General features: G+C 35.5%; 1 long non-coding RNA gene across 1 annotated transcript; it reads right to left on the bottom strand.

The window, feature by feature from the left end:
• Positions 1-56,130: 56,130 nt before the first annotated feature.
• LOC145421362 (uncharacterized) lies at positions 56,131-66,846 on the bottom strand. Its single transcript, XR_013902695.1, has 2 exons — positions 66,098-66,846; positions 56,131-56,210 (listed from the first exon to the last, which is right to left on the bottom strand). It is a non-coding gene; the product is annotated as an uncharacterized LOC145421362 (long non-coding RNA).
• Between the last annotated feature and the right edge of the window lie 5,243 nt (positions 66,847-72,089).

Genomic DNA, 72,089 nt, shown 5'->3' with positions numbered 1-72,089 from the left:
TAAAGATTAGAATAACAATACTGTGAATGCTTTTCAAGCATTCACACTAACTAGAAAGTGCATTTTCTGAAGAAACTGCAGTGTGAATGCTTGAATCTGAATGTATGCACTGAAATGAATTAATTGCTGAATTTTGAGTTAAAAATATTGAATGAGATAAAAAAAAACAAAAAAAAAAAACGAATTTAACCTGAAAACAAAGGTGCTGAACTGCTAAAAGCTGAAGGTTACACAGAAGAAGGAGTTGGAAAAAAACTGAAAATGTTTTAAATGTAAATTAGAAAACCCTAAGAAATGAGAAAAGAACATTTAGAGTCAGAAAACATCTGAATGAATATTAAAAGGTCATATTCTTTGAATCACTGAATGACTCAAATGTGATCCCTCAACTTTGATCCACACAGTTTAAAAAGTTTAAATGCCTGAGCTTTGAAAGATACGGTGTTGGAAAGAGAACAATAATGGCGACAATTTGAGGGTAAAATGATGGCTGTAACACTGTGGACACAGCAGCAGTTGAAAGAGAAGTGCTTAAGATGAATCTTGGTACAGTGGCAGGCAGAGCTCGTTAAGCAGGCAGGTGTGAGCCTGGTTGCTATAGTGACCGCACCCAATGGCTCCATACACACGCACACAGACATGCACCTCACTTTTGCTGCTTAAAATGAACAGAAAAGTCAGGCCGAAACAAATCGTTCCCAAATGAAAAGTAAAAGTCGTATTGACAAAATTCTTTCACTGTGAGCGACAGCAATGTCTAGTCTACCAAATTCTCAGTTTTCATGTCTGTGGAGTTTATTATATGCACGTGGTGACAGTGGAAAGACACCATGCTCTTCTGATTTTCAAACGAACCTTCTGAGCCATTTTAACATTAGAGTCTATGGAAGAGTTTGAGGGAGGAGGCTGTGCATTGGTGACATTTATGAAAGAACCATAACACCTAGTACAATAGTAAACACATTGGATGAAAGAGGACAGCCATGGCTACGTTTTGAGGGTAAAATCATACCTGTAGAGCAAACGCTGCGGACACAGCAGCAGTTTTAAAAAAGATTTTAAGATTATTTTTTTTGCTCCTCTCACTCTAGCAGTTGAGCTGCCTCACTCTAGCCCCAACATTCCGTCCCATACACACCCATTATAAACTCTGAAACGGGTGAAAAAACATCATGAAACTTAAACTGGAACTGAAGAAAAAGTATAATAGATATTGAAAAGATAAATACAAGTTGAATAGTTGAATGTCTTGTCTTCGTTTTAAAGTTTGAATGGTGGCTCTATGTGAACGTATGTTGAAGTAGTAAGAGTTTAAAAATGAGTAAGTTGAATGAGAATTTGAAGGGTCTCCCCATTGAAATACATGGGAAATTTTTGTTGAATAAAGTTGAATAAAATTAAAAATATAAATGTTAAAAATGAGAAAAATACAAGCAACAGTGTCCAAAAGAATAGGAATCTAACGGTGTTTGAATGGTTTTTCTAAGTTGAATGGTTTTGAAGGAGTAGGCTTTCAAAAAACGTACGGAATAGATAATAATAATAAAATGGAATAATAAAGATTAGAAGAACAATACTGTGAATGCTTTTCAAGCATTCACACTAATAAAATGGAATAATAAAGATTAGAAGAACAATACTGTGAATGCTTTTCAAGCATTCACACTAACTAGAAAGTGCATTTTCTGAAGAAACTGCAGTGTGAATGCTTGAATCTGAATGTATGCACTGAAATGAATTAATTGCTGAATTTTGAGTTAAAAATGTTGAATGAGATTAAAAAAAAAACAAAAAAAACGAATTTAACCTGAAAACAAAGGTGCTGAACTGCTAAAAGCTGAAGGTTACACAGAAGAAGAAGTTGGAAAAAAACTGAAAATGTTTTAAATGTAAATTAGAAAACCCTAAGAAATGAGAAAAGAACATTTAGAGTGAGAAAACATCTGAATGAATTTTAAAAGGTCATATTCTTTGAATCACTGAATGACTAAAATGTGATCCCTCCACTTTGATCCACACAGTTTAAAAAGTTTAAATGCCTGAGCTTTGAAAGATACGGTGTTGGAAAGAGAACAATAATGGCGACAATTTGAGGGTAAAATGATGGCTGTAACACTGTGGACACAGCAGCAGTTGAAAGAGAAGTGCTTAAGATGAATCTTGGTACAGTGGCAGGCAGAGCTCGTTAAGCAGGCAGGTGTGAGCCTGGTTGCTATAGTGACCGCACCCAATGGCTCCATACACACGTACACAGACATGCGCCTCACTTTTGCTGCTTAAAATGAACAGAAAAGTCAGGCCCAAACAAATCGCTCCCAAATGAAAAGTAAAAGTCGTATTGACAAAATTCTTTCACCGTGAGCGACAGCAATGTCTAGTCTACCTAATTCTCAGTTTTCATGCCTGTGGAGCTTATTATATGGACGTGGTGACAGTGGAAAGACACCATGCTCTTCTGATTTTCAAACGAACCTTCTGAGCCATTTTAACATTAGAGTCTATGGAAGAGTTGGAGGGAGGAGGCTGTGCATTGGTGACATTTACGAAAGAACCATAACACCTAGTACAATAGTAAACACATTGGATGAAAGAGGACAGCCATGGCTACGTTTTGAGGGTAAAATCATACCTGTAGAGCAAACGCTGTGGACACAGCAGCAGTTTTAAAAAAGATTTTAAGATTAATTTTTTTGCTCTTCTCACTCTAGCAGTTGAGCTGCCTCACTCTAGCCCCAACATTCCGTCCCATACACACCCATTATAAACTCTGAAACGGGTGAAAAAACATCATGAAACTTAAACTGGAACTGAAGAAAAAGTATAATAGATATTGAAAAGATAAATACAAGTTGAATAGTTGAATGTCTTGTCTTCGTTTTAAAGTTTGAATGGTGGCTCTATGTCAATGTATGTGGAAGTAGTAAGAGTTTAAAAATGAGTAAGTTGAATGAGGATTTGAAGGGTCTCCCCATTGAAATACATTATAAATTTTTGTTGAATAAAGTTGAATAAAATTAAAAATATAAATGTTAAAAATATGAAAAATAGAAGCAGTGTTGTCCAAAAGAATAGGAATCTAACGGTGTTTGAATGGTTTTTCTAAGTTGAACGGTTTTGAAGGAGTAGGCTTACAAAAAACGTACGGAATAGATAAAATATAATAATAACTAGAAAGTGCATTTTCTGAAGAAACTGCAGTGTGAATGCTTGAATCTGAATGTATGCACTGAAATGAATTAATTGCTGAATTTTGAGTTAAAAATATTGAATGAGATTAAAAAAAAACAAAAAAAAAAAACGAATTTAACCTGAAAACAAAGGTGCTGAACTGCTAAAAGCTGAAGGTTACACAGAAGAAGGAGTTGGAAAAAAACTGAAAATGTTTTAAATGTAAATTAGAAAACCCTAAGAAATGAGAAAAGAACATTTAGAGTCAGAAAACATCTGAATGAATATCAAAAGGTCATATTCTTTGAATCACTGAATGACTCAAATGTGATCCCTCCACTTTGATCCACACAGTTTAAAAAGTTTAAATGCCTGAGCTTTGAAAGATACGGTGTTGGAAAGAGAACAATAATGGCGACAATTTGAGGGTAAAATGATGGCCGTAACACTGTGGACACAGCAGCAGTTGAAAGAGAAGTGTTTCAGATGAATCTTGGCAGAGTGAGAGAGAGAGCTCGTTAAGCAGGCAGGTGTGAGCCTGGTTGCTATAGTGACCGCACCCAATGGCTCCATACACACGCACACAGACATGCACCTCACTTTTGCTGCTTAAAATGAACAGAAAAGTCAGGCCGAAACAAATCGTTCCCATATGAAAAGTACAAGTCGTATTGACAAAATTCTTTCACCGTGAGCGACAGCAATGTCTAGTCTACTGAATTCTCAGTTTTCATGCCTGTGGAGTTTATTATATGGACGTGGTGACAGTGGAAAGACACCATGCTCTTCTGATTTTCAAAAGAACCTTCTGAGCCATTTTAACATTAGAGTCTATGGAAGAGTTGGAGGGAGGAGGCTGTGCATTGGTGACATTTACGAAAGAACCATAACACCTAGGACAATAGTAAACACATTGGATGAAAGAGGACAGCCATGGCTACGTTTTGAGGGTAAAATCATACCTGTAGAGCAAACGCTGCGGACACAGCAGCAGTTTTAAAAAAGATTTTAAGATTAATTTTTTTGCTCCTCTCACTCTAGCAGTTGAGCTGCCTCACTCTAGCCCCAACATTCCGTCCCATACACACCCATTATAAACTCTGAAACGGGTGAAAAAACATCATGAAACTTAAACTGGAACTGAAGAAAAAGTATAATAGATATTGAAAAGATAAATACAAGTTGAATAGTTGAATGTCTTGTCTTCGTTTTAAAGTTTGAATGGTGGCTCTATGTCAATGTATGTGGAAGTAGTAAGAGTTTAAAAATGAGTAAGTTGAATGAGGATTTGAAGGGTCTCCCCATTGAAATACATGGGAAATTTTGGGAAATTTTTGTTGAATAAAGTTGAATAAAATTAAAAATATAAATGTTAAAAATGAGAAAAATAGAAGCAGTCATGTCCAAAAGAAGAGGAATCTAATGGTGTTTGAATGGTTTTTCTAAGTTGAACGGTTTTGAAGGAGTAGGAGTACAAAAAACGTACGGAATACAGAATAAAATAGAACTAGAAAGTGCATTTTCTGAAGAAACTGCAGTGTGAATGCTTGAATCTGAATGTATGCACTGAAATGAATTAATTGCTGAATTTTGAGTTAAAAATATTGAATGAGATTTAAAAAAAAAACAAAAAAAAAAAAACGAATTTAACCTGAAAACAAAGGTGCTGAACTGCTAAAAGCTGAAGGTTACACAGAAGGAGGAGTTGGAAAAAAACTGAAAATGTTTTAAATGTAAATTAGAAAACCCTAAGAAATGAGAAAAGAACATTTAGAGTCAGAAAACATCTGAATGAATATTAAAAGGTCATATTCTTTGAATCACTGAATGACTAAAATGTGATCCCTCCACTTTGATCCACACAGTTTAAAAAATTTAAATGCCTGAGCTTTGAAAGATACGGTGTTGGAAAGAGAACAATAATGGCGACAATTTGAGGGTAAAATGATGGCTGTAACACTGTGGACACAGCAGCAGTTGAAAGAGAAGTGTTTAAGATGAATCTTGGCAGAGTGGCAGGCAGAGCTCGTTAAGCAGGCAGGTGTGAGCCTGGTTGCTATAGTGACCGCACCCAATGGCTCCATACACACGTACACAGACATGCGCCTCACTTTTGCTGCTTAAAATGAACAGAAAAGTCAGGCCGAAACAAATCGCTCCCAAATGAAAAGTAAAAGTCGTATTGACAAAATTCTTTCACCGTGAGCGACAGCAATGTCTAGTCTACCTAATTCTCAGTTTTCATGCCTGTGGAGCTTATTATATGGACGTGGTGACAGTGTAAAGACACCATGCTCTTCTGATTTTCAAACGAACCTTCTGAGCCATTTTAACATTAGAGTCTATGGAAGAGTTGGAGGGAGGAGGCTGTGCATTGGTGACATTTATGAAAGAACCATAACACCTAGTACAATAGTAAACACATTGGATGAAAGAGGACAGCCATGGCTACGTTTTGAGGGTAAAATCATACCTGTAGAGCAAACGCTGCGGACACAGCAGCAGTTTTAAAAAAGATTTTAAGATTAATTTTGTTGCTCCTCTCACTCTAGCAGTTGAGCTGCCTCACTCTAGCCCCAACATTCCGTCCCATACACACCCATTATAAACTCTGAAACGGGTGAAAAAACATCATGAAACTTAAACTGGAACTGAAGAAAAAGTATAATAGATATTGAAAAGATAAATACAAGTTGAATAGTTGAATGTCTTGTCTTCGTTTTAAAGTTTGAATGGTGGCTCTATGTCAATGTATGTGGAAGTAGATACAGTTTAAAGAGGAGGAAGTTGAATGAGAATTTGAAGGGTCTCCCCATTGAAATACATTATAAATTTTTGTTGAAAAAAGTTGAATAATATTAAAAATATAAATGTTAAAAATGAGAAAAATAGAAGCAATGTTGTCCAAAAGAATAGGAATCTAACGGTGTTTGAATGGTTTTTCTAAGTTGAACGGTTTTGAAGGAGTAGGCTTTCAAAAAACGTACGGAATAGATAATAATAAAATAGAACTAGAAAGTGCATTTTCTGAAGAAACTGCAGTGTGAATGCTTGAATCTGAATGTATGTACTGAAATGAATAAATTGCTGAATTTTGAGTTTAAAATATTGAATGAGATAAAAAAAAAACAAAAAAAAAAACCCGAATTTAACCTGAAAACAAAGGTGCTGAACTGCTAAAAGCTGAAGGTTACACAGAAGAAGGAGTTGGAAAAAAACTGAAAATGTTTTAAATGTAAATTAGAAAACCCTAAGAAATGAGAAAAGAACATTTAGAGTCAGAAAACATCTGAATGAATATTAAAAGGTCATATTCTTTGAATCACTGAATGACTCAAATGTGATCCCTCCGCTTGGATCCACACAGTTTAAAAAGTTTACATCTCTGAGCTTTGAAAGACAAGATGTTGGAAAGAGAACAATAATGGCGACAATTTGAGGGTAAAATGATGGCTGTAACACTGTGGACACAGCAGCAGTTGAAAGAGAAGTGCTTAAGATGAATCTTGGACAGTGGCAGGCAGAGCTCGTTAAGCAGGCAGGTGTGAGCCTGGTTGCTATAGTGACCGCACCCAATGGCTCCATACACACGTACACAGACATGCACCTCACTTTTGCTGCTTAAAATGAACAGAAAAGTCAGGCCGAAACAAATCGTTCCCAAATGAAAAGTAAAAGTCGTATTGACAAAATTCTTTCACCGTGAGCGACAGCAGCTTCTAGTCTACTGAATTCTCAGTTTTCATGCCTGTGGAGTTTATTATATGGACGTGGTGACAGTGGAAAGACACCATGCTCTTCTGATTTTCAAACGAACCTTCTGAGCCATTTTAACATTAGAGTCTATGGAAGAGTTGGAGGGAGGAGGCTGTGCATTGGTGACATTTATGAAAGAACCATAAGACCTAGTACAATAGTAAACACATTGGATGAAAGAGGACAGCGATGGCTACGTTTTGAGGGTAAAATCATACCTGTAGAGCAAACGCTGCGGACACAGCAGCAGTTTTAAAAAAGATTTTAAGATTAATTTTTTTGCTCCTCTCACTCTAGCAGTTGAGCTGTCTCACTCTAGCCCCAACATTCCGTCCCATACACACCCATTATAAATTTTGAAACGGGTGAAAAAACATCATGAAACTTAAACTGGAACTGAAGAAAAAGTATAATAGATATTGAAAAGATAAATACAAGTTGAATAGTTGAATGTCTTGTCTTCGTTTTAAAGTTTGAATGGTGGCTCTATGCCAATGTATGTGGAAGTAGTAAGAGTTTAAAAATGAGTAAGTTGAATGAGGATTTGAAGGGTCTCCCCATTGAAATACATGGGAAATTTTTGTTGAATAAAGTTGAATAAAATTAAAAATATAAATGTTAAAAATGAGAAAAATAGAAGCAGTCATGTCCAAAATAATAGGAATCTAACGATGTTTGAATGGTTTTTCTAAGTTGAACGGTTTTGAAGGAGTAGGCTTTCAAAAAACGTACGGAATAAGAAAATATAACTAGAAAGTGCATTTTCTGAAGAAACTGCAGTGTGAATGCTTGAATCTGAATGTATGCACTGAAATGAATTAATTGCTGAATTTTGAGTTAAAAATATTGAATGAAATTAAAAAAACAACAAAAAAAAACGAATTTAACCTGAAAACAAAGGTGCTGAACTGCTAAAAGCTGAAGGTTACACAGAAGAAGAAGTTGGAAAAAAGCTGAAAATGTTTTAATTGTAAATTAGAAAAACCTAAGAAATGAGAAAAGAACATTTAGAGTCAGAAAACATCTGAAAGAATATTAAAAGGTCATATTCTTTGAATCACTGAATGACTAAAATGTGATCCCTCCACTTGGATCCACACAGTTTAAAAAGTTTACATCTCTGAGCTTTGAAAGACAAGATGTTGGAAAGAGAACAACGATGGCGACGTTTTGAGGGTAAAATGATGGCTGTAACACTGTGGAGACAGCAGCAGTTGAAAGAGAAGTGTTTAAGATGAATCTTGGCAGAGTGGCAGGCAGAGCTCGTTAAGCAGGCAGGTGTGAGCCTGGTTGCTATAGTGACCGCACCCAAGGGCTCCATACACACGTACACAGACATGCACCTCACTTTTGCTGCTTAAAATGAACAGAAAAGTCAGGCCGAAACAAATCGCTCCCAAATGAAAAGTATAGGTCGTATTGACGAAATTCTTTCACCGTGAGCGGCAGCAATGTCTAGTCTACCTAATTCTCAGTTTTCATGCCTGTGGAGTTTATTATATGGACGTGGTGACAGTGTAAAAACACCATGCTCTTCTGATTTTCAAACCAACCTTCTGAGCCGTTTTAACATTAGAGTCTATGGAAGAGTTGGAGGGAGGAGGCTGTGCATTGGTGACATTTATGAAAGAACCATAAGACCTAGTACAATAGTAAACACATTGGATGAAAGAGGACAGCCATGGCTACGTTTTGAGGGTAAAATCATACCTGTAGAGCAAACGCTGCGGACACAGCAGCAGTTTTAAAAAAGATTTTAAGATTAATTTTTTTGCTCCTCTCACTCTAGCAGTTGAGCTGCCTCACTCTAGCCCCAACATTCCGTCCCATACACACCCATTATAAACTCTGAAACGGGTGAAAAAACATCATGAAACTTAAACTGGAACTGAAGAAAAAGTATAATAGATATTGAAAAGATAAATACAAGTTGAATAGTTGAATGTCTTGTCTTCGTTTTAAAGTTTGAATGGTGGCTCTATGTCAATGTATGTGGAAGTAGTAAGAGTTTAAAAATGAGTAAGTTGAATGAGGATTTGAAGGGTCTCCCCATTGAAATACATTATAAATTTTTGTTGAATAAAGTTGAATAAAATTAAAAATATAAATGTTAAAAATGAGAAAAATAGAAGCAGTGTTGTCCAAAAGAATAGGAATCTAACGGTGTTTGAATGGTTTTTCTAAGTTGAACGGTTTTGAAGGAGTAGGCTTTCAAAAAACGTACGGAATAGATAATAATAAAATAGAATAATAATAAAGATTCGAATAACAATACTGTGAATGCTTTTCAAGCATTCACACTAATAAAGATTAGAAGAACAATACTGTGAATGCTTTTCAAGCATTCACACTAATAATAACTAGAAAGTGCATTTTCTGAAGAAACTGCAGTGTGAATGCTTGAATCTGAATGTATGCACTGAAATGAATTAATTGCTGAATTTTGAGTTAAAAATATTGAATGAGATTAAAAAAAAACAAAAAAAAAAACGAATTTAACCTGAAAACAAAGGTGCTGAACTGCTAAAAGCTGAAGGTTACACAGAAGAAGGAGTTGGAAAAAAACTGAAAATGTTTTAAATGTAAATTAGAAAACCCTAAGAAATGAGAAAAGAACATTTAGAGTCAGAAAACATCTGAATGAATATTAAAAGGTCATATTCTTTGAATCACTGAATGACTCAAATGTGATCCCTCCACTTTGATCCACACAGTTTAAAAAGTTTAAATGCCTGAGCTTTGAAAGATACGGTGTTGGAAAGAGAACAATAATGGCGACAATTTGAGGGTAAAATGATGGCTGTAAAACTGTGGACACAGCAGCAGTTGAAAGAGAAGTGCTTAAGATGAATCTTGGTACAGTGGCAGGCAGAGCTCGTTAAGCAGGCAGGTGTGAGCCTGGTTGCTATAGTGACCGCACCCAATGGCTCCATACACACGTACACAGACATGCGCCTCACTTTTGCTGCTTAAAATGAACAGAAAAGTCAGGCCGAAACAAATCGTTCCCAAATGAAAAGTAAAAGTCGTATTGACAAAATTCTTTCACCGTGAGTGACAGCAATGTCTAGTCTACCTAATTCTCAGTTTTCATGCCTGTGGAGTTTATTATATGGACGTGGTGACAGTGGAAAGACACCATGCTCTTCTGATTTTCAAACGAACCTTCTGAGCCATTTTAACATTAGAGTCTATGGAAGAGTTGGAGGGAGGAGGCTGTGCATTGGTGACATTTACGAAAGAACCATAACACCTAGGACAATAGTAAACACATTGGATGAAAGAGGACAGCGATGGCTACGTTTTGAGGGTAAAATCATACCTGTAGAGCAAACGCTGTGGACACAGCAGCAGTTTTAAAAAAGATTTTAAGATTAATTTTTTTGCTCCTCTCACTCTAGCAGTTGAGCTGCCTCACTCTAGCCCCAACATTCCGTCCCATACACACCCATTATAAACTCTGAAACGGGTGAAAAAACATCATGAAACTTAAACTGGAACTGAAGAAAAAGTATAATAGATATTGAAAAGATAAATACAAGTTGAATAGTTGAATGTCTTGTCTTCGTTTTAAAGTTTGAATGGTGGCTCTATGTCAATGTATGTGGAAGTAGTAAGAGTTTAAAAATGAGTAAGTTGAATGAGGATTTGAAGGGTTTCCCCATTGAAATACATTATAAATTTTTGTTGAATAAAGTTGAATAAAATTAAAAATATAAATGTTAAAAATATGAAAAATAGAAGCAGTGTTGTCCAAAAGAATAGGAATCTAACGGTGTTTGAATGGTTTTTCTAAGTTGAACGGTTTTGAAGGAGTAGGCTTACAAAAAACGTACGGAATACAGAATAAAATATAATAACTAGAAAGTGCATTTTCTGAAGAAACTGCAGTGTGAATGCTTGAATCTGAATGTATGCACTGAAATGAATTAATTACTGAATTTTGAGTTAAAAATCTTGAATGAGATAAAAAAAAAAAAAACGAATTTAACCTGAAAACAAAAGTGCTGAACTGCTAAAAGCTGAAGGTTACACAGAAGAAGAAGTTGGAAAAAAGCTGAAAATGTTTTAATTGTAAATTAGAAAACCCTAAGAAATGAGAAAAGAACCTTTAGAGTCAGAAAACATCTGAATGAATATTAAAAGGTCATATTCTTTGAATCACTGAATGACTAAAATGTGATCCCTCCACTTGGATCCACACAGTTTAAAAAGTTTATATCTCTGAGCTTTGAAAGACAAGATGTTGGAAAGAGAACAACGATGGCGACGTTTTGAGGGTAAAATGATGGCTGTAACACTGTGGACACAGCAGCAGTTGAAAGAGAAGTGTTTAAGTTGAATCTTGGCAGAGTGAGAGAGAGAGCTCGTTAAGCAGGCAGGTGTGAGCCTGGTTGCTATAGTGACTGCACCCAAGGGCTCCATACACACGTACACAGACATGCGCCTCACTTTTGCTGCTTAAAATGAACAGAAAAGTCAGGCCGAAACAAATCGCTCCCAAATGAAAAGTAAAAGTCGTATTGACAAAATTCTTTCACCGTGAGCGACAGCAATGTCTAGTCTACCTAATTCTCAGTTTTCATGCCTGTGGAGCTTATTATATGGACGTGGTGACAGTGTAAAGACACCATGCTCTTCTGATTTTCAAACGAACCTTCTGAGCCATTTTAACATTAGAGTCTATGGAAGAGTTGGAGGGAGGAGGCTGTGCATTGGTGACATTTATGAAAGAACCATAACATCTAGGACAATAGTAAACACATTGGATGAAAGAGGACAGCGATGGCTACGTTTTGAGGGTAAAATCATACCTGTAGAGCAAACGCTGCAGACACAGCAGCAGTTTTAAAAAATATTTTAAGATTAATTTTTTTGCTCCTCTCACTCTAGCAGTTGAGCTGCCTCACTCTAGCCCCAACATTCCGTCCCATACACACCCATTATAAACTCTGAAACGGGTGAAAAAACATCATGAAACTTAAACTGGAACTGAAGAAAAAGTATAATAGATATTGAAAAGATAAATACAAGTTGAATAGTTGAATGTCTTGTCTTCGTTTTAAAGTTTGAATGGTGGCTCTATGTCAACGTATGTTGAAGTAGATACAGTTTAAAAATGAGTAAGTTGAATGAGGATTTGAAGGGTCTCCCCATTGAAATACATTATAAATTTTTGTTGAAAAAAGTTGAATAAAATTAAAAATATAAATGTTAAAAATGAGAAAAATAGAAGCAGTGTTGTCCAAAAGAATAGGAATCTAATGGTGTTTGAATGGTTTTTCTAAGTTGAACGGTTTTGAAGGAGATAGAGTACAAAAAACGTACGGAATCCATAATAATAAAATAGAATAAAGATTCGAATAACAATACTGTGAATGCTTTTCAAGCATTCACACTAACTAGAAAGTGCATTTTCTGAAGAAACTGCAGTGTGAATGCTTGAATCTGAATGTATGCACTGAAATGAATTAATTGCTGAATTTTGAGTTAAAAATATTGAATGAGATAAAAAAAAAAAGTCCGAATTTAACCTGAAAACAAAAGTGCTGAACTTCTAAAAGCTGAAGGTTACACAGAAGAAGAAGTTGGAAAAAAGCTGAAAATGTTTTAATTGTAAATTAGAAAAACCTAAGAAATGAGAAAAGAACATTTAGAGTCAGAAAACATCTGAATGAATATTAAAAGGTCATATTCTTTGAATCACTGAATGACTAAAATGTGATCCCTCCACTTGGATCCACACAGTTTAAAAAGTTTACATCTCTGAGCTTTGAAAGACAAGATGTTGGAAAGAGAACAACGATGGCGACGTTTTGAGGGTAAAATGATGGCTGTAACACTGTGGAGACAGCCGCAGTTGAAAGAGAAGTGTTTAAGTTGAATCTTGGCAGAGTGAGAGAGAGAGCTCGTTAAGCAGGCAGGTGTGAGCCTGGTTGCTATAGTGACTGCACCCAAGGGCTCCATACACACGTACACAGACATGCGCCTCACTTTTGCTGCTTAAAATGAACAGAAAAGTCAGGCCGAAACAAATCGCTCCCAAATGAAAAGTAAAAGTCGTATTGACAAAATTCTTTCACCGTGAGCGACAGCAATGTCTAGTCTACCTAATTCTCAGTTTTCATGCCTGTGGAGCTTATTATATGGACGTGGTGACAGTGGAAAGACACCATGCTCTTCTGATTTTCAAACGAACCTTCTGAGCCATTTTAACATTAGAGTCTATGGAAGAGTTGGAGGGAGGAGGCTGTGCATTGGTGACATTTATGAAAGAACCATAACACCTAGTACAATAGTAAACACATTGGATGAAAGAGGACAGCCATGGCTACGTTTTGAGGGTAAAATCATACCTGTAGAGCAAACGCTGTGGACACAGCAGCAGTTTTAAAAAAGATTTTAAGATTAATTTTTTTGCTCCTCTCACTCTAGCAGTTGAGCTCTCTCACTCTAGCCCCAACATTCCGTCCCATACACACCCATTATAAATTTTGAAACGGGTGAAAAAACATCATGAAACTTAAACTGGAACTGAAGAAAAAGTATAATAGATATTGAAAAGATAAATACAAGTTGAATAGTTGAATGTCTTGTCTTCGTTTTAAAGTTTGAATGGTGGCTCTATGTCAATGTATGTGGAAGTAGTAAGAGTTTAAAAATGAGTAAGTTGAATGAGAATTTGAAGGGTCTCCCCATTGAAATACATGGGAAATTTTTGTTGAATAAAGTTGAATAAAATTAAAAATATAAATGTTAAAAATGAGAAAAATAGAAGCAGTCATGTCCAAAATAATAGGAATCTAACGATGTTTGAATGGTTTTTCTAAGTTGAACGGTTTTGAAGGAGTAGGCTTTCAAAAAACGTACGGAAGAATAAAATAGAACTAGAAAGTGCATTTTCTGAAGAAACTGCAGTGTGAATGCTTGAATCTGAATGTATGGACTGAAATGAATTAATTGCTGAATTTTGAGTTAAAAATATTGAATGAGATTAAAAAAAAACAAAAAAAAAAAACGAATTTAACCTGAAAACAAAGGTGCTGAACTGCTAAAAGCTGAAGGTTACACAGAAGAAGGAGTTGGAAAAAAACTGAAAATGTTTTAAATGTAAATTAGAAAACCCTAAGAAATGAGAAAAGAACATTTAGAGTCAGAAAACATCTGAAAGAATATTAAAAGGTCATATTCTTTGAATCACTGAATGACTCAAATGTTATCCCTCCACTTTGATCCACACAGTTTAAAAAGTTTAAATGTCTGAGCTTTGAAAGACACAGTGTTGGGAAGAGAACAATGATGGTGACGTTTTGAGGGTAAAATGATGGCTTTAACACTGTGGACACAGCAGCAGTTGAAAGAGAAGTGTTTAAGATGAATCTTGGCAGAGTGAGAGAGAGAGCTCGTTAAGCAGGCAGGTGTGAGCCTGGTTGCTATAGTGACTGCACCCAAGGGCTCCATACACACGTACACAGACATGCACCTCACTTTTGCTGCTTAAAATGAACAGAAAAGTCAGGCCCAAACAAATCGCTCCCAAATGAAAAGTAAAAGTCGTATTGACAAAATTCTTTCACCGTGAGCGACAGCAATGTCTAGTCTACCTAATTCTCAGTTTTCATGTCTGTGGAGTTTATTATATGGACGTGGTGACAGTGGAAAGACACCATGCTCTTCTGATTTTCAAACGAACCTTCTGAGCCATTTTAACATTAGAGTCTATGGAAGAGTTGGAAGGAGGAGGCTGTGCATTGATGACATTTATGAGAGAACCGTAACACCTAGGACAATAGTAAACACATTGGATGAAAGAGGACAGCGATGGCTACGTTTTGAGGGTAAAATCATACCTGTAGAGCAAACGCTGCGGACACAGCAGCAGTTTTAAAAAAGATTTTAAGATTAATTTTTTTGCTCCTCTCACTCTAGCAGTTGAGCTGCCTCACTCTAGCCCCAACATTCCGTCCCATACACACCCATTATAAACTCTGAAACGGCTGAAAAAACATCATGAAACTTAAACTGGAACTGAAAAAAAAGTATAATAGATATTGAAAAGATAAATACAAGTTGAATAGTTGAATGTCTTGTCTTCGTTTTAAAGTTTGAATGGTGGCTCTATGTCAATGTATGTGGAAGTAGTAAGAGTTTAAAAATGAGTAAGTTGAATGAGAATTTGAAGGGTCTCCCCATTGAAATACATGGGAAATTTTTGTTGAATAAAGTTGAATAAAATTAAAAATATAAATGTTAAAAATGAGAAAAGTAGAAGCAGTCATGTCCAAAAGAATAGGAATCTAATGGTGTTTGAATGGTTTTTCTAAGTTGAACGGTTTTGAAGGAGTAGGAGTACAAAAAACGTACGGAATAGATAAAATATAACTAGAAAGTGCATTTTCTGAAGAAACTGCAGTGTGAATGCTTGAATCTGAATGTATGGACTGAAATGAATTAATTGCTGAATTTTGAGTTAAAAATTTTGAATGAGATAAAAAAAAAAAATAAACAACCTGAATTTAACCTGAAAACAACAGTGCTGAACTGCTAAAAGCTGAAGGTTACACAGAAGAAAAAGTTGGAAAAAAGCTGAAAATGTTTTAATTGTAAATTAGAAAAACCTAAGAAATGAGAAAAGAACATTTAGAGTCAGAAAACATCTGAATGAATATTAAAAGGTCATATTCTTTGAATCACTGAATGACTAAAATGTGATCCCTCCACTTGGACCCACACAGTTTAAAAAGTTTACATCTCTGAGCTTTGAAAGACAAGATGTTGGAAAAAGAACAACGATGGCGACGTTTTGAGGGTAAAATGATGGCTTTAACACTGTGGACACAGCAGCAGTTGAAAGAGAAGTGTTTAAGATGAATTTTGGCAGAGTGGCAGAGAGAGCTCGTTAAGCAGGCAGGTGTGAGCCTGGTTGCTATAGTGACCGCACCCAATGGCTCCATACACACGCACACAGACATGCACCTCACTTTTGCTGCTTAAAATGAACAGAAAAGTCAGGCCGAAACAAATCGTTCCCAAATGAAAAGTAAAAGTCGTATTGACAAAATTCTTTCACCGTGAGCGACAGCAATGTCTAGTCTACCTAATTCTCAGTTTTCATGCCTGTGGAGCTTATTATATGGACGTGGTGACAGTGGAAAGACACCATGCTCTTCTGATTTTCAAACGAACCTTCTGAGCCATTTTAACATTAGAGTCTATGGAAGAGTTGGAGGGAGGAGGCTGTGCATTGGTGACATTTATGAAAGAACCATAACACCTAGTACAATAGTAAACACATTGGATGAAAGAGGACAGCCATGGCTACGTTTTGAGGGTAAAATCATACCTGTAGAGCAAACGCTGCGGACACAGCAGCAGTTTTAAAAAAGATTTTAAGATTAATTTTTTTGCTCCTCTCACTCTAGCAGTTGAGCTGCCTCACTCTAGCCCCAACATTCCGTCCCATACACACCCATTATAAACTCTGAAACGGGTGAAAAAACATCATGAAACTTAAACTGGAACTGAAGAAAAAGTATAATAGATATTGAAAAGATAAATACAAGTTGAATAGTTGAATGTCTTGTCTTCGTTTTAAAGTTTGAATGGTGGCTCTATGTCAATGTATGTGGAAGTAGTAAGAGTTTAAAAATGAGTAAGTTGAATGAGAATTTGAAGGGTCTCCCCATTGAAATACATGGGAAATTTTTGTTGAATAAAGTTGAATAAAATTAAAAATATAAATGTTAAAAATGAGAAAAATAGAAGCAGTCATGTCCAAAATAATAGGAATCTAACGATGTTTGAATGGTTTTTCTAAGTTGAACGGTTTTGAAGGAGTAGGCTTTCAAAAAACGTACGGAATAAGAAAATATAATAATAAAGATTAGAAGAACAATACTGTGAATGCTTTTCAAGCATTCACACTAATAATAAAGATTCGAATAACAATACTGTGAATGCTTTTCAAGCATTCACACTAACTAGAAAGTGCATTTTCTGAAGAAACTGCAGTGTGAATGCTTGAATCTGAATGTATGGACTGAAATGAATTAATTGCTGAATTTTGAGTTAAAAATTTTGAATGAGATAAAAAAAAAAAATAAACAACCTGAATTTAACCTGAAAACAACAGTGCTGAACTGCTAAAAGCTGAAGGTTACACAGAAGAAAAAGTTGGAAAAAAGCTGAAAATGTTTTAATTGTAAATTAGAAAAACCTAAGAAATGAGAAAAGAACATTTAGAGTCAGAAAACATCTGAATGAATATTAAAAGGTCATATTCTTTGAATCACTGAATGACTAAAATGTGATCCCTCCACTTGGACCCACACAGTTTAAAAAGTTTACATCTCTGAGCTTTGAAAGACAAGATGTTGGAAAAAGAACAACGATGGCGACGTTTTGAGGGTAAAATGATGGCTTTAACACTGTGGACACAGCAGCAGTTGAAAGAGAAGTGTTTAAGATGAATTTTGGCAGAGTGGCAGAGAGAGCTCGTTAAGCAGGCAGGTGTGAGCCTGGTTGCTATAGTGACCGCACCCAATGGCTCCATACACACGCACACAGACATGCACCTCACTTTTGCTGCTTAAAATGAACAGAAAAGTCAGGCCGAAACAAATCGTTCCCAAATGAAAAGTAAAAGTCGTATTGACAAAATTCTTTCACCGTGAGCGACAGCAATGTCTAGTCTACCTAATTCTCAGTTTTCATGCCTGTGGAGCTTATTATATGGACGTGGTGACAGTGGAAAGACACCATGCTCTTCTGATTTTCAAACGAACCTTCTGAGCCATTTTAACATTAGAGTCTATGGAAGAGTTGGAGGGAGGAGGCTGTGCATTGGTGACATTTATGAAAGAACCATAACACCTAGTACAATAGTAAACACATTGGATGAAAGAGGACAGCCATGGCTACGTTTTGAGGGTAAAATCATACCTGTAGAGCAAACGCTGCGGACACAGCAGCAGTTTTAAAAAAGATTTTAAGATTAATTTTTTTGCTCCTCTCACTCTAGCAGTTGAGCTGCCTCACTCTAGCCCCAACATTCCGTCCCATACACACCCATTATAAACTCTGAAACGGGTGAAAAAACATCATGAAACTTAAACTGGAACTGAAGAAAAAGTATAATAGATATTGAAAAGATAAATACAAGTTGAATAGTTGAATGTCTTGTCTTCGTTTTAAAGTTTGAATGGTGGCTCTATGTCAATGTATGTGGAAGTAGTAAGAGTTTAAAAATGAGTAAGTTGAATGAGAATTTGAAGGGTCTCCCCATTGAAATACATGGGAAATTTTTGTTGAATAAAGTTGAATAAAATTAAAAATATAAATGTTAAAAATGAGAAAAATAGAAGCAGTCATGTCCAAAATAATAGGAATCTAACGATGTTTGAATGGTTTTTCTAAGTTGAACGGTTTTGAAGGAGTAGGCTTTCAAAAAACGTACGGAATAAGAAAATATAATAATAAAGATTAGAAGAACAATACTGTGAATGCTTTTCAAGCATTCACACTAATAATAAAGATTCGAATAACAATACTGTGAATGCTTTTCAAGCATTCACACTAACTAGAAAGTGCATTTTCTGAAGAAACTGCAGTGTGAATGCTTGAATCTGAATGTATGGACTGAAATGAATTAATTGCTGAATTTTGAGTTAAAAATTTTGAATGAGATAAAAAAAAAAACAACAACCTGAATTTAACCTGAAAACAAAAGTGCTGAACTGCTAAAAGCTGAAGGTTACACAGAAGAAGAAGTTGGAAAAAAGCTGAAAATGTTTTAATTGTAAATTAGAAAAACCTAAGAAATGAGAAAAGAACATTTAGAGTCAGAAAACATCTGAAAGAATATTAAAAGGTCATATTCTTTGAATCACTGAATGACTAAAATGTGATCCCTCCACTTGGATCCACACAGTTTAAAAAGTTTACATCTCTGAGCTTTGAAAGACAAGATGTTGGAAAGAGAACAACGATGGCGACGTTTTGAGGGTAAAATGATGGCTGTAACACTGTGGAGACAGCAGCAGTTGAAAGAGAAGTGTTTCAGATGAATCTTGGCAGAGTGAGAGAGAGAGCTCGTTAAGCAGGCAGGTGTGAGCCTGGTTGCTATAGTGACCGCACCCAATGGCTCCATACACACGACACAGACATGCACCTCACTTTTGCTGCTTAAAATGAACAGAAAAGTCAGGCCGAAACAAATCGTTCCCATATGAAAAGTACAAGTCGTATTGACAAAATTCTTTCACCGTGAGCGACAGCAATGTCTAGTCTACTGAATTCTCAGTTTTCATGCCTGTGGAGTTTATTATATGGACGTGGTGACAGTGGAAAGACACCATGCTCTTCTGATTTTCAAAAGAACCTTCTGAGCCATTTTAACATTAGAGTCTATGGAAGAGTTGGAGGGAGGAGGCTGTGCATTGGTGACATTTATGAAAGAACCATAACACCTAGGACAATAGTAAACACATTGGATGAAAGAGGACAGCGATGGCTACGTTTTGAGGGTAAAATGGTGGATGTAGAGCAAACGCTGTGGACACAGCAGCAGTTTTAAAAAATATTTTAAGATTAATTTTTTTGCTCCTCTCACTCTAGCAGTTGAGCTGTCTCACTCTAGCCCCAACATTCCGTCCCATACACACCCATTATAAATTTTGAAACGGGTGAAAAAACATCATGAAACTTAAACTGGAACTGAAGAAAAAGTATAATAGATATTGAAAAGATAAATACAAGTTGAATAGTTGAATGTCTTGTCTTCGTTTTAAAGTTTGAATGGTGGCTCTATGTCAATGTATGTGGAAGTAGATACAGTTTAAAGAGGAGGAAGTTGAATGAGAATTTGAAGGGTCTCCCCATTGAAATACATTATAAATTTTTGTTGAATAAAGTTGAATAAAATTAAAAATATAAATGTTAAAAATGAGAAAAATAGAAGCAATGTTGTCCAAAAGAATAGGAATCTAACGATGTTTGAATGGTTTTTCTAAGTTGAACGGTTTTGAAGGAGTAGGCTTTCAAAAAACGTACGGAAAAATAATAAAATATAACTAGAAAGTGCATTTTCTGAAGAAACTGCAGTGTGAATGCTTGAATCTGAATGTATGCACTGAAATGAATTAATTGCTGAATTTTGAGTTAAAAATATTGAATGAGATTAAAAAAAAACAAAAAAAAAACAACCAAATTTAACCTGAAAACAAAGGTGCTGAACTGCTAAAAGCTGAAGGTTACACAGAAGCAGAAGTTGGAAAAAAGCTGAAAATGTTTTAAATGTAAATTAGAAAACCCTAAGAAATGAGAAAAGAACATTTAGAGTCAGAAAACATCTGAATGAATATTAAAAGGTCATATTCTTTGAATCACTGAATGACTCAAATGTGATCCCTCCACTTTGATCCACACAGTTTAAAAAGTTTAAATGCCTGAGCTTTGAAAGATACGGTGTTGGAAAGAGAACAATAATGGCGACAATTTGAGGGTAAAATGATGGCTGTAACACTGTGGACACAGCAGCAGTTGAAAGAGAAGTGCTTAAGATGAATCTTGGTACAGTGGCAGGCAGAGCTCGTTAAGCAGGCAGGTGTGAGCCTGGTTGCTATAGTGACCGCACCCAATGGCTCCATACACACGTACACAGACATGCGCCTCACTTTTGCTGCTTAAAATGAACAGAAAAGTCAGGCCCAAACAAATTCTTCCCAAATGAAAAGTACATGTCGTATTGACAAAATTCTTTCACCGTGAGCGACAGCCATGTCTAGTCTACCTAATTCTCAGTTTTCATGCCTGTGGAGTTTATTATATGGACGTGGTGACAGTGTAAAGACACCATGCTCTTCTGATTTTCAAACGAACCTTCTGAGCCATTTTAACATTAGAGTCTATGGAAGAGTTGGAGGGAGGAGGCTGTGCATTGGTGACATTTATGAAAGAACCATAACACCTAGTACAATAGTAAACACATTGGATGAAAGAGGACAGCCATGGCTACGTTTTGAGGGTAAAATTATACCTGTAGAGCAAACGCTGTGGACACAGCAGCAGTTTTAAAAAAGATTTTAAGATTAATTTTTTTGCTCCTCTCACTCTAGCAGTTGAGCTGTCTCACTCTAGCCCCAACATTCCGTCCCATACACACCCATTATAAACTCTGAAACGGGTGAAAAAACATCATGAAACTTAAACTGGAACTGAAGAAAAAGTATAATAGATATTGAAAAGATAAATACAAGTTGAATAGTTGAATGTCTTGTCTTCGTTTTAAAGTTTGAATGGTGGCTCTATGTCAATGTATGTGGAAGTAGTAAGAGTTTAAAAATGAGTAAGTTGAATGAGGATTTGAAGGGTCTCCCCATTGAAATACATTATAAATTTTTGTTGAATAAAGTTGAATAAAATTAAAAATATAAATGTTAAAAATATGAAAAATAGAAGCAGTGTTGTCCAAAAGAATAGGAATCTAACGGTGTTTGAATGGTTTTTCTAAGTTGAACGGTTTTGAAGGAGTAGGCTTTGAAAAAACGTACGGAAAAATAAAATATAATAATAATAATAATAATAATAAAGATTCGAATAACAATACTGTGAATGCTTTTCAAGCATTCACACTAATAACTAGAAAGTGCATTTTCTGAAGAAACTGCAGTGTGAATGCTTGAATCTGAATGTATGCATTGAAATGAAATAATTACTGAATTTAAGTTAAAAATTTTGAATGAGATTAAAAAAAAAACCCGAATTTAACCTGAAAACAAAAGTGCTGAACTGCTAAAAGCTGAAGGTTACACAGAAGAAGAAGTTGGAAAAAAGCTGAAAATGTTTTAATTGTAAATTAGAAAAACCTAAGAAATGAGAAAAGAACATTTAGAGTCAGAAAACATCTGAAAGAATATTAAAAGGTCATATTCTTTGAATCACTGAATGACTAAAATGTGATCCCTCCACTTGGACCCACACAGTTTAAAAAGTTTACATCTCTGAGCTTTGAAAGACAAGATGTTGGAAAAAGAACAACGATGGCGACGTTTTGAGGGTAAAATGATGGCTTTAACACTGTGGACACAGCAGCAGTTGAAAGAGAAGTGTTTAAGATGAATTTTGGCAGAGTGGCAGGCAGAGCTCGTTAAGCAGGCAGGTGTGAGCCTGGTTGCTATAGTGACCGCACCCAATGGCTCCATACACACGCACACAGACATGCGCCTCACTTTTGCTGCTTAAAATGAACAGAAAAGTCAGGCCGAAACAAATCGTTCCCAAATGAAAAGTACAAGTCGTATTGACAAAATTCTTTCACCGTGAGCGACAGCAGCTTCTAGTCTACTGAATTCTCAGTTTTCATGCCTGTGGAGTTTATTATATGGACGTGGTGACAGTGGAAAGACACCATGCTCTTCTGATTTTCAAACGAACCTTCTGAGCCATTTTAACATTAGAGTCTATGGAAGAGTTGGAGGGAGGAGGCTGTGCATTGGTGACATTTACGAAAGAACCATAACACCTAGGACAATAGTAAACACATTGGATGAAAGAGGACAGCGATGGCTACGTTTTGAGGGTAAAATCATACCTGTAGAGCAAACGCTGCGGACACAGCAGCAGTTTTAAAAAAGATTTTAAGATTAATTTTTTTGCTCCTCTCACTCTAGCAGTTGAGCTGCCTCACTCTAGCCCCAACATTCCGTCCCATACACACCCATTATAAACTCTGAAACGGGTGAAAAAACATCATGAAACTTAAACTGGAACTGAAGAAAAAGTATAATAGATATTGAAAAGATAAATACAAGTTGAATAGTTGAATGTCTTGTCTTCGTTTTAAAGTTTGAATGGTGGCTCTATGTCAATGTATGTGGAAGTAGTAAGAGTTTAAAAATGAGTAAGTTGAATGAGGATTTGAAGGGTCTCCCCATTGAAATACATTATAAATTTTTGTTGAATAAAGTTGAATAAAATTAAAAATATAAATGTTAAAAATATGAAAAATAGAAGCAGTGTTGTCCAAAAGAATAGGAATCTAACGGTGTTTGAATGGTTTTTCTAAGTTGAACGGTTTTGAAGGAGTAGGCTTACAAAAAACGTACGGAAAAATAAAATATAATAATAATAATAACTAGAAAGTGCATTTTCTGAAGAAACTGCAGTGTGAATGCTTGAATCTGAATGTATGCACTGAAATGAATTAATTGCTGAATTTTGAGTTAAAAATATTAAATGAAATTTTAAAAAAACAAACAAAAAACCCCCGAATTTAACCTGAAAACAAAGGTGCTGAACTGCTAAAAGCTGAAGGTTACACAGAAGGAGTTGGAAAAAAACTGAAAATGTTTTAAATGTAAATTAGAAAACCCTAAGAAATGAGAAAAGAACATTTAGAGTCAGAAAACATCTGAATGAATATTAAAAGGTCATATTCTTTGAATCACTGAATGAAGAAAATGTGATCCCTCCACTTTGATCCACACAGTTTAAAAAGTTTAAATGTCTGAGCTTTGAAAGACAAGATGTTGGAAAGAGAACAACGATGGCGACGTTTTGAGGGTAAAATGATGGCTTTAACACTGTGGACACAGCAGCAGTTGAAAGAGAAGTGTTTCAGATGAATCTTGGCAGAGTGGCAGGCAGAGCTCGTTAAGCAGGCAGGTGTGAGCCTGGTTGCTATAGTGACCGCACCCAATGGCTCCATACACACGACACAGACATGCACCTCACTTTTGCTGCTTAAAATGAACAGAAAAGTCAGGCCGAAACAAATCGTTCCCAAATGAAAAGTACATGTCGTATTGACAAAATTCTTTCACCGTGAGCGACAGCCATGTCTAGTCTACCTAATTCTCAGTTTTCATGCCTGTGGAGCTTATTATATGGACGTGGTGACAGTGTAAAGACACCATGCTCTTCTGATTTTCAAACGAACCTTCTGAGCCATTTTAACATTAGAGTCTATGGAAGAGTTGGAGGGAGGAGGCTGTGCATTGGTGACATTTATGAAAGAACCATAACACCTAGGACAATAGTAAACACATTGGATGAAAGAGGACAGCCATGGCTACGTTTTGAGGGTAAAATCATACCTGTAGAGCAAACGCTGCGGACACAGCAGCAGTTTTAAAAAAGATTTTAAGATTAATTTTTTTGCTCCTCTCACTCTAGCAGTTGAGCTGCCTCACTCTAGCCCCAACATTCCGTCCCATACACACCCATTATAAACTCTGAAACGGGTGAAAAAACATCATGAAACTTAAACTGGAACTGAAGAAAAAGTATAATAGATATTGAAAAGATAAATACAAGTTGAATAGTTGAATGTCTTGTCTTCGTTTTAAAGTTTGAATGGTGGCTCTATGTCAATGTATGTGGAAGTAGTAAGAGTTTAAAAATGAATAAGTTGAATGAGAATTTGAAGGGTCTCCCCATTGAAATACATGGGAAATTTTGGGAAATTTTTTTTGAATAAAGTTGAATAAAATTAAAAATATAAATGTTAAAAATATGAAAAATAGAAGCAGTCATGTCCAAAAGAAGAGGAATCTAATGGTGTTTGAATGGTTTTTCTAAGTTGAACGGTTTTGAAGGAGTAGGAGTACAAAAAACGTACGGAATACAGAATAAAATATAATAATAATAATAAAGATTCGAATAACAATACTGTGAATGCTTTTCAAGCATTCACACTAATAAAGATTCGAATAACAATACTGTGAATGCTTTTCAAGCATTCACACTAATAACTAGAAAGTGCATTTTCTGAAGAAACTGCAGTGTGAATGCTTGAATCTGAATGTATGCACTGAAATGAATTAATTGCTGAATTTTGAGTTAAAAATATTGAATGAGATAAAAAAAAAACAAAAAAAAAAACGAATTTAACCTGAAAACAAAGGTGCTGAACTGCTAAAAGCTGAAGGTTACACAGAAGAAGGAGTTGGAAAAAAACTGAAAATGTTTTAAATGTAAATTAGAAAACCCTAAGAAATGAGAAAAGAACATTTAGAGTCAGAAAACATCTGAATGAATATTAAAAGGTCATATTCTTTGAATCACTGAATGACTCAAATGTGATCCCTCCACTTTGATCCACACAGTTTAAAAAGTTTAAATGCCTGAGCTTTGAAAGATACGGTGTTGGAAAGAGAACAATAATGGCGACAATTTGAGGGTAAAATGATGGCTGTAACACTGTGGACACAGCAGCAGTTGAAAGAGAAGTGCTTAAGATGAATCTTGGTACAGTGGCAGGCAGAGCTCGTTAAGCAGGCAGGTGTGAGCCTGGTTGCTATAGTGACCGCACCCAATGGCTCCATACACACGTACACAGACATGCGCCTCACTTTTGCTGCTTAAAATGAACAGAAAAGTCAGGCCGAAACAAATCGCTCCCAAATGAAAAGTAAAAGTCGTATTGACAAAATTCTTTCACCGTGAGCGACAGCAATGTCTAGTCTACCTAATTCTCAGTTTTCATGCCTGTGGAGCTTATTATATGGACGTGGTGACAGTGGAAAGACACCATGCTCTTCTGATTTTCAAACCAACCTTCTGAGCCATTTTAACATTAGAGTCTATGGAAGAGTTGGAGGGAGGAGGCTGTGCATTGGTGACATTTATGAAAGAACCATAACACCTAGGACAATAGTAAACACATTGGATGAAAGAGGACAGCCATGGCTACGTTTTGAGGGTAAAATCATACCTGTAGAGCAAACGCTGCGGACACAGCAGCAGTTTTAAAAAAGATTTTAAGATTATTTTTTTTGCTCCTCTCACTCTAGCAGTTGAGCTGCCTCACTCTAGCCCCAACATTCCGTCCCATACACACCCATTATAAACTCTGAAACGGGTGAAAAAACATCATGAAACTTAAACTGGAACTGAAGAAAAAGTATAATAGATATTGAAAAGATAAATACAAGTTGAATAGTTGAATGTCTTGTCTTCGTTTTAAAGTTTGAATGGTGGCTCTATGTCAATGTATGTGGAAGTAGTAAGAGTTTAAAAATGAGTAAGTTGAATGAGAATTTGAAGGGTCTCCCCATTGAAATACATGGGAAATTTTTGTTGAATAAAGTTGAATAAAATTAAAAATATAAATGTTAAAAATGAGAAAAATACAAGCAACAGTGTCCAAAAGAATAGGAATCTAATGGTGTTTGAATGGTTTTTCTAAGTTGAACGGTTTTGAAGGAGTAGGCTTTCAAAAAACGTACGGAATAGATAAAATATAACTAGAAAGTGCATTTTCTGAAGAAACTGCAGTGTGAATGCTTGAATCTGAATGTATGCACTGAAATGAATTAATTGCTGAATTTTGAGTTAAAAATATTGAATGAGATTTAAAAAAAAAAAAAAAAAAAACCCGAATTTAACCTGAAAACAAAGGTGCTGAACTGCTAAAAGCTGAAGGTTACACAGAAGAAGGAGTTGGAAAAAAACTGAAAATGTTTTAAATGTAAATTAGAAAACCCTAAGAAATGAGAAAAGAACATTTAGAGTCAGAAAACATCTGAATGAATATTAAAAGGTCATATTCTTTGAATCACTGAATGACTAAAATGTGATCCCTCCACTTGGACCCACACAGTTTAAAAAGTTTACATCTCTGAGCTTTGAAAGACAAGATGTTGGAAAAAGAACAACGATGGCGACGTTTTGAGGGTAAAATGATGGCTTTAACACTGTGGACACAGCAGCAGTTGAAAGAGAAGTGTTTAAGATGAATCTTGGCAGAGTGGCAGAGAGAGCTCGTTAAGCAGGCAGGTGTGAGCCTGGTTGCTATAGTGACCGCACCCAGTGGCTCCATACACACGTACACAGACATGCACCTCACTTTTGCTGCTTAAAATGAACAGAAAAGTCAGGGCGAAACAAATCGTTCCCAAATGAAAAGTAAAAGTCGTATTGACAAAATTCTTTCACTGTGAGCGACAGCAATGTCTAGTCTACCAAATTCTCAGTTTTCATGTCTGTGGAGTTTATTATATGGACGTGGTGACAGTGGAAAGACACCATGCTCTTCTGATTTTCAAACGAACCTTCTGAGCCATTTTAACATTAGAGTCTATGGAAGAGTTGGAGGGAGGAGGCTGTGCATTGGTGACATTTATGAAAGAACCATAACACCTAGTACAATAGTAAACACATTGGATGAAAGAGGACAGCGATGGCTACGTTTTGAGGGTAAAATCATACCTGTAGAGCAAACGCTGCAGACACAGCAGCAGTTTTAAAAAAGATTTTAAGATTAATTTTTTTGCTCCTCTCACTCTAGCAGTTGAGCTGTCTCACTCTAGCCCCAACATTCCGTCCCATACACACCCATTATAAATTTTGAAATGGGTGAAAAAACATCATGAAACTTAAACTGGAACTGAAGAAAAAGTATAATAGATATTGAAAAGATAAATACAAGTTGAATAGTTGAATGTCTTGTCTTCGTTTTAAAGTTTGAATGGTGGCTCTATGTCAATGTATGTGGAAGTAGTAAGAGTTTAAAAATGAGTAAGTTGAATGAGAATTTGAAGGGTCTCCCCATTGAAATACATGGGAAATTTTTGTTGAATAAAGTTGAATAAAATTAAAAATATAAATGTTAAAAATGAGAAAAATAGAAGCAGTCATGTCCAAAATAATAGGAATCTAACGATGTTTGAATGGTTTTTCTAAGTTGAACGGTTTTGAAGGAGTTAGATGCCAAAAAACGTACGGAATATGGAATAATAACTAGAAAGTGCATTTTCTGAAGAAACTGCAGTGTGAATGCTTGAATCTGAACGTATGCATTGAAATGAAATAATTACTGAATTTAAGTTAAAAATTTTGAATGAGATTAAAAAAAAAACCCGAATTTAACCTGAAAACAAAAGTGCTGAACTGCTAAAAGCTGAAGGTTACACAGAAGAAGGAGTTGGAAAAAAACTGAAAATGTTTTAAATGTAAATTAGAAAACCCTAAGAAATGAGAAAAGAACATTTAGAGTCAGAAAACATCTGAATGAATATTAAAAGGTCATATTCTTTGAATCACTGAATGACTAAAATGTGATCCCTCCACTTGGACCCACACAGTTTAAAAAGTTTACATCTCTGAGCTTTGAAAGACAAGATGTTGGAAAAAGAACAACGATGGCGACGTTTTGAGGGTAAAATGATGGCTTTAACACTGTGGACACAGCAGCAGTTGAAAGAGAAGTGTTTAAGATGAATCTTGGCAGAGAGAGAGAGAGAGCTCGTTAAGCAGGCAGGTGTGAGCCTGGTTGCTATAGTGACCGCACCCAAGGGCTCCATACACACGTACACAGACATGCGCCTCACTTTTGCTGCTTAAAATGAACAGAAAAGTCAGGCCGAAACAAATCGTTCCCATATGAAAAGTACAAGTCGTATTGACAAAATTCTTTCACCGTGAGCGACAGCAATGTCTAGTCTACTGAATTCTCAGTTTTCATGCCTGTGGAGTTTATTGTATGGACGTGGTGACAGTGGAAAGACACCATGCTCTTCTGATTTTCAAAAGAACCTTCTGAGCCATTTTAACATTAGAGTCTATGGAAGAGTTGGAGGGAGGAGGCTGTGCATTGGTGACATTTATGAAAGAACCATAACACCTAGGACAATAGTAAACACATTGGATGAAAGAGGACAGCGATGGCTACGTTTTGAGGGTAAAATGGTGGCTGTAGAGCAAACGCTGTGGACACAGCAGCAGTTTTAAAAAAGATTTTAAGATTAATTTTTTTGCTCCTCTCACTCTAGCAGTTGAGCTCTCTCACTCTAGCCCCAACATTCCGTCCCATACACACCCATTATAAACTCTGAAACGGGTGAAAAAACATCATGAAACTTAAACTGGAACTGAAGAAAAAGTATAATAGATATTGAAAAGATAAATACAAGTTGAATAGTTGAATGTCTTGTCTTCGTTTTAAAGTTTGAATGGTGGCTCTATGTCAATGTATGTGGAAGTAGTAAGAGTTTAAAAATGAGTAAGTTGAATGAGGATTTGAAGGGTCTCCCCATTGAAATACATTATAAATTTTTGTTGAATAAAGTTGAATAAAATTAAAAATATAAATGTTAAAAATATGAAAAATAGAAGCAGTGTTGTCCAAAAGAATAGGAATCTAACGGTGTTTGAATGGTTTGTCTAAGTTGAACGGTTTTGAAGGAGTGAGATGCCAAAAAACGTACGGAATATATAATAATAACTAGAAAGTGCATTTTCTGAAGAAACTGCAGTGTGAATGCTTGAATCTGAATGTATGCACTGAAATGAATTAATTGCTGAATTTTGAGTTAAAAATATTGAATGAGATAAAAAAACAAAAAAAAAAAACCGAATTTAACCTGAAAACAAAGGTGCTTGAACTGCTAAAAGCTGAAGGTTACACAGAAGAAGAAGTTGGAAAAAAACTGAAAATGTTTTAAATGTAAATTAGAAAACCCTAAGAAATGAGAAAAGAACATTTAGAGTCAGAAAACATCTGAATGAATATTAAAAGTTCATATTCTTTGAATCACTGAATGACTCAAATGTGATCCCTCCACTTTGATCCACACAGTTTAAAAAGTTTAAATGCCTGAGCTTTGAAAGACACGGTGTTGGAAAGAGAACAATAATGGCGACAATTTGAGGGTAAAATGATGGCTGTAACACTGTGGACACAGCAGCAGTTGAAAGAGAAGTGCTTAAGATGAATCTTGGTACAGTGGCAGGCAGAGCTCGTTAAGCAGGCAGGTGTGAGCCTGGTTGCTATAGTGACCGCACCCAATGGCTCCATACACACGTACACAGACATGCGCCTCACTTTTGCTCCTTAAAATGAACAGAAAAGTCAGGCCGAAACAAATCGCTCCCAAATGAAAAGTATAGGTCGTATTGACAAAATTCTTTCACCGTGAGCGACAGCAATGTCTAGTCTACCTAATTCTCAGTTTTCATGCCTGTGGAGCTTATTATATGGACGTGGTGACAGTGGAAAGACACCATGCTCTTCTGATTTTCAAACGAACCTTCTGAGCCATTTTAACATTAGAGTCTATGGAAGAGTTGGAGGGAGGAGGCTGTGCATTGGTGACATTTATGAAAGAAACAAAACACCGAGTACAATAGTAAACACATTGGATGAAAGAGGACAGCCATGGCTACGTTTTGAGGGTAAAATCATACCTGTAGAGCAAACGCTGCGGACACAGCAGCAGTTTTAAAAAAGATTTTAAGATTAATTTTTTTGCTCCTCTCACTCTAGCAGTTGAGCTGCCTCACTCTAGCCCCAACATTCCGTCCCATACACACCCATTATAAACTCTGAAACGGGTGAAAAAACATCATGAAACTTAAACTGGAACTGAAGAAAAAGTATAATAGATATTGAAAAGATAAATACAAGTTGAATAGTTGAATGTCTTGTCTTCGTTTTAAAGTTTGAATGGTGGCTCTATGTCAATGTATGTGGAAGTAGTAAGAGTTTAAAAATGAGTAAGTTGAATGAGGATTTGAAGGGTCTCCCCATTGAAATACATTATAAATTTTTGTTGAATAAAGTTGAATAAAATTAAAAATATAAATGTTAAAAATATGAAATTTAGAAGCAGTGTTGTCCAAAAGAATAGGAATCTAACGGTGTTTGAATGGTTTTTCTAAGTTGAACGGTTTTGAAGGAGTTAGATGCCAAAAAACGTACGGAATATATAATAATAATAATAATAAAGATTCGAATAACAATACTGTGAATGCTTTTCAAGCATTCACACTAATAATAAAGATTAGAACTAGAAAGTGCATTTTCTGAAGAAACTGCAGTGTGAATGCTTGAATCTGAATGTATGCACTGAAATGAATTAATTACTGAATTTAAGTTAAAAATCTTGAATGAGATTAAAAAAAAACCCGAATTTAACCTGAAAACAAAAGTGCTGAACTGCTAAAAGCTGAAGGTTACACAGAAGAAGAAGTTGGAAAAAAACTGAAAATGTTTTAATTGTAAATTAGAAAAACCTAAGAAATGAGAAAAGAACATTTAGAGTCAGAAAACATCTGAAAGAATATTAAAAAGTCATATTCTTTGAATCACTGAATGACTAAAATGTGATCCCTCCACTTGGACCCACACAGTTTAAAAAGTTTAAATGCCTGAGCTTTGAAAGACAAGATGTTGGAAAAAGAACAACGATGGCGACGTTTTGAGGGTAAAATGATGGCTGTAACACTGTGGACACAGCAGCAGTTGAAAGAGAAGTGTTTAAGATGAATCTTGGCAGAGTGGCAGGCAGAGCTCGTTAAGCAGGCAGGTGTGAGCCTGGTTGCTATAGTGACCGCACCCAATGGCTCCATACACACGTACACAGACATGCGCCTCACTTTTGCTGCTTAAAATGAACAGAAAAGTCAGGCCGAAACAAATCGCTCCCAAATGAAAAGTAAAAGTCGTATTGACGAAATTCTTTCACCGTGAGCGACAGCAATGTCTAGTCTACCAAATTCTCAGTTTTCATGTCTGTGGAGTTTATTATATGGACGTGGTGACAGTGGAAAGACACCATGCTCTTCTGATTTTCAAACGAACCTTCTGAGCCATTTTAACATTAGAGTCTATGGAAGAGTTGGAGGGAGGAGGCTGTGCATTGGTGACATTTACGAAAGAACCATAACACCTAGGACAATAGTAAACACATTGGATGAAAGAGGACAGCGATGGCTACGTTTTGAGGGTAAAATCATACCTGTAGAGCAAACGCTGCGGACACAGCAGCAGTTTTAAAAAAGATTTTAAGATTAATTTTTTTGCTCCTCTCACTCTAGCAGTTGAGCTGCCTCACTCTAGCCCCAACATTCCGTCCCATACACACCCATTATAAACTCTGAAACGGCTGAAAAAACATCATGAAACTTAAACTGGAACTGAAGAAAAAGTATAATAGATATTGAAAAGATAAATACAAGTTGAATAGTTGAATGTCTTGTCTTCGTTTTAAAGTTTGAATGGTGGCTCTATGTCAATGTATGTGGAAGTAGTAAGAGTTTAAAAATGAGTAAGTTGAATGAGAATTTGAAGGGTCTCCCCATTGAAATACATGGGAAATTTTTGTTGAATAAAGTTGAATAAAATTAAAAATATAAATGTTAGAAATGAGAAAAATAGAAGCAGTCATGTCCAAAATAATAGGAATCTAACGGTGTTTGAATGGTTTTTCTAAGTTGAACGGTTTTGAAGGAGTTAGATGCCAAAAAACGTACGGAAGATGATATAATAATAAAGATTAGAAGAACAATACTGTGAATGCTTTTCAAGCATTCACACTAATAACAATACTGTGAATGCTTTTCAAGCATTCACACTAACTAGAAAGTGCATTTTCTGAAGAAACTGCAGTGTGAATGCTTGAATCTGAATGTATGCACTGAAATGAATTAATTGCTGAATTTTGATTTAAAAATATTGAATGAGATTAAAAAAAAACAAAAAAAAAAAACGAATTTAACCTGAAAACAAAGGTGCTGAACTGCTAAAAGCTGAAGGTTACACAGAAGAAGGAGTTGGAAAAAAACTGAAAATGTTTTAAATGTAAATTAGAAAACCCTAAGAAATGAGAAAAGAACATTTAGAGTCAGAAAACATCTGAATGAATATTAAAAGGTCATATTCTTTGAATCACTGAATGACTCAAATGTGATCCCTCCACTTTGATCCACACAGTTTAAAAAGTTTAAATGTTTGAGCTTTGAAAGACACGGTGTTGGAAAGAGAACAATAATGGCGACAATTTGAGGGTAAAATGATGGCTGTAACACTGTGGACACAGCAGCAGTTGAAAGAGAAGTGCTTAAGATGAATCTTGGCACAGTGGCAGGCAGAGCTCGTTAAGCAGGCAGGTGTGAGCCTGGTTGCTATAGTGACTGCACCCAATGGCTCCATACACACGTACACAGACATGCGCCTCACTTTTGCTGCTTAAAATGAACAGAAAAGTCAGGCCGAAACAAATCGCTCCCAAATGAAAAGTATAGGTCGTATTGACAAAATTCTTTCACCGTGAGCGGCAGCAATGTCCACTCTACCTAATTCTCAGTTTTCATGCCTGTGGAGTTTATTATATGGACGTGGTGACAGTGTAAAAACACCATGCTCTTCTGATTTTCAAACCAACCTTCTGAGCCGTTTTAACATTAGAGTCTATGGAAGAGTTGGAGGGAGGAGGCTGTGCATTGGTGACATTTATGAAAGAACCGTAACACCTAGGACAATAGTAAACACATTGGATGAAAGAGGACAGCGATGGCTACGTTTTGAGGGTAAAATCATACCTGTAGAGCAAACGCTGCGGACACAGCAGCAGTTTTAAAAAAGATTTTAAGATTAATTTTTTTGCTCCTCTCACTCTAGCAGTTGAGCTGTCTCACTCTAGCCCCAACATTCCGTCCCATACACACCCATTATAAACTCTGAAACGGGTGAAAAAACATCATGAAACTTAAACTGGAACTGAAGAAAAAGTATAATAGATATTGAAAAGATAAATACAAGTTGAATAGTTGAATGTCTTGTCTTCGTTTTAAAGTTTGAATGGTGGCTCTATGTCAATGTATGTGGAAGTAGATACAGTTTAAAGAGGAGGAAGTTGAATGAGAATTTGAAGGGTCTCCCCATTGAAATACATGGGAAATTTTTGTTGAATAAAGTTGAATAAAATTAAAAATATAAATGTTAAAAATGAGAAAAGTAGAAGCAGTCATGTCCAAAAGAATAGGAATCTAACGGTGTTTGAATGGTTTTTCTAAGTTGAACGGTTTTGAAGGAGTAGGAGTACAAAAAACGTACGGAATAGATAAAATATAATAACTAGAAAGTGCATTTTCTGAAGAAACTGCAGTGTGAATGCTTGAATCTGAATGTATGGACTGAAATGAATTAATTACTGAATTTAAGTTAAAAATCTTGAATGAGATAAAAAAAAAACCCGAATTTAACCTGAAAACAAAAGTGCTGAACTGCTAAAAGCTGAAGGTTACACAGAAGAAGAAGTTGGAAAAAAGCTGAAAATGTTTTAATTGTAAATTAGAAAAACCTAAGAAATGAGAAAAGAACATTTAGAGTCAGAAAACATCTGAAAGAATATTAAAAAGTCATATTCTTTGAATCACTGAATGACTAAAATGTGATCCCTCCACTTGGACCCACACAGTTTAAAAAGTTGACATCTCTGAGCTTTGAAAGACAAGATGTTGGAAAAAGAACAACGATGGCGACGTTTTGAGGGTAAAATGATGGCTTTAACACTGTGGACACAGCAGCAGTTGAAAGAGAAGTGCTTAAGATGAATCTTGGCAGAGTGGCAGGCAGAGCTCGTTAAGCAGGCAGGTGTGAGCCTGGTTGCTATAGTGACCGCACCCAATGGCTCCATACACACGCACACAGACATGCACCTCACTTTTGCTGCTTAAAATGAACAGAAAAGTCAGGCCGAAACAAATCGCTCCCAAATGAAAAGTAAAAGTCGTATTGACAAAATTCTTTCAACGTGAGCGACAGCAATGTCTAGTCTACCTAATTCTCAGTTTTCATGCCTGTGGAGTTTATTATATGGACGTGGTGACAGTGGAAAGACACCATGCTCTTCTGATTTTCAAACGAACCTTCTGAGCCATTTTAACATTAGAGTCTATGGAAGAGTTGGAAGGAGGAGGCTGTGCATTGGTGACATTTATGAAAGAACCGTAACACCTAGGACAATAGTAAACACATTGGATGAAAGAGGACAGCCATGGCTACGTTTTGAGGGTAAAATCATACCTGTAGAGCAAACGCTGTGGACACAGCAGCAGTTTTAAAAAAGATTTTAAGATTAATTTTTTTGCTCCTCTCACTCTAGCAGTTGAGCTGCCTCACTCTAGCCCCAACATTCCGTCCCATACACACCCATTATAAACTCTGAAACGGGTGAAAAAACATCATGAAACTTAAACTGGAACTGAAGAAAAAGTATAATAGATATTGAAAAGATAAATACAAGTTGAATAGTTGAATGTCTTGTCTTCGTTTTAAAGTTTGAATGGTGGCTCTATGTCAATGTATGTGGAAGTAGTAAGAGTTTAAAAATGAGTAAGTTGAATGAGAATTTGAAGGGTCTCCCCATTGAAATACATTATAAATTTTTGTTGAATAAAGTTGAATAAAATTAAAAATATAAATGTTAAAAATAAGAAAAATAGAAGCAATGTTGTCCAAAAGAATAGGAATCTAACGATGTTTGAATGGTTTTTCTAAGTTGAACGGTTTTGAAGGAGTAGGCTTTCAAAAAACGTACGGAAAAATAATAAAATATAACTAGAAAGTGCATTTTCTGAAGAAACTGCAGTGTGAATGCTTGAATCTGAATGTATGGACTGAAATGAATTAATTGCTGAATTTTGAGTTAAAAATTTTGAATGAGATAAAAAAAAACAAAAAAACAACTGAATTTAACCTGAAAACAACAGTGCTGAACTGCTAAAAGCTGACGTTTAACATAGAAGAAGAAGTTGGAAAATAGCTGAAAATGTTTTAAATGTAAATTAGAAAAACCTAAGAAATGAGAAAAGAAAATTTAGAGTCAGAAAACATCTGAATTAATATTAAAAGCTCATATTCTTTGAATCACTGAATGACTAAAATGTGATCCCTCCACTTTGATCCACACCGTTTAAAAAGTTGACATTTCTGAGCTTTGAAAGACACTGTGTTGGAAAGAGAACAACGATGGCGACGTTTTGAGGGTAAAATGATGGCTTTAACACTGTGGACACAGCAGCAGTTGAAAGAGAAGTGCTTAAGATGAATCTTGGTACAGTGGCAGGCAGAGCTCGTTAAGCAGGCAGGTGTGAGCCTGGTTGCTATAGTGACCGCACCCAATGGCTCCATACACACGTACACAGACATGCACCTCACTTTTGCTGCTTAAAATGAACAGAAAAGTCAGGCCGAAACAAATCGTTCCCAAATGAAAAGTAAAAGTCGTATTGACAAAATTCTTTCACCGTGAGTGACAGCAGCTTCTAGTCTACTGAATTCTCAGTTTTCATGCCTGTGGAGTTTATTATATGGACGTGGTGACAGTGGAAAGACACCATGCTCTTCTGATTTTCAAACGAACCTTCTGAGACATTTTAACATTGGAGTCTATGGAAGAGTTGGAGGGAGGAGGCTGTGCATTGGTGACATTTATGAAAGAACCATAACACCTAGGACAATAGTAAACACATTGGATGAAAGAGGACAGCCATGGCTACGTTTTGATGGTAAAATCATACCTGTAGAGCAAACGCTGCGGACACAGCAGCAGTTTTAAAAAATATTTTAAGATTAATTTTTTTGCTCCTCTCACTCTAGCAGTTGAGCTGTCTCACTCTAGCCCCAACATTCCGTCCCATACACACCCATTATAAACTCTGAAACGGGTGAAAAAACATCATGAAACTTAAACTGGAACTGAAGACAAAGTATAATAGATATTGAAAAGATAAATACAAATTGAATAGTTGAATATCTTGTCTTCGTTTTAAAGTTTGAATGGTGGCTCTATGTCAACGTATGTGGAAGTAGTAAGAGTTTAAAAATGAGTGAATTGAATGAGAATTTGAAGGGTCTCCCCATTGAAATACATGGGAAATTTTTGTTGAAAAAAGTTAAATAAAATTAAAAATATAAATGTTAAAAATGAGAAAAATAGAAGCACACCATTCCAAAAGAAGAGGAATCTAATGGTGTTTGAATGGTTTTTCTAAGTTGAACGGTTTTGAAGGAGATAGTCGGCGAAAAACGTACGGAATAGGAAAAAATAATAATAACTAGAAAAATTTGCATTTCCTGCGAAAATGCAGTGTGGATGCTTAAAGCTGAAGCTGTATGCAAAAAGTAGCTGAAAAAGCTGAAAAGTTGCAGAAATTGTAAAAACTTTGCAGAAGCAAAAGAAGTTTGCTAAAATGGAATAACTTAGCAGAACTGCAATATCTTAGAGGAAACATAATACTTGGCAGAAATACAATAGCATAGCAGAATTTAGCAGAAATATTGTAACTTACCAGAAACATGATAACTTCTCAAAAATACAAGAATTTAGGAGAAATAGTATAAGATAACAGAAAGAATATATTTAGCCAAAAATACTTAAACATTACAGAAACACTATGATTTAGAAAAATAGTACAACAGAGCAGAAATATTGTGATTTACCAGAGACACTGTGATGAACTATGAATATTGTAATTTTAAATTGAGACTATGTTTTAGCACAAATATTATAATTTGGCAGAAATACTATAATTTAGCAGAAATACTATATTAAGCACAAATCCTATAAAAAGCAGAAATGGCATGATTAAGCACAAATACTACATTTAGTAGAAATACTTTGTTTTAGCACAAATCCCATAAAAAGCAGAAATACTGTACTATGATTTAGTAGAAAAACTATAATTAATCAGAAATACTAAATTTAGCAGAAATACTATATTAAGCACAAATACTATGAAAAGCAGAAATAGTATATTAAGCACAAATCTTATAAAATAGCAGAAATGCTATGATTTAGCACAATAGTAATAAGTTAAACAGAAAAATTGGAAAAGCAAAATGGACAGCTGAAAAAATGCTGAACATGCTGAGGGTCCCTCAAATATACTTGTTAAATGACAAAAATCTGCAAAAAAATTTATTACAGCCACACAATCACAAATATGTACACATGAGGAAACACACATGCACATAGAGACCCACACACAAGATCCAATTCAGTCAACCAGTCTAAATATATTGAATTTAAATCTTAGAATGAGATCATCCCATTAAAAGCCTCTCTCTCTCTCTCTCTCTCTCTCTCTCTCTCTCTCTGTCACAGACACACACACACACACACACACACACACACACACACACACACAGGGAGAGAGGACTAAGTTTCTAGGTCAGCCTGGGAACTGCTGAATTTGAATCCACCAATCAGAGAGCCTGTGCACTTTTCCCCACCAAAACAGGTGCATCTGTTTACACACGCAGCAGCACAGAGAGACACAGGATTTTTGCAGTCTATTTCTCATAGTGACGACTCCCTCAAACAAATGACCGTAATTTCCTAACCGTAGGGGCTAGAACGGTCATTCTTACACCGTTTTGTTCAGAAGAGGTGGGGGAATCTTCAAGTGTTGACAATTTAATATTAAAATATGAATTTTTAGAGATATATGACATGGATGACTTGTTGACTTAGAAGCCACGAATTCCCCAATATGCAAATTTGAATACCTGGAGCCCACATACATGATTGGCTGGCTGGGAAGCTGTGCAGGCCCTGATTTGTGGATTTGAATTCCTCAGCCCTCAGATATGATTGGCTGGCTTAGAAGCCATGAAGGCCCCAATATGCAAATTTGAATGCCTCAGGACACATATATGATTGGCTGGGAAACCGTGCAGGCCCTGATTTGAAAATTTGAATGTCTAAGTCCTCACAGAGGATTGGCTGCCTGGGGACCTGGCAGAAATATATAGAAATACTATGATTAAGCATAAATACTACATTTAGTAGAAATACTATGTTTTAGCACAAATACTATAAAAAGCAGAAATACTATAATTTAGCAGAAATACTATATTAAGCACAAATCCTATAAAAAGCAGAAATACTATATTAGGTACAAATCCTATAAAAAGCAGAAATACTATATTAGGCACAAATAGTATAAAAAGCAGAAATACTATAATTTAACAGAAATACTATGTTTGGCACAAATCCTATAAAAATAATAAATACTATAATTTAGCAGAAATACTATATTAGGCACAAATCTTATGAAAAGCAGAAATAGTATCATTTAGCAGAATAGTAATAACTTACAAAATTACAAATATGAAGGCATATTGAAACACAAATGCACAGAGGGACACACAAACACAGGCTCTAATCCAGTCAACCAGTCTAACTATATTCAATTTAAATCCTACAATGACATGCTGCCAAATAAGGGCAGGGTCCTCTCTCTCCCACTAAACACACACACACACACACACACACACACACACACACACACACACACACACACACACAGACAGACACAGAGGGAGAGAGCTGCCGAATTTAAATCCACCAATCAGAGTGGCTGTTTACGTTTTCCCGCCAAAACAGGTGCATCTTTTTACACACGCAGGACAGAGAGGCACAGGATTATTGCAGCCTATTTCTCATAGTGAGGACTTCCCTCAAACAAATGACCATAATTTCCTAACCGTAGGGGCTAGAGCGGTCATTCTTACACCGTTTTGTTCAGAAGAGATGGGGGAATCTTCCAGTGTTAACAATTTATCATTAAAATATGAATTATTAAAGATATTAGACTTCTAATGCACCATAACTGAGCAGAGCGAAGCAAAAACTGCCTTGACTTGCCCTCAAACAACGCTTTCTAACTCTAAATCTATTTGGAGTATCGATATCATTCTTTCACCGTAAGAGACAGCAGGCTTTGGTGAACAGTCAGAGAAATTTTCAGGTCTCTGTGGAAATCCAACAAAAAGTTATGACGAGAGAAAAAAGTGGTTCATTTCCACAGTTTGAAATCTGAAGAAATCTGAGCGAAGGACAAATTTCCTACCCTCAAACAAGTCCAACTCATTTCAGAACGGTAATAGGTGAGAAAGAAATTCTTGAATTGTGAGCGTCAGGAGTGTCTGAAGATATACCGGGACAAGCCTCATGTCTTAACTTTGCTTCGTTAAGGAGATATGACGATTCGAATATGCCTCTCATTACAGAAATGCAGCGATGATTTTGAACAAGCTCTCCATTCACTTTATATGGAGAGTTTTCTGACATTGTGTTAGTCTGAGGAGATTTGCAAAAATTCTATAAATCCCACAACAATGATAGTGACATTTTCTGAAAGCCAGCAAAAATACCTACGTTTTGATGTATAATTTGTGGAAGTTGAGTGAAAATTGAGCAAGTAGCAAGAAGTTGTTCGGACATGAAGTGAAAATTGCAAAACCTTCAGTGACACACTGGAAGCCAAGAGCATAGCAACCATAACAACGCATGTATTTTGTGAAAAATCACAATTTTGCAACTCAAAACTTTAAGAGGCATAAAAGTAAAACGGTAAAAGATTTGAAAAAGCTGAATCATACATGAATAGCCCAATAATTTGTGAACATTTTAAAGTTTGAATGGTTTTTCTAGGCGAAAGTATGAGGAAGTAGTTAAGTTTCAAAAACAAGCAAAATTTAGCAGAATTTTGGAAGTTTTCCATTCATTTCAATGGGACAAATTAAAGGAAAAAAGCTTAATATTTTAAAAAGTATAATAGCAAAAAATAGCAAAAATCATAGCGCAAATTAGCAGAAATAGCAGAATAGTTTAAAGTTTGAACGGTGAAAATAGCACAAAAATTGTGGAAGTAGTTAAAGGACGAAAAATGAGCAACTTGAAGAATAATAATAATAATAATAAAGAATAAAGAGAAACAGGAACTCAATAGTGTGGATGCTTAAAGCATCCACACAACTAGAAAAATTTGCATTTCCTGCGAAAATGCAGTGTGGATGCTTAAAGCTGAAGCTGTATGCAAAAAGTAGCTGAAAAAGCTGAAAAGTTGCAGAAATTGTAAAAACTTTGCAGAAGCAAAAGAAGTTTGCTAAAATGGAATAACTTAGCAGAACTGCAATATCTTAGAGGAAACATAATACTTGGCAGAAATACAATAGCATAGCAGAATTTAGCAGAAATATTGTAACTTACCAGAAACATGATAACTTCTCAAAAATACAAGAATTTAGGAGAAATAGTATAAGATAACAGAAAGAATATATTTAGCCAAAAATACTTAAACATTACAGAAACACTATGATTTAGAAAAATAGTACAACAGAGCAGAAATATTGTGATTTACCAGAGACACTGTGATGAACTATGAATATTGTAATTTTAAATTAAGACTATGTTTTAGCACAAATATTATAATTTGGCAGAAATACTATAATTTAGCACAAATACTATAAAAAGCAGAAATACTATAATTTAGCAGAAATACTATATTAAGCACAAACCCTATAAAAAGCAGAAATACTGTACTATGATTTAGTAGAAAAAACTATAATTAATCAGAAATACTATATTTGGCAGAAATACGGTATTTGGCACAAATCTTATAAAATAGCAGAAATAGTATGATTTAGCACAATAGTAATAACTTAAACAGAAAAATTGGAAAAGCAAAAATGGACAGCTGAAGAAATGATGAACATGCTGAAGGTCCCTCAACTATACTTGTTAAATGAAAAAAATCAGCAAAAAAATCTATAACAGCCACACAATCACAAATATGTACACATAAGAAAACACACATGCACAGAGAGACACACACACAAGATCCAATTCAGTCAACCAGTCTAAATATATTGAATTTGAATCTTAGAATGAGATCATCCCATTAAAAGCCTTTCTCTCTCTCTGTCACACACACACACACACACACACACACACACAGGGAGAGAAAAGTGAGTTTCTAGGTCAGCCTGGGAGCTGCTGAATTTGAATCCACCAATCAGAGAGCCTGTGCACTCTTTCCCTCCAAAACAGGTGCATCCTTTTTACACACGCAGCAGCACAGAGAGACACAGGATCATTGCAGTCTATTTCTCATAATGATGACTCCCCTCAAACAAATGACCATAATTTCCTAACCGTAGGAGCTAGAACGGTCGGTCTTACACCGTTTTGTTCAGAAGAGATGGGGGAATCTTCAAGTGTTGACAATTTATCATTAAAATATGAATTTTTAGAGATATATGACACGGATGACTTGTTGACTTAGAAGCCACGAATTCCCCAATATGCAAATTTGAATACCTGGAGCCCACATACATGATTGGCTGGCTGGGAAGCTGTGCAGGCCCTGATTTGTGGATTTGAATTCCTCAGCCCTCAGATATGATTGGCTGGCTTAGAAGCCATGAAGTCCCCAATATGCAAATTTGAATGCCTCAGGACACATATATGATTGGCTGGGAAACCGTGCAGGACCTGATTTGAAAATTTGAATGTCTAAGTCCTCACAGAGGATTGGCTGCCTGGGGACCAGGCAGAAATATATAGAAATACTATGATTAAGCATAAATACTACATTTAGTAGAAATACTATGTTTTAGCACAAATCCTATAAAAAGCAGAAATACTATAATTTAGCAGAAATACCATATTAAGCACAAATCATATAAAAAGCAGAAATACTATATTAAGCACAAATTCTATAAAAAGCAGAAATACTATATTAAGCACAAATCCTATTAAAAGCAGAAATACTATATTAAGCACAAATCTTATGAAATAGCAGAAACAGTATGATTTAGCACAATAGTAATAAGTTAAACAGAAAAATTGGAAAAGCAAAATGGACAGCTGAAAAAATGCTGAACATGCTGAGGGTCCCTCAAATATACTTGTTAAATGAAAAAATCAGCATAAAAATGCACAGGGAGAGAGAAGTAAGTCTCTAGGTCAGCCTGGGAGCTGCTGAATTTGAATCCACCAATCAGAGAGCCTGTGTACTTTTTCCCGCCAAAACAGGTGCATCTTTTTACACACGCAGCAGAGAGAGGCACAGGATTATTGCAGCCTATTTCTCATAGTGAGGACTCCCCTCAAACAAATGACCATAATTTCCTAACCGTAGGGGCTAGAGCGGTCATTCTTACACCGTTTTGTTCAGAAGAGATGGGGGAATCTTCCAGTGTTAACAATTTATCATTAAAATGTGAATTTTTAGAGATATACGACATGGATGACTTGTTGACTTGGAAGCCACGAATTCCCCAATATGCAAATTTGAATACCTGGAGCCCACATACATGATTGGCTGGCTGGGAAGCTGTGCAGGCCCTGATTTGTGGATTTGAATTCCTCAGCCCTCAGATATGATTGGCTGGCTTAGAAGCCATGAAGGCCCCAATATGCAAATTTGAATGCCTTAGGACACATATATGATTGGCTGGGAAGCCGTGCAGGCCCTGATTTGAAAATTTGAATGTCTAAGTCCTCACAGAGGATTGGCTGCCTGGGGACATGGCAGAAATATATAGAAATACTATGATTAAGCATAAATACTACATTTAGTAGAAATACTATGTTTTAGCACAAATCCTATAAAAAGCAGAAATACTATATTAGGCACAAATCCTATAAAAAGCAGAAATAGTATGATTAAGCATAAATACTACATTTAGTAGAAATACTATGTTTTAGCACAAATAGTATAAAAAGCAGAAATATTATAATTTAGCACAAATAGTATAAAAAGCAGAAATATTATAATTTAGCACAAATAGTATAAAAAGCAGAAATATTATAATTTAGCACAAATAGTATAAAAAGCAGAAATACTACATTTAGTAGAAATACTATGTTTTAGCACAAATAGTATAAAAAGCAGAAATATTATAATTTAGCACAAATAGTATAAAAAGCAGAAATATTATAATTTAGCACAAATAGTATAAAAAGCAGAAATATTATAATTTAGCACAAATAGTATAAAAAGCAGAAATACTACATTTAGTAGAAATACTATGTTTTAGCACAAATAGTATAATAAAGCAGAAATACTATAATTTAGCAGAAATACTGTATTTAGCACAAGTACCGAAAAGTACCAGAAATGCTATGATTTAGCAGAATAGCAATAACTTACAAAATTACAAATATGGAGGCATATTGAAACAGAAATGCAGAGAGGGACACACAAACACAGGCTCTAATCCAGTCAATCAGTCTAACTATATTCAATTTAAATCCTACAATGACATGCTGCCAAATAAGGGCAGGGTCCTCTCTCTCCCACTAAACACACACACACACACACACACACACACACACACACACACACACACACACACACACACACACACACACACACACACACACACACACACACACAAACAGACACAGAGGGAGAGAGCTGCCGAATTTAAATCCACCAATCAGAGTGGCTGTTTACGTTTTCCCGCCAAAAAAGGTGCATCTTTTTACACACGCAGCAGAGAGAGGCACAGGATTATTGCAGTCTATTTCTCATAGTGACGACTCCCCTCAAACAAATGACCATAATTTCCTAACCGTAGGGGCTAGAGCGGTCATTCTTACACCGTTTTGTTCAGAAGAGATGGGGGAATCTTCCAGTGTTTACAATTTATCATTAAAATATGAATTATTAAAGATATTTGACTTCTAATGCACCATAACTGAGTAGAGCGAAGCAAAAACTGCCTTGACTTGCCCTCAAACAACGCTTTGTGACTTGAAATCTATTTGGAGTATCGATATCATTCTTTCACCGTAAGAGGCAGCAGGCTTTGGTGAACAATCATGGAAATTTTCAGGTCTCTGTGGAAATCCAACAAAAAGTTATGACGAGAGAAAAAAGTGGTTCATTTCCACAGTTTGAAATCTGAAGAAATCTGAGCGAAGGACGAATTTCCTACCCTCAAACAAGTCCAACTCATTTCAGAACGGTAATAGGTGAGAAAGAAATTCTTGAATTGTGAGCGTCAGGGGTGTCTGAAGATATTCGGGGACAAGCCTCATGTCTTAACTTTGCTTCGTTAAGGAGATATGACGATTCGAATATGCCTCTCATTACAGAAATCCAGCGGTGATTTTGAACAAGCTCTCCATTCACTTTATATGGAGAGTTTTCTGACCTTGTGTTAGTCTGAGGAGATTTGCAAAAATTCTATAAATCCCACAACAATGATGGTGACATTTTCTGAAAGCCAGCAAAAATACCTACGTTTTGATGTATAATTTGTGGAAGTTGAGTGAAAATTGAGCAAGTAGCAGGAAGTTGTTCGGACATGAAGTGAAAATTGCAAAACCTTCAGTGGCACACTGGAAGCCAAGAGCATAGCAACCATAACAACACATGTATTTTGTGAAAAATCACAATTTTGCAACTCAAAACTTTAAGAGGCATAAAAGTAAAACAGTAAAAGATTTGAAAAAGCTGAATCATACCTGAATAGCCCAATAATTTGTGAACATTTTAAAGTTTGAATGGTTGTTCTAGGTGAAAATATGAGGAAGTAGTTAAGTTTCAAAAACAAGCAAATTTTAGCAGAATTGCAGAAGTTTCCCATTCATTTCAATGGGACAAATTAAAGGAAAAAAGTGGAATATTTTAAAAAGTATAATAGTTAAAAATAGCAAAAATCGTAGCGTAAATTAGCAGAAATAGCTGAATAGTTTAAAATTTGAACGGTGAAAATCGGCTGAAAATTGTGGAAGTAGTTAAGTGCCAAAAAGTGTACGGAAGCAACTAGAATAATAATAATAATAATAATAATAAAGAATAAAGAGAAACAGGAACTCAATAGTGTGGATGCTTAAAGCATCCACACAATAAAGATTAGAATAACAATACTGTGAATGCTTTTCAAGCATTCACACTAATAACTAGAAAGTGCATTTTCTGAAGAAACTGCAGTGTGAATGCTTGAATCTGAATGTATGGACTGAAATGAATTAATTGCTGAATTTTGAGTTAAAAATTTTGAATGAGATAAAAAAACAAAAAAACAACCTGAATTTAACCTGAAAACAAAAGTGCTGAACTGCTAAAAGCTGAAGGTTACACAGAAGAAGAAGTTGGAAAAAAGCTGAAAATGTTTTAATTGTAAATTAGAAAAACCTAAGAAATGAGAAAAGAACATCTAGAGTCAGAAAACATCTGAAAGAATATTAAAAGGTCATATTCTTTGAATCACTGAATGACTAAAATGTGATCCCTCCACTTGGACCCACACAGTTTAAAAAGTTTACATCTCTGAGCTTTGAAAGACAAGATGTTGGAAAAAGAACAACGATGGCGACGTTTTGAGGGTAAAATGATGGCTGTGACACTGTGGACACAGCAGCAGTTGAAAGAGAAGTGTTTAAGATGAATTTTGGCAGAGAGAGAGAGAGAGAGAGAGAGAGCTCGTTAAGCAGGCAGGTGTGAGCCTGGTTGCTATAGTGACTGCACCCAAGGGCTCCATACACACGACACAGACATGCACCTCACTTTTGCTGCTTAAAATGAACAGAAAAGTCAGGCCGAAACAAATCGCTCCCAAATGAAAAGTAAAAGTCGTATTGACAAAATTCTTTCACCGTGAGCGACAGCAATGTCTAGTCTACCTAATTCTCAGTTTTCATGCCTGTGGAGTTTATTATATGGACGTGGTGACAGTGGAAAGACACCATGCTCTTCTGATTTTCAAACGAACCTTCTGAGCCATTTTAACATTAGAGTCTATGGAAGAGTTGGAGGGAGGAGGCTGTGCATTGGTGACATTTATGAAAGAACCATAACACCTAGTACAATAGTAAACACATTGGATGAAAGAGGACAGCCATGGCTACGTTTTGAGGGTAAAATCATACCTGTAGAGCAAACGCTGTGGACACAGCAGCAGTTTTAAAAAAGATTTTAAGATTAATTTTTTTGCTCCTCTCACTCTAGCAGTTGAGCTGCCTCACTCTAGCCCCAACATTCCGTCCCATACACACCCATTATAAACTCTGAAACGGGTGAAAAAACATCATGAAACTTAAACTGGAACTGAAGAAAAAGTATAATAGATATTGAAAAGATAAATACAAGTTGAATAGTTGAATGTCTTGTCTTCGTTTTAAAGTTTGAATGGTGGCTCTATGTCAATGTATGTGGAAGTAGTAAGAGTTTAAAAATGAGTAAGTTGAATGAGGATTTGAAGGGTCTCCCCATTGAAATACATTATAAATTTTTGTTGAATAAAGTTGAATAAAATTAAAAATATAAATGTTAAAAATATGAAAAATAGAAGCAGTGTTGTCCAAAAGAATAGGAATCTAACGATGTTTGAATGGTTTTTCTAAGTTGAACGGTTTTGAAGGAGTAGGATTACAAAAAACGTACGGAATACAGAATAAAATATAACTAGAAAGTGCATTTTCTGAAGAAACTGCAGTGTGAATGCTTGAATCTGAATGTATGCACTGAAATGAATTAATTACTGAATTTAAGTTAAAAATCTTGAATGAGATAAAAAAAAAAAACCGAATTTAACCTGAAAACAAAAGTGCTGAACTGCTAAAAGCTGAAGGTTACACAGAAGAAGAAGTTGGAAAAAAGCTGAAAATGTTTTAATTGTAAATTAGAAAAACCTAAGAAATGAGAAAAGAACATTTAGAGTCAGAAAACATCTGAAAGAATATTAAAAGGTCATATTCTTTGAATCACTGAATGACTAAAATGTGATCCCTCCACTTGGACCCACACAGTTTAAAAAGTTTACATCTCTGAGCTTTGAAAGACAAGATGTTGGAAAAAGAACAACGATGGCGACGTTTTGAGGGTAAAATGATGGCTTTAACACTGTGGACACAGCAGCAGTTGAAAGAGAAGTGTTTAAGATGAATCTTGGCACAGTGGCAGAGAGAGCTCGTTAAGCAGGCAGGTGTGAGCCTGGTTGCTATAGTGACCGCACCCAATGGCTCCATACACACGGACACAGACATGCACCTCACTTTTGCTGCTTAAAATGAACAGAAAAGTCAGGCCGAAACAAATCGTTCCCAAATGAAAAGTAAAAGTCGTATTGACAAAATTCTTTCACTGTGAGCGACAGCAATGTCTAGTCTACCAAATTCTCAGTTTTCATGTCTGTGGAGTTTATTATATGGACGTGGTGACAGTGGAAAGACACCATGCTCTTCTGATTTTCAAACGAACCTTCTGAGCCATTTTAACATTAGAGTCTATGGAAGAGTTGGAGGGAGGAGGCTGTGCATTGGTGACATTTATGAAAAAACCATAACACCTAGTACAATAGTAAACACATTGGATGAAAGAGGACAGCGATGGCTACGTTTTGAGGGTAAAATCATACCTGTAGAGCAAACGCTGCGGACACAGCAGCAGTTTTAAAAAAGATTTTAAGATTAATTTTTTTGCTCCTCTCACTCTAGCAGTTGAGCTGTCTCACTCTAGCCCCAACATTCCGTCCCATACACACCCATTATAAATTTTGAAACGGGTGAAAAAACATCATGAAACTTAAACTGGAACTGAAGAAAAAGTATAATAGATATTGAAAAGATAAATACAAGTTGAATAGTTGAATGTCTTGTCTTCGTTTTAAAGTTTGAATGGTGGCTCTATGTCAATGTATGTGGAAGTAGTAAGAGTTTAAAAATGAGTAAGTTGAATGAGAATTTGAAGGGTCTCCCCATTGAAATACATGGGAAATTTTTGTTGAATAAAGTTGAATAAAATTAAAAATATAAATGTTAAAAATGAGAAAAGTAGAAGCAGTCATGTCCAAAAGAAGAGGAATCTAACGGTGTTTGAATGGTTTTTCTAAGTTGAACGGTTTTGAAGGAGTTAGATGCCAAAAAACGTACGGAATATATAATAATAAAGATTCGAATAACAATACTGTGAATGCTTTTCAAGCATTCACACTAATAACTAGAAAGTGCATTTTCTGAAGAAACTGCAGTGTGAATGCTTGAATCTGAATGTATGCATTGAAATGAAATAATTACTGAATTTAAGTTAAAAATTTTGAATGAGATAAAAAAAAACAACCCGAATTTAACCTGAAAACAAAAGTGCTGAACTGCTAAAAGCTGAAGGTTACACAGAAGAAGAAGTTGGAAAAAAACTGAAAATGTTTTAAATGTAAATTAGAAAACCCTAAGAAATGAGAAAAGAACATTTAGAGTCAGAAAACATCTGAATGAATATTAAAAGGTCATATTCTTTGAATCACTGAATGACTCAAATGTGATCCCTCCACTTTGATCCACACAGTTTAAAAAGTTTAAATGCCTGAGCTTTGAAAGACACGGTGTTGGAAAGAGAACAATAATGGCGACAATTTGAGGGTAAAATGATGGCTGTAACACTGTGGACACAGCAGCAGTTGAAAGAGAAGTGCTTAAGATGAATCTTGGTACAGTGGCAGGCAGAGCTCGTTAAGCAGGCAGGTGTGAGCCTGGTTGCTATAGTGACTGCACCCAATGGCTCCATACACACGTACACAGACATGCGCCTCACTTTTGCTGCTTAAAATGAACAGAAAAGTCAGGCCCAAACAAATTCTTCCCAAATGAAAAGTACATGTCGTATTGACAAAATTCTTTCACCGTGAGCGACAGCCATGTCTAGTCTACCTAATTCTCAGTTTTCATGCCTGTGGAGTTTATTATATGGACGTGGTGACAGTGGAAAGACACCATGCTCTTCTGATTTTCAAACGAACCTTCTGAGCCATTTTAACATTAGAGTCTATGGAAGAGTTGGAGGGAGGAGGCTGTGCATTGGTGACATTTATGAAAGAACCATAACACCTAGTACAATAGTAAACACATTGGATGAAAGAGGACAGCCATGGCTACGTTTTGAGGGTAAAATCATACCTGTAGAGCAAACGCTGTGGACACAGCAGCAGTTTTAAAAAAGATTTTAAGATTAATTTTTTTGCTCCTCTCACTCTAGCAGTTGAGCTCTCTCACTCTAGCCCCAACATTCCGTCCCATACACACCCATTATAAACTCTGAAACGGGTGAAAAAACATCATGAAACTTAAACTGGAACTGAAGAAAAAGTATAATAGATATTGAAAAGATAAATACAAGTTGAATAGTTGAATGTCTTGTCTTCGTTTTAAAGTTTGAATGGTGGCTCTATGTCAATGTATGTGGAAGTAGTAAGAGTTTAAAAATGAGTAAGTTGAATGAGGATTTGAAGGGTCTCCCCATTGAAATACATTATAAATTTTTGTTGAATAAAGTTGAATAAAATTAAAAATATAAATGTTAAAAATATGAAAAATAGAAGCAGTGTTGTCCAAAAGAATAGGAATCTAACGATGTTTGAATGGTTTTTCTAAGTTGAACGGTTTTGAAGGAGTAGGCTTTGAAAAAACGTACGGAAAAATAAAATATAATAATAATAATAATAATAATAAAGATTCGAATAACAATACTGTGAATGCTTTTCAAGCATTCACACTAATAATAATAATAAAGATTAGAATAACAATACTGTGAATGCTTTTCAAGCATTCACACTAATTAGAAGAACAATACTGTGAATGCTTTTCAAGCATTCACACTAACTAGAAAGTGCATTTTCTGAAGAAACTGCAGTGTGAATGCTTGAATCTGAATGTATGCACTGAAATGAATTAATTGCTGAATTTTGAGTTAAAAATATTGAATGAGATAAAAAAAAAAACAAAAAAAAAAACGAATTTAACCTGAAAACAAAGGTGCTGAACTGCTAAAAGCTGAAGGTTACACAGAAGAAGGAGTTGGAAAAAAACTGAAAATGTTTTAAATGTAAATTAGAAAACCCTAAGAAATGAGAAAAGAACATTTAGAGTCAGAAAACATCTGAATGAATATTAAAAGGTCATATTCTTTGAATCACTGAATGACTCAAATGTGATCCCTCCACTTTGATCCACACAGTTTAAAAAGTTTAAATGCCTGAGCTTTGAAAGATACGGTGTTGGAAAGAGAACAATAATGGCGACAATTTGAGGGTAAAATGATGGCTGTAACACTGTGGACACAGCAGCAGTTGAAAGAGAAGTGCTTAAGATGAATCTTGGTACAGTGGCAGGCAGAGCTCGTTAAGCAGGCAGGTGTGAGCCTGGTTGCTATAGTGACCGCACCCAATGGCTCCATACACACGTACACAGACATGCGCCTCACTTTTGCTGCTTAAAATGAACAGAAAAGTCAGGCCGAAACAAATCGTTCCCAAATGAAAAGTAAAAGTCGTATTGACAAAATTCTTTCACCGTGAGCGACAGCAGCTTCTAGTCTACTGAATTCTCAGTTTTCATGCCTGTGGAGTTTATTATATGGACGTGGTGACAGTGGAAAGACACCATGCTCTTCTGATTTTCAAACGAACCTTCTGAGCCATTTTAACATTAGAGTCTATGGAAGAGTTGGAGGGAGGAGGCTGTGCATTGGTGACATTTACGAAAGAACCATAACACCTAGGACAATAGTAAACACATTGGATGAAAGAGGACAGCCATGGCTACGTTTTGAGGGTAAAATCATACCTGTAGAGCAAACGCTGCGGACACAGCAGCAGTTTTAAAAAATATTTTAAGATTAATTTTTTTGCTCCTCTCACTCTAGCAGTTGAGCTGCCTCACTCTAGCCCCAACATTCCGTCCCATACACACCCATTATAAACTCTGAAACGGGTGAAAAAACATCATGAAACTTAAACTGGAACTGAAGAAAAAGTATAATAGATATTGAAAAGATAAATACAAGTTGAATAGTTGAATGTCTTGTCTTCGTTTTAAAGTTTGAATGGTGGCTCTATGTGAACGTATGTTGAAGTAGTAAGAGTTTAAAAATGAGTAAGTTGAATGAGAATTTGAAGGGTCTCCCCATTGAAATACATGGGAAATTTTTGTTGAATAAAGTTGAATAAAATTAAAAATATAAATGTTAAAAATGAGAAAAATAGAAGCAATGTTGTCCAAAATAATAGGAATCTAACGATGTTTGAATGGTTTTTCTAAGTTGAACGGTTTTGAAGGAGTAGGCTTTCAAAAAACGTACGGAATAGATAATAATAAAATAGAACTAGAAAGTGCATTTTCTGAAGAAACTGCAGTGTGAATGCTTGAATCTGAATGTATGCACTGAAATGAATTAATTGCTGAATTTTGAGTTAAAAATATTGAATGAGATTAAAAAAAACAAAAAAAAAACGAATTTAACCTGAAAACAAAGGTGCTGAACTGCTAAAAGCTGAAGGTTACACAGAAGAAGGAGTTGGAAAAAAACTGAAAATGTTTTAAATGTAAATTAGAAAACCCTAAGAAATGAGAAAAGAACATTTAGAGTCAGAAAACATCTGAATGAATATTAAAAGGTCATATTCTTTGAATCACTGAATGACTCAAATGTGATCCCTCCACTTTGATCCACACAGTTTAAAAAGTTTAAATGCCTGAGCTTTGAAAGATACGGTGTTGGAAAGAGAACAATAATGGCGACGTTTTGAGGGTAAAATGATGGCTGTAACACTGTGGACACAGCAGCAGTTGAAAGAGAAGTGCTTAAGATGAATCTTGGTACAGTGGCAGGCAGAGCTCGTTAAGCAGGCAGGTGTGAGCCTGGTTGCTATAGTGACCGCACCCAATGGCTCCATACACACGTACACAGACATGCGCCTCACTTTTGCTGCTTAAAATGAACAGAAAAGTCAGGCCGAAACAAATCGTTCCCAAATGAAAAGTAAAAGTCGTATTGACAAAATTCTTTCACCGTGAGCGACAGCAGCTTCTAGTCTACCTAATTCTCAGTTTTCATGTCTGTGGAGTTTATTATATGGACGTGGTGACAGTGGAAAGACACCATGCTCTTCTGATTTTCAAACGAACCTTCTGAGCCATTTTAACATTAGAGTCTATGGAAGAGTTGGAGGGAGGAGGCTGTGCATTGGTGACATTTACGGAAGAACCATAACACCTAGGACAATAGTAAACACATTGGATGAAAGAGGACAGCGATGGCTACGTTTTGAGGGTAAAATCATACCTGTAGAGCAAACGCTGCGGACACAGCAGCAGTTTTAAAAAAGATTTTAAGATTAATTTTTTTGCTCCTCTCACTCTAGCAGTTGAGCTGCCTCACTCTAGCCCCAACATTCCGTCCCATACACACCCATTATAAACTCTGAAACGGGTGAAAAAACATCATGAAACTTAAACTGGAACTGAAGAAAAAGTATAATAGATATTGAAAAGATAAATACAAGTTGAATAGTTGAATGTCGTGTCTTCGTTTTAAAGTTTGAATGGTGGCTCTATGTGAACGTATGTTGAAGTAGTAAGAGTTTAAAAATGAGTAAGTTAAATGAGAATTTGAAGGGTCTCCCCATTGAAATACATGGGAAATTTTTGTTGAATAAAGTTGAATAAAATTAAAAATATAAATGTTAAAAATGAGAAAAATAGAAGCAATGTTGTCCAAAATAATAGGAATCTAACGATGTTTGAATGGTTTTTCTAAGTTGAACGGTTTTGAAGGAGTAGGCTTTCAAAAAACGTACGGAAAAATAATAAAATATAATAATAATAAAGATTCGAATAACAATACTGTGAATGCTTTTCAAGCATTCACACTAACTAGAAAGTGCATTTTCTGAAGAAACTGCAGTGTGAATGCTTGAATCTGAATGTATGCACTGAAATGAATTAATTGCTGAATTTTGAGTTAAAAATATTGAATGAGATAAAAAAAAACAAAAAAAAAAACGAATTTAACCTGAAAACAAAGGTGCTGAACTGCTAAAAGCTGAAGGTTACACAGAAGAAGGAGTTGGAAAAAAACTGAAAATGTTTTAAATGTAAATTAGAAAACCCTAAGAAATGAGAAAAGAACATTTAGAGTCAGAAAACATCTGAATGAATATTAAAAGGTCATATTCTTTGAATCACTGAATGACTAAAATGTGATCCCTCCACTTTGATCCACACAGTTTAAAAAGTTTAAATGCCTGAGCTTTGAAAGATACGGTGTTGGAAAGAGAACAATAATGGCGACAATTTGAGGGTAAAATGATGGCTGTAACACTGTGGACACAGCAGCAGTTGAAAGAGAAGTGCTTAAGATGAATCTTGGTACAGTGGCAGGCAGAGCTCGTTAAGCAGGCAGGTGTGAGCCTGGTTGCTATAGTGACCGCACCCAATGGCTCCATACACACGTACACAGACATGCGCCTCACTTTTGCTGCTTAAAATGAACAGAAAAGTCAGGCCAAACAAATCGTTCCCAAATGAAAAGTATAGGTCGTATTGACAAAATTCTTTCACCGTGAGTGACAGCAATGTCTAGTCTACCTAATTCTCAGTTTTCATGCCTGTGGAGTTTATTATATGGACGTGGTGACAGTGGAAAGACACCATGCTCTTCTGATTTTCAAACGAACCTTCTGAGCCATTTTAACATTAGAGTCTATGGAAGAGTTGGAGGGAGGAGGCTGTGCATTGGTGACATTTACGAAAGAACCATAACACCTAGGACAATAGTAAACACATTGGATGAAAGAGGACAGCGATGGCTACGTTTTGAGGGTAAAATCATACCTGTAGAGCAAACGCTGCGGACACAGCAGCAGTTTTAAAAAAGATTTTAAGATTAATTTTTTTGCTCCTCTCACTCTAGCAGTTGAGCTGCCTCACTCTAGCCCCAACATTCCGTCCCATACACACCCATTATAAACTTTGAAACGGGTGAAAAAACATCATGAAACTTAAACTGGAACTAAAGAAAAAGTATAATAGATATTGAAAAGATAAATACAAGTTGAATAGTTGAATGTCTTGTCTTCGTTTTAAAGTTTGAATGGAGGCTCTATGTGAACGTATGTTGAAGTAGATACAGTTTAAAGAGGAGGAATTTGAATGAGAATTTGAAGGGTCTCTCCATTGAAATACATTATAAATTTTTGTTAAATAAAGTTGAATAAAATTAAAAATATAAATGTTAAAAATGAGAAAAGTAGAAGCAGTCATGTCCAAAAGAATAGGAATCTAATGGTGTTTGAATGGTTTTTCTAAGTTGAACGGTTTTGAAGGAGTAGGAGTACAAAAAACGTACGGAATAGATAAAATATAATAACTAGAAAGTGCATTTTCTGAAGAAACTGCAGTGTGAATGCTTGAATCTGAATGTATGCACTGAAATGAATTAATTGCTGAATTTTGAGTTAAAAATATTGAATGAGATTTAAAAAAAACAAAACAAAAAAAAAAACGAATTTAACCTGAAAACAAAGGTGCTGAACTGCTAAAAGCTGAAGGTTACACAGAAGAAGTTGGAAAAAAGCTGAAAATGTTTTAATTGTAAATTAGAAAAACCTAAGAAATGAGAAAAGAACATTTAGAGTCAGAAAACATCTGAATGAATATTAAAAGGTCATATTCTTTGAATCACTGAATGACTAAAATGTGATCCCTCCACTTGGACCCACACAGTTTAAAAAGTTTACATCTCTGAGCTTTGAAAGACAAGATGTTGGAAAAAGAACAACGATGGCGACGTTTTGAGGGTAAAATGATGGCTTTAACACTGTGGACACAGCAGCAGTTGAAAGAGAAGTGTTTAAGATGAATCTTGGCAGAGAGAGAGAGAGAGCTCGTTAAGCAGGCAGGTGTGAGCCTGGTTGCTATAGTGACCGCACCCAATGGCTCCATACACACGTACACAGACATGCGCCTCACTTTTGCTGCTTAAAATGAACAGAAAAGTCAGGCCCAAACAAATCGCTCCCAAATGAAAAGTACATGTCGTATTGACAAAATTCTTTCACTGTGAGCGACAGCCATGTCTAGTCTACCTAATTCTCAGTTTTCATGCCTGTGGAGTTTATTATATGGACGTGGTGACAGTGGAAAGACACCATGCTCTTCTGATTTTCAAACGAACCTTCTGAGCCATTTTAACATTAGAGTCTATGGAAGAGTTGGAGGGAGGAGGCTGTGCATTGGTGACATTTATGAAAGAACCATAACACCTAGTACAATAGTAAACACATTGGATGAAAGAGGACAGCCATGGCTACGTTTTGAGGGTAAAATCATACCTGTAGAGCAAACGCTGCGGACACAGCAGCAGTTTTAAAAAAGATTTTAAGATTAATTTTTTTGCTCCTCTCACTCTAGCAGTTGAGCTGCCTCACTCTAGCCCCAACATTCCGTCCCATACACACCCATTATAAACTCTGAAACGGGTGAAAAAACATCATGAAACTTAAACTGGAACTGAAGAAAAAGTATAATAGATATTGAAAAGATAAATACAAGTTGAATAGTTGAATGTCTTGTCTTCGTTTTAAAGTTTGAATGGTGGCTCTATGTCAACGTATGTGGAAGTAGATACAGTTTAAAAATGAGTAAGTTGAATGAGAATTTGAAGGGTCTCCCCATTGAAATACATGGGAAATTTTTGTTGAAAAAAGTTGAATAAAATTAAAAATATAAATGTTATAAATGAGAAAAATAGAAGCAGTCATGTCCAAAAGAATAGGAATCTAATGGTGTTTGAATGGTTTTTCTAAGTTGAACGGTTTTGAAGGAGATAGAGTACAAAAAACGTACGGAATCCATAATAATAAAATATAATAAAATAGAATAAAGATTCGAAGAACAATACTGTGAATGCTTTTCAAGCATTCACACTAACTAGAAAGTGCATTTTCTGAAGAAACTGCAGTGTGAATGCTTGAATCTGAATGTAAGCACTGAAATGAATTAATTGCTGAATTTTGAGTTAAAAATATTGAATGAGATAAAAAAAAAAACAACCCGAATTTAACCTGAAAACAAAGGTGCTGAACTGCTAAAAGCTGAAGGTTACACAGAAGAAGAAGTTGGAAAAAAACTGAAAATGTTTTAAATGTAAATTAGAAAACCCTAAGAACTGAGAAAAGAACATTTAGAGTCACAAAACATCTGAAAGAATATTAAAAGGTCCTATTCTTTGAATCACTGAATGACTAAAATCCCTCCACTTGGATCCACACAGTTTAAAAAGTTTAAATGCCTGAGCTTTGAAAGATACGGTGTTGGAAAGAGAAGAACGATGGCGACGTTTTGAGGGTAAAATGATGGCTGTAACACTGTGGACACAGCAGCAGTTGAAAGAGAAGTGTTTAAGATGAATCTTGGCAGAGTGGCAGGCAGAGGTCGTTAAGCAGGCAGGTGTGAGCCTGGTTGCTATAGTGACTGCACCCAATGGCTCCATACACACGCACACAGACATGCACCTCACTTTTGCTGCTTAAAATGAACAGAAAAGTCAGGCCGAAACAAATCGTTCCCAAATGAAAAGTAAAAGTCGTATTGACGAAATTCTTTCACCGTGAGCGACAGCAGCTTCTAGTCTACTGAATTCTCAGTTTTCATGCCTGTGGAGTTTATTATATGGACGTGGTGACAGTGGAAAGACACCATGCTCTTCTGATTTTCAAACCAACCTTCTGAGCCATTTTAACATTAGAGTCTATGGAAGAGTTGGAGGGAGGAGGCTGTGCATTGGTGACATTTATGAAAGAACCATAACACCTAGTACAATAGTAAACACATTGGATGAAAGAGGACAGCCATGGCTACGTTTTGAGGGTAAAATCATACCTGTAGAGCAAACGCTGCGGACACAGCAGCAGTTTTAAAAAAGATTTTAAGATTAATTTTTTTGCTCCTCTCACTCTAGCAGTTGAGCTGTCTCACTCTAGCCCCAACATTCCGTCCCATACACACCCATTATAAACTCTGAAACGGGTGAAAAAACATCATGAAACTTAAACTGGAACTGAAGAAAAAGTATAATAGATATTGAAAAGATAAATACAAGTTGAATAGTTGAATGTCTTGTCTTCGTTTTAAAGTTTGAATGGTGGCTCTATGTCAATGTATGTGGAAGTAGATACAGTTTAAAGAGGAGGAATTTGAATGAGAATTTGAAGGGTCTCCCCATTGAAATACATTATAAATTTTTGTTGAAAAAAGTTGAATAAAATTAAAAATATAAATGTTAGAAATGAGAAAAATAGAAGCAGTCATGTCCAAAATAATAGGAATCTAACGGTGTTTGAATGGTTTTTCTAAGTTGAACGGTTTTGAAGGAGTTAGATGCCAAAAAACGTACGGAAGATGATATAATAACTAGAAAGTGCATTTTCTGAAGAAACTGCAGTGTGAATGCTTGAATCTGAATGTATGCATTGAAATGAAATAATTACTGAATTTAAGTTAAAAATTTTGAATGAGATTAAAAAAAAACCCCGAATTTAACCTGAAAACAAAAGTGCTGAACTGCTAAAAGCTGAAGGTTACACAGAAGAAGAAGTTGGAAAAAAGCTGAAAATGTTTTAATTGTAAATTAGAAAAACCTAAGAAATGAGAAAAGAACATTTAGAGTCAGAAAACATCTGAAAGAATATTAAAAGGTCATATTCTTTGAATCACTGAATGACTAAAATGTGATCCCTCCACTTTGATCCACACAGTTTAAAAAGTTTAAATGCCTGAGCTTTGAAAGATACGGTGTTGGAAAGAGAACAATAATGGCGACGTTTTGAGGGTAAAATGATGGCTGTAACACTGTGGACACAGCAGCAGTTGAAAGAGAAGTGCTTAAGATGAATCTTGGTACAGTGGCAGGCAGAGCTCGTTAAGCAGGCAGGTGTGAGCCTGGTTGCTATAGTGACCGCACCCAATGGCTCCATACACACGTACACAGACATGCGCCTCACTTTTGCTGCTTAAAATGAACAGAAAAGTCAGGCCGAAACAAATCGTTCCCAAATGAAAAGTAAAAGTCGTATTGACAAAATTCTTTCACCGTGAGCGACAGCCATGTCTAGTCTACCTAATTCTCAGTTTTCATGCCTGTGGAGTTTATTATATGGACGTGGTGACAGTGGAAAGACACCATGCTCTTCTGATTTTCAAACGAACCTTCTGAGCCATTTTAACATTAGAGTCTATGGAAGAGTTGGAAGGAGGAGGCTGTGCATTGGTGACATTTATGAAAGAACCGTAACACCTAGGACAATAGTAAACACATTGGATGAAAGAGGACAGCCATGGCTACGTTTTGAGGGTAAAATCATACCTGTAGAGCAAACGCTGCGGACACAGCAGCAGTTTTAAAAAAGATTTTAAGATTAATTTTTTTGCTCCTCTCACTCTAGCAGTTGAGCTGCCTCACTCTAGCCCCAACATTCCGTCCCATACACACCCATTATAAACTCTGAAACGGGTGAAAAAACATCATGAAACTTAAACTGGAACTGAAGAAAAAGTATAATAGATATTGAAAAGATAAATACAAGTTGAATAGTTGAATGTCTTGTCTTCGTTTTAAAGTTTGAATGGTGGCTCTATGTCAATGTATGTGGAAGTAGATACAGTTTAAAGAGGAGGAATTTGAATGAGAATTTGAAGGGTCTCCCCATTGAAATACATTATAAATTTTTGTTGAAAAAAGTTGAATAAAATTAAAAATATAAATGTTAGAAATGAGAAAAATAGAAGCAGTCATGTCCAAAATAATAGGAATCTAACGGTGTTTGAATGGTTTTTCTAAGTTGAACGGTTTTGAAGGAGTTAGATGCCAAAAAACGTACGGAAGATGATATAATAACTAGAAAGTGCATTTTCTGAAGAAACTGCAGTGTGAATGCTTGAATCTGAATGTATGCATTGAAATGAAATAATTACTGAATTTAAGTTAAAAATTTTGAATGAGATTAAAAAAACCCCCCGAATTTAACCTGAAAACAAAAGTGCTGAACTGCTAAAAGCTGAAGGTTACACAGAAGAAGAAGTTGGAAAAAAGCTGAAAATGTTTTAATTGTAAATTAGAAAAACCTAAGAAATGAGAAAAGAACATTTAGAGTCAGAAAACATCTGAAAGAATATTAAAAGGTCATATTCTTTGAATCACTGAATGACTAAAATGTGATCCCTCCACTTTGATCCACACAGTTTAAAAAGTTTAAATGCCTGAGCTTTGAAAGATACGGTGTTGGAAAGAGAACAATAATGGCGACGTTTTGAGGGTAAAATGATGGCTGTAACACTGTGGACACAGCAGCAGTTGAAAGAGAAGTGCTTAAGATGAATCTTGGTACAGTGGCAGGCAGAGCTCGTTAAGCAGGCAGGTGTGAGCCTGGTTGCTATAGTGACCGCACCCAATGGCTCCATACACACGTACACAGACATGCGCCTCACTTTTGCTGCTTAAAATGAACAGAAAAGTCAGGCCGAAACAAATCGTTCCCAAATGAAAAGTAAAAGTCGTATTGACAAAATTCTTTCACCGTGAGCGACAGCCATGTCTAGTCTACCTAATTCTCAGTTTTCATGCCTGTGGAGTTTATTATATGGACGTGGTGACAGTGGAAAGACACCATGCTCTTCTGATTTTCAAACGAACCTTCTGAGCCATTTTAACATTAGAGTCTATGGAAGAGTTGGAAGGAGGAGGCTGTGCATTGGTGACATTTATGAAAGAACCGTAACACCTAGGACAATAGTAAACACATTGGATGAAAGAGGACAGCCATGGCTACGTTTTGAGGGTAAAATCATACCTGTAGAGCAAACGCTGCGGACACAGCAGCAGTTTTAAAAAAGATTTTAAGATTAATTTTTTTGCTCCTCTCACTCTAGCAGTTGAGCTGCCTCACTCTAGCCCCAACATTCCGTCCCATACACACCCATTATAAACTCTGAAACGGGTGAAAAAACATCATGAAACTTAAACTGGAACTGAAGAAAAAGTATAATAGATATTGAAAAGATAAATACAAGTTGAATAGTTGAATGTCTTGTCTTCGTTTTAAAGTTTGAATGGTGGCTCTATGTCAATGTATGTGGAAGTAGATACAGTTTAAAGAGGAGGAATTTGAATGAGAATTTGAAGGGTCTCCCCATTGAAATACATTATAAATTTTTGTTGAATAAAGTTGAATAAAATTAAAAATATAAATGTTAAAAATGAGAAAAATAGAAGCAGTCTTGTCCAAAAGAAGAGGAATCTGAAGGTGTTTGAATGGTTTTTCTAAGTTGAACGGTTTTTAAGGAGTTAGATGCCAAAAAACGTACGGAATATGGAATAATAGATAACTAGAAAGTGCATTTTCTGAAGAAACTGCAGTGTGAATGCTTGAATCTGAATGTATGGACTGAAATGAATTAATTGCTGAATTTTGAGTTAAAAATTTTGAATGAGATAAAAAAAACAAAAAAACAACTGAATTTAACCTGAAAACAACAGTGCTGAACTGCTAAAAGCTGACGTTTAACATAGAAGAAGAAGTTGGAAAAAAGCTGAAAATGTTTTAAATGTAAATTAGAAAAACCTAAGAAATGAGAAAAGAAAATTTAGAGTCAGAAAACATCTGAATTAATATTAAAAGCTCATATTCTTTGAATCACTGAATGACTAAAATGTGATCCCTCCACTTTGATCCACACCGTTTAAAAAGTTGACATTTCTGAGCTTTGAAAGACACTGTGTTGGAAAGAGAACAACGATGGCGACGTTTTGAGGGTAAAATGATGGCTTTAACACTGTGGACACAGCAGCAGTTGAAAGAGAAGTGCTTAAGATGAATCTTGGTACAGTGGCAGGCAGAGCTCGTTAAGCAGGCAGGTGTGAGCCTGGTTGCTATAGTGACCGCACCCAATGGCTCCATACACACGTACACAGACATGCACCTCACTTTTGCTGCTTAAAATGAACAGAAAAGTCAGGCCGAAACAAATCGTTCCCAAATGAAAAGTAAAAGTCGTATTGACAAAATTCTTTCACCGTGAGTGACAGCAGCTTCTAGTCTACTGAATTCTCAGTTTTCATGCCTGTGGAGTTTATTATATGGACGTGGTGACAGTGGAAAGACACCATGCTCTTCTGATTTTCAAACGAACCTTCTGAGACATTTTAACATTGGAGTCTATGGAAGAGTTGGAGGGAGGAGGCTGTGCATTGGTGACATTTATGAAAGAACCATAACACCTAGGACAATAGTAAACACATTGGATGAAAGAGGACAGCCATGGCTACGTTTTGATGGTAAAATCATACCTGTAGAGCAAACGCTGCGGACACAGCAGCAGTTTTAAAAAATATTTTAAGATTAATTTTTTTGCTCCTCTCACTCTAGCAGTTGAGCTGTCTCACTCTAGCCCCAACATTCCGTCCCATACACACCCATTATAAACTCTGAAACGGGTGAAAAAACATCATGAAACTTAAACTGGAACTGAAGACAAAGTATAATAGATATTGAAAAGATAAATACAAATTGAATAGTTGAATATCTTGTCTTCGTTTTAAAGTTTGAATGGTGGCTCTATGTCAACGTATGTGGAAGTAGTAAGAGTTTAAAAATGAGTGAATTGAATGAGAATTTGAAGGGTCTCCCCATTGAAATACATGGGAAATTTTTGTTGAAAAAAGTTAAATAAAATTAAAAATATAAATGTTAAAAATGAGAAAAATAGAAGCACACCATTCCAAAAGAAGAGGAATCTAATGGTGTTTGAATGGTTTTTCTAAGTTGAACGGTTTTGAAGGAGATAGTCGGCGAAAAACGTACGGAATAGGAAAAAATAATAATAATAAAGATTAGAATAACAATACTGTGAATGCTTTTCAAGCATTCACACTAATAAAGATTCGAATAACAATACTGTGAATGCTTTTCAAGCATTCACACTAAATATAACTAGAAAGTGCATTTTCTGAAGAAACTGCAGTGTGAATGCTTGAATCTGAATGTATGCACTGAAATGAATTAATTGCTGAATTTTGAGTTAAAAATATTGAATGAGATTAAAAAAAACCCCAAAAAACCCCGAATTTAACCTGAAAACAAAGGTGCTGAACTGCTAAAAGCTGAACGTTACACAGAAGAAGAAGTTGGAAAAAAGCTGAAAATGTTTTAATTGTAAATTAGAAAACCCTAAGAATTTAGAAGAGAACATTTAGAGTCAGAAAACATCTGAATGAATATTAAAAGTTCATATTCTTTGAATCACTGAATGACTAAAATGTGATCCCTCTGCTTGGATCCACACAGTTTAAAAAATTTAAAAGTCTGAGCTTTGAAAGACACGGTGTTGGAAAAAGAACAACGATGGCGACGTTTTGAGGGTAAAATGATGGCTTTAACACTGTGGACACAGCAGCAGTTGAAAGAGAAGTGTTTAAGATTAATCTTGGCAGAGTGGCAGGCAGAGCTCGTTAAGCAGGCAGGTGTGAGCCTGGTTGCTATAGTGACCGCACCCAATGGCTCCATACACACGTACACAGACATGCACCTCACTTTTGCTGCTTAAAATGAACAGAAAAGTCAGGCCGAAACAAATCGTTCCCAAATGAAAAGTAAAAGTCGTATTGACAAAATTCTTTCACCGTGAGTGACAGCAGCTTCTAGTCTACTGAATTCTCAGTTTTCATGCCTGTGGAGTTTATTATATGGACGTGGTGACAGTGGAAAGACACCATGCTCTTCTGATTTTCAAACGAACCTTCTGAGCCATTTTAACATTAGAGTCTATGGAAGAGTTGGAGGGAGGAGGCTGTGCATTGGTGACATTTATGAAAGAACCATAACACCTAGGACAATAGTAAACACATTGGATGAAAGAGGACAGCCATGGCTACGTTTTGAGGGTAAAATCATACCTGTAGAGCAAACGCTGCGGACACAGCAGCAGTTTTAAAAAAGATTTTAAGATTAATTTTTTTGCTCCTCTCACTCTAGCAGTTGAGCTGTCTCACTCTAGCCCCAACATTCCGTCCCATACACACCCATTATAAATTTTGAAACGGGTGAAAAAACATCATGAAACTTAAACTGGAACTGAAGAAAAAGTATAATAGATATTGAAAAGATAAATACAAGTTGAATAGTTGAATGTCTTGTCTTCGTTTTAAAGTTTGAATGGTGGCTCTATGTCAATGTATGTGGAAGTAGATACAGTTTAAAGAGGAGGAAGTTGAATGAGAATTTGAAGGGTCTCCCCATTGAAATACATTATAAATTTTTGTTGAATAAAGTTGAATAAAATTAAAAATATAAATGTTAAAAATATGAAAAATAGAAGCAGTGTTGTCCAAAAGAATAGGAATCTAACGGTGTTTGAATGGTTTTTCTAAGTTGAACGGTTTTGAAGGAGTAGGATTACAAAAAACGTACGGAATAGATAATAATAATAAAATATAATAATAAAGATTAGAAGAACAATACTGTGAATGCTTTTCAAGCATTCACACTAATAAGAAAGATTTGAAGAACAATACTGTGAATGCTTTTCAAGCATTCACACTAATAAAGATTAGAAGAACAATACTGTGAATGCTTTTCAAGCATTCACACTAATAATAATAAAGATTCGAATAACAATACTGTGAATGCTTTTCAAGCATTCACACTAATAATAATAATAATAAAGATTCGAATAACAATACTGTGAATGCTTTTCAAGCATTCACACTAATAAAGATTCGAATAACAATACTGTGAATGCTTTTCAAGCATTCACACTAATAAAGATTCGAATAACAATACTGTGAATGCTTTTCAAGCATTCACACTAATAATAATAATAATAATAAAGATTCGAATAACAATACTGTGAATGCTTTTCAAGCATTCACACTAATAAAGATTCGAATAACAATACTGTGAATGCTTTTCAAGCATTCACACTAATAAAGATTCGAATAACAATACTGTGAATGCTTTTCAAGCATTCACACTAAATATAACTAGAAAGTGCATTTTCTGAAGAAACTGCAGTGTGAATGCTTGAATCTGAATGTATGCACTGAAATGAATTAATTGCTGAATTTTGAGTTAAAAATATTGAATGAGATTAAAAAAAACCCCAAAAAACCCCGAATTTAACCTGAAAACAAAGGTGCTGAACTGCTAAAAGCTGAACGTTACACAGAAGAAGAAGTTGGAAAAAAGCTGAAAATGTTTTAATTGTAAATTAGAAAACCCTAAGAATTTAGAAGAGAACATTTAGAGTCAGAAAACATCTGAATGAATATTAAAAGTTCATATTCTTTGAATCACTGAATGACTAAAATGTGATCCCTCTGCTTGGATCCACACAGTTTAAAAAATTTAAAAGTCTGAGCTTTGAAAGACACGGTGTTGGAAAAAGAACAACGATGGCGACGTTTTGAGGGTAAAATGATGGCTTTAACACTGTGGACACAGCAGCAGTTGAAAGAGAAGTGTTTAAGATTAATCTTGGCAGAGTGGCAGGCAGAGCTCGTTAAGCAGGCAGGTGTGAGCCTGGTTGCTATAGTGACCGCACCCAATGGCTCCATACACACGTACACAGACATGCACCTCACTTTTGCTGCTTAAAATGAACAGAAAAGTCAGGCCGAAACAAATCGTTCCCAAATGAAAAGTAAAAGTCGTATTGACAAAATTCTTTCACCGTGAGTGACAGCAGCTTCTAGTCTACTGAATTCTCAGTTTTCATGCCTGTGGAGTTTATTATATGGACGTGGTGACAGTGGAAAGACACCATGCTCTTCTGATTTTCAAACGAACCTTCTGAGCCATTTTAACATTAGAGTCTATGGAAGAGTTGGAGGGAGGAGGCTGTGCATTGGTGACATTTATGAAAGAACCATAACACCTAGGACAATAGTAAACACATTGGATGAAAGAGGACAGCCATGGCTACGTTTTGAGGGTAAAATCATACCTGTAGAGCAAACGCTGCGGACACAGCAGCAGTTTTAAAAAAGATTTTAAGATTAATTTTTTTGCTCCTCTCACTCTAGCAGTTGAGCTGTCTCACTCTAGCCCCAACATTCCGTCCCATACACACCCATTATAAATTTTGAAACGGGTGAAAAAACATCATGAAACTTAAACTGGAACTGAAGAAAAAGTATAATAGATATTGAAAAGATAAATACAAGTTGAATAGTTGAATGTCTTGTCTTCGTTTTAAAGTTTGAATGGTGGCTCTATGTCAATGTATGTGGAAGTAGATACAGTTTAAAGAGGAGGAAGTTGAATGAGAATTTGAAGGGTCTCCCCATTGAAATACATTATAAATTTTTGTTGAATAAAGTTGAATAAAATTAAAAATATAAATGTTAAAAATATGAAAAATAGAAGCAGTGTTGTCCAAAAGAATAGGAATCTAACGGTGTTTGAATGGTTTTTCTAAGTTGAACGGTTTTGAAGGAGTAGGATTACAAAAAACGTACGGAATAGATAATAATAATAAAATATAATAATAAAGATTAGAAGAACAATACTGTGAATGCTTTTCAAGCATTCACACTAATAATAATAATAATAATAAAGATTCGAATAACAATACTGTGAATGCTTTTCAAGCATTCACACTAATAAAGATTCGAATAACAATACTGTGAATGCTTTTCAAGCATTCACACTAATAAAGATTCGAATAACAATACTGTGAATGCTTTTCAAGCATTCACACTAATAATAATAATAATAATAAAGATTCGAATAACAATACTGTGAATGCTTTTCAAGCATTCACACTAATAAAGATTCGAATAACAATACTGTGAATGCTTTTCAAGCATTCACACTAATAAAGATTAGAAGAACAATACTGTGAATGCTTTTCAAGCATTCACACTAATAATAACTAGAAAGTGCATTTTCTGAAGAAACTGCAGTGTGAATGCTTGAATCTGAATGTATGCACTGAAATGAATTAATTGCTGAATTTTGAGTTAAAAATATTGAATGAGATTAAAAAAAAACAAAAAAAAAAACGAATTTAACCTGAAAACAAAGGTGCTGAACTGCTAAAAGCTGAAGGTTACACAGAAGAAGGAGTTGGAAAAAAACTGAAAATGTTTTAAATGTAAATTAGAAAACCCTAAGAAATGAGAAGAGAACATTTAGAGTCAGAAAACATCTGAATGAATATTAAAAGGTCATATTCTTTGAATCACTGAATGACTCAAATGTGATCCCTCCACTTTGATCCACACAGTTTAAAAAGTTTAAATGCCTGAGCTTTGAAAGATACGGTGTTGGAAAGAGAACAATAATGGCGACAATTTGAGGGTAAAATGATGGCTATAACACTGTGGACACAGCAGCAGTTGAAAGAGAAGTGCTTAAGATGAATCTTGGCACAGTGGCAGGCAGAGCTCGTTAAGCAGGCAGGTGTGAGCCTGGTTGCTATAGTGACTGCACCCAATGGCTCCATACACACGTACACAGACATGCGCCTCACTTTTGTTGCTTAAAATGAACAGAAAAGTCAGGCCGAAACAAATCGTTCCCAAATGAAAAGTAAAAGTCGTATTGACGAAATTCTTTCACCGTGAGCGACAGCAATGTCTAGTCTACCTAATTCTCAGTTTTCATGCCTGTGGAGCTTATTATATGGACGTGGTGACAGTGGAAAGACACCATGCTCTTCTGATTTTCAAACGAACCTTCTGAGCCATTTTAACATTAGAGTCTATGGAAGAGTTGGAGGGAGGAGGCTGTGCATTGGTGACATTTATGAAAGAACCATAACACCTAGGACAATAGTAAACACATTGGATGAAAGAGGACAGCGGTGGCTACGTTTTGAGGGTAAAATCATACCTGTAGAGCAAACGCTGCAGACACAGCAGCAGTTTTAAAAAATATTTTAAGATTAATTTTTTTGCTCCTCTCACTCTAGCAGTTGAGCTGCCTCACTCTAGCCCCAACATTCCGTCCCATACACACCCATTATAAACTCTGAAACGGGTGAAAAAACATCATGAAACTTAAACTGGAACTGAAGAAAAAGTATAATAGATATTGAAAAGATAAATACAAGTTGAATAGTTGAATGTCTTGTCTTCGTTTTAAAGTTTGAATGGTGGCTCTATGTCAATGTATGTGGAAGTAGTAACAGTTTAAAGAGGAGGAAGTTGAATGAGAATTTGAAGGGTCTCCCCATTGAAATACATTATAAATTTTTGTTGAATAAAGTTGAATAAAATTAAAAATATAAATGTTAAAAATATGAAAAATAGAAGCAGTGTTGTCCAAAAGAATAGGAATCTAACGGTGTTTGAATGGTTTTTCTAAGTTGAACGGTTTTGAAGGAGTAGGATTACAAAAAACGTACGGAATAGATAATAATAATAAAATATAATAATAAAGATTAGAAGAACAATACTGTGAATGCTTTTCAAGCATTCACACTAATAAGAAAGATTTGAAGAACAATACTGTGAATGCTTTTCAAGCATTCACACTAATAAAGATTAGAAGAACAATACTGTGAATGCTTTTCAAGCATTCACACTAATAATAATAAAGATTTGAATAACAATACTGTGAATGCTTTTCAAGCATTCACACTAATAATAATAATAATAATAAAGATTCGAATAACAATACTGTGAATGCTTTTCAAGCATTCACACTAATAAAGATTCGAATAACAATACTGTGAATGCTTTTCAAGCATTCACACTAATAAAGATTCGAATAACAATACTGTGAATGCTTTTCAAGCATTCACACTAATAATAATAATAATAATAAAGATTCGAATAACAATACTGTGAATGCTTTTCAAGCATTCACACTAATAAAGATTCGAATAACAATACTGTGAATGCTTTTCAAGCATTCACACTAATAAAGATTAGAAGAACAATACTGTGAATGCTTTTCAAGCATTCACACTAATAATAACTAGAAAGTGCATTTTCTGAAGAAACTGCAGTGTGAATGCTTGAATCTGAATGTATGCACTGAAATGAATTAATTGCTGAATTTTGAGTTAAAAATATTGAATGAGATTAAAAAAAAACAAAAAAAAAAACGAATTTAACCTGAAAACAAAGGTGCTGAACTGCTAAAAGCTGAAGGTTACACAGAAGAAGGAGTTGGAAAAAAACTGAAAATGTTTTAAATGTAAATTAGAAAACCCTAAGAAATGAGAAGAGAACATTTAGAGTCAGAAAACATCTGAATGAATATTAAAAGGTCATATTCTTTGAATCACTGAATGACTCAAATGTGATCCCTCCACTTTGATCCACACAGTTTAAAAAGTTTAAATGCCTGAGCTTTGAAAGATACGGTGTTGGAAAGAGAACAATAATGGCGACAATTTGAGGGTAAAATGATGGCTATAACACTGTGGACACAGCAGCAGTTGAAAGAGAAGTGCTTAAGATGAATCTTGGCACAGTGGCAGGCAGAGCTCGTTAAGCAGGCAGGTGTGAGCCTGGTTGCTATAGTGACTGCACCCAATGGCTCCATACACACGTACACAGACATGCGCCTCACTTTTGTTGCTTAAAATGAACAGAAAAGTCAGGCCGAAACAAATCGTTCCCAAATGAAAAGTAAAAGTCGTATTGACGAAATTCTTTCACCGTGAGCGACAGCAATGTCTAGTCTACCTAATTCTCAGTTTTCATGCCTGTGGAGCTTATTATATGGACGTGGTGACAGTGGAAAGACACCATGCTCTTCTGATTTTCAAACGAACCTTCTGAGCCATTTTAACATTAGAGTCTATGGAAGAGTTGGAGGGAGGAGGCTGTGCATTGGTGACATTTATGAAAGAACCATAACACCTAGGACAATAGTAAACACATTGGATGAAAGAGGACAGCGGTGGCTACGTTTTGAGGGTAAAATCATACCTGTAGAGCAAACGCTGCAGACACAGCAGCAGTTTTAAAAAATATTTTAAGATTAATTTTTTTGCTCCTCTCACTCTAGCAGTTGAGCTGCCTCACTCTAGCCCCAACATTCCGTCCCATACACACCCATTATAAACTCTGAAACGGGTGAAAAAACATCATGAAACTTAAACTGGAACTGAAGAAAAAGTATAATAGATATTGAAAAGATAAATACAAGTTGAATAGTTGAATGTCTTGTCTTCGTTTTAAAGTTTGAATGGTGGCTCTATGTCAATGTATGTGGAAGTAGTAAGAGTTTAAAAATGAGTAAGTTGAATGAGGATTTGAAGGGTCTCTCCATTGAAATACATTATAAATTTTTGTTAAATAAAGTTGAATAAAATTAAAAATATAAATGTTAAAAATGAGAAAAGTAGAAGCATTCATGTCCAAAAGAATAGGAATCTAACGGTGTTTGAATGGTTTTTCTAAGTTGAGCGGTTTTGAAGGAGTGAGATGCCAAAAAACGTACGGAATATATAATAATAATAATAATAATAATAATAATAAAGATTCGAATAACAATACTGTGAATGCTTTTCAAGCATTCACACTAATAATAAAGATTAGAATAACAATACTGTGAATGCTTTTCAAGCATTCACACTAATAATAAAGATTCGAATAACAATACTGTGAATGCTTTTCAAGCATTCACACTAATAAACTAGAAAGTGCATTTTCTGAAGAAACTGCAGTGTGAATGCTTGAATCTGAATGTATGCACTGAAATGAATTAATTGCTGAATTTTGAGTTAAAAATGTTGAATGAAATTAAAAAAAAACAAAAAAACAAATTTAACCTGAAAACAAAGGTGCTGAACTGCTAAAAGCTGAAGGTTACACAGAAGCAGAAGTTGGAAAAAAAGCTGAAAATGTTTTAAATGTAAATTAGAAAACCCTAAGAAATGAGAAAAGAACATTTAGAGTCAGAAAACATCTGAATGAATATTACAAGGTCATATTCTTTGAATCACTGAATGACTAAAATGTGATCCCTCCACTTGGACCCACACAGTTTAAAAAGTTTACATCTCTGAGCTTTGAAAGACAAGATGTTGGAAAAAGAACAACGATGGCGACGTTTTGAGGGTAAAATGATGGCTGTAACACTGTGGACACAGCAGCAGTTGAAAGAGAAGTGTTTAAGATGAATCTTGGCACAGTGGCAGGCAGAGCTCGTTAAGCAGGCAGGTGTGAGCCTGGTTGCTATAGTGACTGCACCCAATGGCGCCATACACACGTACACAGACATGCACCTCACTTTTGCTGCTTAAAATGAACAGAAAAGTCAGGCCCAAACAAATTCTTCCCAAATGAAAAGTACATGTCGTATTGACAAAATTTTTTCACCGTGAGCGACAGCCATGTCTAGTCTACCTAATTCTCAGTTTTCATGCCTGTGGAGTTTATTATATGGACGTGGTGACAGTGTAAAGACACCATGCTCTTCTGATTTTCAAACGAACCTTCTGAGCCATTTTAACATTAGAGTCTATGGAAGAGTTGGAGGGAGGAGGCTGTGCATTGGTGACATTTATGAAAGAACCATAACACCTAGTACAATAGTAAACACATTGGATGAAAGAGGACAGCCATGGCTACGTTTTGAGGGTAAAATCATACCTGTAGAGCAAACGCTGCGGACACAGCAGCAGTTTTAAAAAAGATTTTAAGATTAATTTTTTTGCTCCTCTCACTCTAGCAGTTGAGCTGCCTCACTCTAGCCCCAACATTCCGTCCCATACACACCCATTATAAACTCTGAAACGGCTGAAAAAACATCATGAAACTTAAACTGGAACTGAAGAAAAAGTATAATAGATATTGAAAAGATAAATACAAGTTGAATAGTTGAATGTCTTGTCTTCGTTTTAAAGTTTGAATGGAGGCTCTATGTGAACGTATGTTGAAGTAGATACAGTTTAAAGAGGAGGAATTTGAATGAGAATTTGAAGGGTCTCTCCATTGAAATACATTATAAATTTTTGTTAAATAAAGTTGAATAAAATTAAAAATATAAATGTTAGAAATGAGAAAAATAGAAGCAGTCATGTCCAAAAGAATAGGAATCTAACGGTGTTTGAATGGTTTTTCTAAGTTGAACGGTTTTGAAGGAGATAGATTACAAAAAACGTACGGAATACAGAATAATAAATAAAATAGAATAAAGATTAGAAGAACAATACTGTGAATGCTTTTCAAGCATTCACACTAATAAAGATTAGAAGAACAATACTGTGAATGCTTTTCAAGCATTCACACTAATAATAAAGATTCGAATAACAATACTGTGAATGCTTTTCAAGCATTCACACTAATAAGTTTAACTGGAATTCTGTACACTGAAAAACAAACAGCACATAAAAAACACAAACAAACAGCCAGTGCCTTCATCTGTCCATTAAATGTCAAATATCACATTGACCCGTAGTCTCTGCTCGTCAGCACATGCTTTTAAATTTCCCCTAATTTCCTTCGGGATTAATAAAGTATTCTGATTCTGATTCTGATTAGAAAGAGCTCCATATCCTCTGCAAACTGAAAAACAAAGAGAAAGAAGTCCCTCTACACAAAAACACTGCAGATGACAGGCCAAGCAAACATCTGTTGATCTGTTTGAATGCCTCCTCATCATGTGAGCCTTGAAGTTGTTTTTTTTTTCAAGAAGACTAAGACCACAGTGAGGGTATTTCCTTTTCATGGACTTTCCATAAACTGCAGTTTCATTTAGCACAGAGGGTAGAACACATGAATGTTCTACCAAAGATTCAGAAAATGGTTTAGATGCTGCAGACAAGACATCGAGACGGAGATGGGGCTCCACG

Source organism: Astatotilapia calliptera, chromosome 17 (genome assembly GCF_964374335.1).
Source record: "Astatotilapia calliptera chromosome 17, fAstCal68.1, whole genome shotgun sequence".
Taxonomy (NCBI): domain Eukaryota; kingdom Metazoa; phylum Chordata; class Actinopteri; order Cichliformes; family Cichlidae; genus Astatotilapia; species Astatotilapia calliptera.
Note: the sequence above shows the minus strand (reverse complement) of the source record. Positions and strands in the feature narration are given on the sequence as shown.